The sequence below is a fragment of the Cinclus cinclus genome, chromosome 2 (assembly GCF_963662255.1).
Source record: "Cinclus cinclus chromosome 2, bCinCin1.1, whole genome shotgun sequence".
NCBI lineage: Eukaryota > Metazoa > Chordata > Aves > Passeriformes > Cinclidae > Cinclus > Cinclus cinclus.
Genome location: NC_085047.1, coordinates 77,251,239 through 77,310,290, shown reverse-complemented (window position 1 = coordinate 77,310,290; position 59,052 = coordinate 77,251,239). Strand labels below are relative to the sequence as shown.

The 59,052-nt window shown below is 42.2% G+C and overlaps 1 protein-coding gene across 3 annotated transcripts; it reads right to left on the bottom strand.

Annotated features, from left to right (window-relative positions):
* Window positions 1-1,742: 1,742 nt before the first annotated feature.
* CLDN10 (claudin 10) lies at window positions 1,743-56,110 on the bottom strand. 3 transcript variants are annotated; one of them, XM_062514819.1, is made up of 5 exons: window positions 55,897-56,110; window positions 7,514-7,675; window positions 7,268-7,349; window positions 2,570-2,677; window positions 1,743-1,857 (listed from the first exon to the last, which is right to left on the bottom strand). In XM_062514819.1, exons 1-5 carry the CDS (start codon window positions 56,108-56,110, stop codon window positions 1,743-1,745), a joined length of 681 nt encoding a protein of 226 aa, XP_062370803.1. The 3 variants fall into 3 exon arrangements, with proteins under 3 accessions (XP_062370803.1, XP_062370802.1, XP_062370804.1); XM_062514818.1 differs by lacking the exon at window positions 55,897-56,110 and adding an exon at window positions 14,050-14,269; XM_062514820.1 differs by lacking the exon at window positions 55,897-56,110 and adding an exon at window positions 14,050-14,269 and having other exon boundaries at window positions 7,514-7,555.
* Between the last annotated feature and the right edge of the window lie 2,942 nt (window positions 56,111-59,052).

Genomic DNA, 59,052 nt, shown 5'->3' with positions numbered 1-59,052 from the left:
ACCCCAGCCAAGCCCCACACAGCCACTCACTCACGCCCTCACCTGTGGAACTGGGGAGAAACCTGATAGAATAAAAGTGAGAAAACTCGTGGGTTGAGATCAAGGCAGTTCAATAGGGAAAGCAAAAGCCACACACACAAGCAAAGCAAGGAATTAATTCACTGCTCCCTGTGGGCAGACAGGTGTTCAGCCATCCCACGAGAGCAGGGCCCCATCACGTGTAATGGGGACTTGGGAAGATAAACACCATCACTCCAAATGTCTTCCTCTCCCTCCTTCTTCCCCCGCTGTACATACTGAGCATGATGCCATGTGGTCTGGAATATCCCTTTGGTCAGTTTGAGTCACCTGTCCCACCTGTGTCCCCTCCAAACCTCCTGTGCACCCCCAATTTCCTCACCATTGTGGTGGTATGAAAAAGAAGAAAAGGCTCTGTGTAAGCCCAGCTCAGCAATACCAAAATCATCTCTATTATCAACTCTGTGTCCAGCACAAATCCAAGACACAGCTCTATACCAGCCACGGTGAAAAGATTACCTCTACCCCAGCCAAAACCAGCACACTCATGAGTTCAGTGGTGAAAGTCTCTTTCATTTCTCTGAGGTGAAGATTTTGCCTCTAATGTTTACATTAAAGATTGAAACTGGTCTTGCAAGAAAGCCTGTTAAGCAATGAACAGAATATACTGCAGAGTATTACTTTATACAATTTTAATGCATATTTTCTTGTATTTTATCATGAACTTTATATAAAATTGTCAACATTTTAAAGAAAACATGTCCACGTATTAAACTATTAAGTTTCTACCATGGTTTACAATAAATAGCATATGAAAAGAAAAAAGCCTCCGCTCTAGAACTAATCATCATTAAATGCCACCTATATGGGGAAGTTGGTTTGTTGAGATTTTTTTTTTTGTATTGCAGTTGAGTCTTTGTTAGTATAAAAGGACAACAACTGGAAAAAATTACAATGTCAAGCCACAGTAAGGAAAGTACCGACCTGCCATTGCAGAAATACTTGGCATTTTTGGTTTGTCCATATTGGCTGCCTTCTTAAAAAATAGAGTGGTATTTCTACTTAAATGAAGTACAAAAATAACGTAAAACAAAAAGAACCTTGAGTTTGTAGTTCTAATGTAATTTAGATAGTATCAAATACAAAACTTGATCTATACTGTGCCATTATTAAATAGGACTGTTCATTTTTAATATTTACAGTGCTGTCCCAAAATAACCAATTTTTATTGAAACTCCACAGATCCATCAGTTCAAACTTCATGACAAACCTGAGTTTGTGTCTGATTTTAGGGACTCAATCTAGAAAGCATTTTGTGGTTATTTGTAATCTCTGTTCTTGTTTATTGACTTGTATTCCCTCAAAAGGCATCACATTTCCATGGACAAAGAAAAAAAACTAGCTGATTTTTTGAACTGCAGTATGCCAATATGATGTGTGTGATGCCATTCCCATAAGCAGCTGACATGACAAACTGAATTAGTAAATACCTCATTTATTGTTTTTCAAGAATGCAACATCAGCTCACGATTTTGAGGTACAAACTTTACAATACCAACAGCAATCTTAAAATATATAATAAAATTTACATCAATATGTAAAAAGCTGCAAGTTAATATTTGTAAAAGTCATTAGTGGTAGGTACATTTGAGTTGGGGGAATCACTCTGAATGAAAATGTACAAAATCATGTTTAAAAACGCTTTGAGTCTTCCAAGAGTGCAACTAAACATAAGCGTTCTTGTCAAAGTGCTTGGGTGGGGTTTTGTCAGGGACACTGTTGTGGACCTTTGTACGAGCAGACATCACAGATGTGGCTCCGTTGTAGGCATACCCCCTCCTGAAGAGAAAAAAACAACCATTTATAGCTCATCCCACAGACAGGTGACATCTCTGCATCCAGGCATTCTAGTAATAAAGCTAGAAGAAATGTATGGGAATGTAACTACAAATTTCAGGGGAAGGGACACGTTCCTACTCTGTGTGGTCCCATTCTAGTTAAACACTGCTACTCCAGCGATCTGTCTTTGCATCTGCCTTTACACTTTTCTGTAACACATATCCCTCATTCACAGCTAAGGAAATTAGGGCCTAATCATGAAATAATTTAAATTGTGACAGATCCTAGGTGAATCGTTACTCCCTGCAGCTGTTCCTCTTTTGTTATCACCCTTCTTCAGCTGCTGGAGGTCCCACTGCCACCACTGATTGCTTTTGAACTGATGATTTGAAATCAAAGAAACTTGTCTGTTCATGCCTGTAAAGCCACCTGACCACATTTCCTACATCAGTGAATGCAGTGCTTTGCAGCTGTAGTAAATTTATGAAATATATATATCTTACAAGTATTTGTTATGAGTCAATAGCTTTTCTTAATTACATTAATGGTGGACAGACCATTATCCTTAAATCCCCTTATTTTCTTTTGTCCACACATCTTTTTTCAAAATATCATTACACGGTGTTTTGGAACAGTAATCAAACTGCATATATATAGCAAGTAAAAATGGAGAGGTATTGATTTCTTTCCCTAAGTACAACTTGTGTTTTACCTTGCAGAATTACTGTTTTCAGCTATTGAGAAGCAGAATATAATGCCACCAATTATGCAGAGTGAAGCTCCAGCCCATCCAATGAACAAAGCTGCTCCTAATTCATACCTACAAGAAGTCAATAAATGTATTTAACAAAAGAGAGCATGGATTTAACAAGGTTATTTCCAGAATAAAATACCTAAATATAATACTTTTCTTGAATAACTTTCCACTGACACATAAATTATTCATCACAAGATCAGCAGCTCTGACATTCACCCACGTTCTTTTCATTATTTCCTTCTGACTCAGGAGGTAAACTCTGTCTGTCACTGCAGTACTCTTGGGCAGTGCTTCTCTCCCTGCTCAATCACGGTTAGGGGTTAAGGAAAGGCCTGGCCTTTGTGCATCTCCTAGACGGCTTTGCTGTGGGGTTATGTCATTCTTTGGTCTGTTTACAGCACCAGCTCCTCCATTTCAGTTTTGTCCCTGTTGGTTCACAAACCAAACTGGACCGGGGCTTTTGCTGGGCCAGAGACTACAAATTCTGCCTACAGCTCTCCTTAAATTTTCTCTCTGGCTCTCAGGATCTGACTCCCTCCTTCGTCATCCACACACCAGCCTGCTCAAAACGTGAGGGTTTGTACATATGCATAATATGCATATGCAATATACATGGATGTATGTGCAGTGTATGCATATACATGCACAGGTGTGTCTGGTATAAGCATCTGCACACACAGGTGCATGTTCCAGCACCTTTCTCCTTCTCTAGTCCCTGTGGCTGCATTCTATCTGGAAGAAACTGCTGCCAAGCACATCCATGGGCAGAGCTCCCAGTCACCAGCAATGATCCTCTCTGCCAGCTACAAACTGCTGCCAGGAACTGCTCTGTTTTTCTCTGAGAGGAGACAGCGGTGCTTTAGGAGCATTATCCCTCAAAGTCCACGTTTCTAAAGCAACAGTAGTAAATGAAGGCAAAGAAGGACATTGGGAAGAGATTAATTTCTTTCCTCTCAGTGCTGAAGCTTCAAGACAGGCAGCGAACCATGGATGCTCCTTGTCTGCTCCATTCTCCATCTCTGCTTGAGTACCACTCCTAAAGCACTTTTAGGATGACCTGCATTAGGCTGCAGCCCAATAGTCTCCAGAGTCTCCTATTCCTCACCTTTAGAACACACCTGTGTGTCTCTTGCTCTTTCTCTGCTGCAGTTCCCCCTTAAAGAGACCTTTATCTCCTCCAGGCTTCTGGGATCCTGCACAGAAACACAGACCCCTGTTCTTCATCCAGCCACAATTACCAACCAGGAGTCTGTGCTGTTGGAGCAGCTGCTACTAAACTGCTTTATTGTAAACTGTGGTGAGGCAGCCAAATAAAACAGCCTGCCTGTGCAACTGCAACACTGTGTAGTTGCACTTCTCAGCTAGTTCTGAACATTTCCATGTGCACAGGCCCTAATTCCACATTACCAAAATATCTAACTGAAAATACCTGTCAGTTATTCTTGTATCTTTACAAAATGGCACTGCAGAAACACTCAAAAAGAGTCCAGTGAGGTGTTAGAAAACCCCAGACCATAAATCATCACTGGACCAAGTGATGCAAGATTCCTGAAGAGTGCATGAGTATCAGGTGCACAGACTGTGAGGGCATAAAGACCCAGGGATTTCTTTGTTCAGGCTCCCTCTCTGGAGACACCAAGCTCAAGCTGAAATAAACTGACTCTGCCCCAGAACCCTTCCTCAACACCAGCATGGGTCCTATGAACCCAACCCCCAACTTAAACTGCTGGGAGCCATAGCCCCTTCCACCCTGGAAAACTCTCCACTGCGACCCGTTTCACTTCAAAATCTGCCAAAGCTGTAAAATTTTCATTCTACTTACGCTCACATTTCCAACCACCTTGCTATGATTTTCATGTGGCTCAAGGAGATTTCTGTCTCTCCTCGAGGAGACAAGGACAGGGGATTCTCTGCTTAGAAGCAGAGATCCACATCAGAGCTCATCACCTAAGATCCCATTATTGTCAACGTGAAAGAAATACATAAAAAGTGCACTTCTAAAACAATTTCCAGGCACCTCTTTCATTGACCTGTAACAGCAGATCAAAGGGACCAGCTCAGGTGTGAGGTAAGCCCCCTCCTGGGGATCCCTCCATCTCTACAGGACTGCCAGAGCATACCTAAGGTACAAGGACCAGGATTAGGCTCTCCACAGAAGTTGATGCAGATCACCAGTGCTGGACCCAGATCCAGGAAGGCTGTTGCAATAACAACTTATTTGGCAAGACCATTTGCCTAGCAAATGGGAAAAACAAGTTTCCATATTTTTATCTAACAACACAAAATGGTTGACCAGAGGCTGAGGGATTCAAGGTGGCCAAGCAATGTCTTCCCTTCCGGAAACTCTTCAGTTGTACAGAAAAGAAATCATGAATATATTTGATAGAATTGGGTAGAAAAGGGTACCTGAGTGTCACCTTCTAGTTGGGACAGAAGACACGGGGCTTGGCCTTTATAGGTGGGATTGTTTGACCTTTTGAAGCAACATTTGTTACTATACCATGATTAAACAGATTGCCTGTATGGCCTTTCTCCGGTGACTGCCACACCACCACCTTAATGAGTTGCAGAGCTGTCCTAATTGGTCTTTTCTCCACATCTTCACAGAAAACAACCTTACTGATTTATACTAGGAGGAAAACTCAAGATTTTCAATTGCATGTCAATGTCTATATGGGAAGTTAGTCAGATAATCTGGATAAACGACACCATTTATCAATAAGAACTATCATGGCTATGTGAGTTCAAACTGTGGCAAGGGACAAAAATGATAAAGACTATGAGAGTTAGGGTTTTTTTCAATTAAAAATAGTAAAGGAGGCTGGAGGGAAATCCTGATGGCTGATACAAGGTGCTGAACATCTTATGTCATTTGTTTCCCACTAACAGTATCTCAAGCCTGTCTTTGACACTGCCAGATTAACTTCAGGAGAGAAATGTATAGTAAAAGGCAAAAGGTTGAAACCCTCTCTCAATGAAGGGACAATTTCAAATTTCCACAATATACCAGCAAACATACTAAATGCACCTGCAATACATAACAAAGTAAGGGTTCTGATGCCTAGAAAGACAATAACAAAATGGACTTTTTAAATTAGTTGAGAGAGGAAGGAGCTGAATGCCACCATTATCTCAGTCTAATGCAAGGTCACCACACAAGCTAGGACTCATTGTGCACGACTCAAATTAAAATTTCAGGATTTCCTCTCTGCCTTTATGTTTGCAGTCATGATTATGTCTGCCCACAGCTGAGCTATGCTGGTTGTCCACAAAAAAAGGTAATCACTGGAGAGGATGTTTTACTACTATTATTTCAATATTTAAACTGGATTTCTCATTCCGTCACAGTAAAATTCCACCGTGAGGTCTGCCTGTTCTTTCACAGCAGACAAGGGCAGGAATACAGTGTAGGAAAAGGACTTCTGGCAACAACCACGGTATTTTTCACTAAGAATAGTAAGCCTGATGAATAATTAACTTCTGTCTATATAGCCAGGCTCCATTTTCTTCAAAGAACCTTACATCTTTCTTTCTTTTGGAGGCCTTTCAATCCTGTCTTCACTGCATCAAATAAGCAGAAGCTATAGGGGAATTATGGAGAAAACTAATACAAGACTGTATGGAGTAAACTAATACTGTTTCAGGACAGGAAAAGCAGTGTCAACCCTTCTGCAAATTTAGATTCCTTTAGTGTTATATATTCAGATTATTTTCTTTCTGTCAAAGTGAAACATCAAGGTTCAGGGTTCCTTACTGATCCCTTAATTCGTTCTCAGGGAAATGTATACCCAATGTTTGATGTATCCTGGAATCACTGCCAAGAAAACTTTAAAATCCTTGCCTTTAAAAAAGAGTTTACATCACGTATGAAGGCAAAACAGGAAAGTCTATGATCTAATAATTTACAGCCAACATTTTCAACTTGGTAGTTAAATATGTCAATCCAAAATCCAAGCACTGGTTTGTGGATTGCTGCTTTTGCAGGTCTTGAGAATTTGGAGTTTTATAGGGAGTCTTTAGGGATGCTCATTATCACTGGTATGGATCCTAAAGTTCTATAAATACTCACTCTCTTAAATTTAATTACCGGTATAGAGCAAAGCATTTTTGTTAGTGCTTATAAGATTGTGGGTTTTGATAAGGTTTATGACCCAAATTTCAGTCACCTGGATTTGAAAATCTGTCAGCAAAATTCCACCAAGCCTGCAGAAACCTTTCAAGAGGAATCAAGATTGCACAGTGCTTAACACCTTTATGAAAGCCACCTTCTATTAAAGGCTCAAGGAAATACTTTTCTCTTTTCCCTATAGAATGATGCACCTAATGAGCCCCTTTGTCTTGTGCAATCCTTTTGCTGCACATCTGGCATCCAGGCAGGCTTCACTCCCAATTAACCCCAGCTGCCCTGCCAGCCCACAGCAGAGCTGGGCTCATGGATTGCAGAGCAAACACTGTACAGCGAGGTGTTTGTTCATTGAATTTCAGCATCTGGTTGCTCCAGTTAGAAATTGTGATTAAGTAAAACTGCAGCCCACTCTCCTCCTCTGCCCAAGGGTAGAAGTAGCTGCTCTCTGCCTAAACAGGCTCTGGTGCACAGTAGGAAATGTAAGATCTACTTTTTTGAAAGATTTATGGGTATAGGAAAATACTTACTTTTGTGCAACAAAAGAAGGGTCAAAGAACTCAGACGTAATCCTGTTTGCATACAGGGAACAACTAGTCATAGAGCACAACCCTGAAAAGCATAAGACAAACCATTCAGTGGAGCTAGCAGCAGGGCTTTGGGCCTGACCCTGAAGTCAACGAAGTCATGGAGGATTGCTCACAGGTTTCTGTGGAAAAGAAGCTGCTGCGGTATGACTTCAAATATACAAACTGATAGAAATAAAGTATATTTACCAGAGAGTATGAAAATCAGTCCAGCTAAACAAGCTATTTTTGCTTTAGTCTGATCGGAGCCTCCAACTTTTGTACATTTCATCCCAACCAGTCCAAAAATAGCACCAAAGAAGCCAAGGCAGACAGCGGAGATCATCAATCCTCTGCAGGCTTGGATGTAACCTGTGAGAGAAAGAGCAAAGCTAATATGAGACCTGGGACCATGACAAGTTTTGCTATCATTTCACTCACTATTGCAAATGGAATCAGACTTTGGCTGGAACTTTATCACTTTACCACTGAGTGTGTTCTTCTAGGTGATGTGTGCCCTTTACAAGTCATCAACACCCATGCCCAGCTGATAAGAATCATACTATGGCACTCAGGGCTCCAAAATATTATCCCATGGGGGTATAATATCTGCAAGAGGTCATACCCATGAGTTTTAGAAGAGCAGCTCCACGTGGTCTGATGAGGAGCTGTCACAGGTTGCAGAGTGACCCCGTGCACTCAAAGCAAGTCTTACATCAGTCCTGTTGTGCGTGTGTGTCGCAGGTACAACATGACTGGCAGTGAGGCTGGCAGCAGTGACCCTGGCTGGGGTCCTGGGCCTTCCTGGGCCTGCCTGGATGTGCCACTGATTTGATTTGGATATGCCCAGAGGGCCCTCATTCTGCAAGGAAGTCAGCCATGCACTCAGCTCCATGGACAGCAGTAGTCCCTTGGGATAAAGCACATCATTGCCATATTTAAACCTGGACAAAGAGCTTGCACCTGGCTTCAGCCTCAAGCAATTTGGCTGTGCTGCCCAAGCCTGCTCCCAGAGGGACCTCCCAGGGCAGGACCCCTCAATGGGACAATGGGCTGCTTGGCCTCTTCTCCCTTCCAAGAATATCTTGTAATTGAAAGACTGTGATAATCTCATATCGCTGCTTACAGGGTGGAACACAGCAATCTTGCACAGCTGAATAACCATCACAAGATGGTTTTTCTTCATAACCTGTTGTTACATCTCATTTAAAATGAAAATGAACTCGACTATTAGGGTATTCATTCTTTTTGCTTTGATCTCCAGTGGGTGGAAATGTTGAGAGCTAAACCACATTGTCATTGCCTATTACACCAAATTTTATGTAGTAATACATAAACAACAAAACCCCACCAAGCCCTGCAAAGAAGTTTTAATATGCAAGAAAACAATATAATAAAGCATGAATTAGAGGACATCTGACGAAAACAGAAAGTAGCAGATCCAAAACAAAAGGTGTGCTTGTTTGTAAAATGAAGCTGTGGAATTCCTTTCTACAGGATGTGCGTACTCTAAGGGTTTACAGAGACTCAAAAAGAGACTGGATAAGTTTCTGACAGAGAAATCTGTGTCTGGATGGCAGGGCTTTGAGATGCAGATAGCTACCACAGACACTTGGCCACCTTCTGCTGTCCTTACTGCCACCTCCTTTAGCCACTGCTGAATGACCACCCTGTGCTTGAACAATGTTTTAAATCCCCCACTGATTCACTGCTTTGAGCAATAATGCAATTTGTAGTACCCCATTTTAGCAGACCTGCTGAACCTGGGATCTGTGAATACAACCTACTGGCGTTTCTCTACATCTGCTGGCACACAGATGGACTTCTTTCATTTGCAACATGCTTCTGTAGCCCACCTGCTGAAGAAACACAGTCAACTGTCATGTGGCTCATGTGTTGAAATGTAAGTCCTTGTGCAAGACTCAGGTTTGAAGACAGCAGCTTTGCTTTGTTAATTTTTGTGATAGGCATGGAAAAGTTGGCTTACAGTGCTTTAGGTGGTGTGTAATGTATTTCTTGTAGCAGACAGGTAAAGCACAAGATGAAGACTGGAAAGGAAGCTATTATTTTTGACAGGTTCAATTTATTGACAGTGTTACTTAGCTAATTGACACATTAAAGTGCTGAACCATGAACATGTTTACCCGGAGGTCCTCTAAACTTTTATTTATGTCTGAACCTCCTGGGAAAACCAGTAAATATTCACCCCAACTAAAATATCCAGCATTTGCTAGTAACCACAAGGCTGAAATTCAGTTTTTACTGAAGGTCAATGCACAGTTTTAAAATAGGCAGAGGGTAGTGAGACAGCAAGAAATAATTAACTCACTCACTCAGAAATCATTTTCAATTATAAACAGCATGAACTGGAGGACTGCTCAGTTCTGCTGAATGAATAACCTTTCTCACTAAATAATTCACCAAATTGGGCAGGCCAGTTATAGCAGGGCTTGTTTGAGTTCACCAGAGCAATCAGCCGACTGGCACACATTTTTAAAACAAAATAGAGAAAAAAAGTACCACAATTTACACCTGTACTGCAGAAAAGCAGAAGGCTCTAGTAATCCCACTAGGTTAAATGGAGCATTAGAAAGCATGAAAGGTTGAAATCAACATTTTCACCAAATCTAACCTCCTATTGCTTAGATCCTAAATTCAAACTCTGTATAGCACTTGGCTGTAAGAGGAACTAAACCTCTTTTTTGCTTTCAAGAAAGCAAGATTATACTGGTCATCAAGACTTTTAGGCCTTGTTCAGCTTGAAGAAGAAAAGGATCTGAGGAAACCTTACAGCAGCCTTCCAGAACCTAAAGTGGGCCTACAGGAAAGCTGGAGAAGGACTTTTTACAAGAGTGTCTAGTGACAGGACAAGGGGAAATGCCTTTAAACTGAAAAAGGGCAGATTTAGGTTAGATATTAGGAAGAAATTCTTTACTATGAGGGTGAGGAGACACTGGAACAGGTTACCCAGAGAAGCTGTGGATGCCCCCTCCCTGGAAGTGTTGAAGTTAGGACGCAGTTTTGAGCAACCTCTTCTAGTAGGAGTTGTCTCTGCTCATGGTAGGCAGGCTGGAACTAGATGGTCTTTAATGTCCCTTCCAACCCAAAACATTCTGTGATTCTATGAAAAGGAAGAGGAGTGTAAAAGGGGGCTGCTTGTTTTTCCACTGTCCTCCACTCAAGACTAAAATCTGGTCTTTTCCAAATGTTTATTTTCTGTATTTGCACCAGCTCCTGCAGGAAACTTTTCATGTACATACCAACCACCCAAACGAAGCTTCCAAGAAGCAAAAAACCATGTGTTTTAAACAGACAAGCAGACAAACATGCATTACTCATAAAGTCATGTTTAGCAGCATTCCAAGAGAAACCTATTTCAAGGTGGGGGTTTGTTTTTTTTTTTTTTTGTTTCAAACAAATGTGTTTTGTCTTGCATTCAAATTAATCTTGTTAGAGCTTCATCTTTCTTGCCTAACTGTTCTCACACTTACAAGCTGCTCTCTCATGCTTACAAAGACTTAGAAAGCATTCACCTATTCATATCATATGACACTGTGGAAAAAAAAGATAAATATACAAAGTTCTGGGGACTGCCACTTTCACAATAAATGCCTCTGGTGGCATTTTGCAGTCTGCATCACGTGAAGTGTAAGAGGTTGCCTTATGGATAAAGCACAGATTCCTTCCAAAAGTACACACCCATTGCTTTTGTATGTCTTTCTAAGCTCTAATACCCTCTTTTAGCTGATAATTGAATTTTTGTTCAGCTCTGTTCTTGCAAAAGGTCATCAGAGCCACTGTTGGAAACATGGAAACTGATACGTCCTCTTTTGGGGAGGTGGTTTCATCAGTAAATTTCCACCTGTGGCCAGTGGCACAAAAAGTAAGCCTGCAGGGACACCTCACATAGACCAGGTTCCTCAAAGCATGGTCACACCCTGATTTTTCCCTGCTCATTTTGTCTTTGATCCCCTGGAAGACCTGAGCAATCTCTCAGGATAAGAAGTCCAGCTTACTTAGAGGTTTCTAATTTGACAAAGCAAACAAACAAACCAACCCCCTACAAAAAAAAAAAAAACAAACCAAAAAAAAAACAAAAAACAACCAACCAAACAAAAAACCATACAGAAAATCAACCAACCAACCAAAAAAATCTTCTGTAGAAGAACTGCTCTGAGATGCAAATCCTCTCCATCTCTGTGAGAAAGGAGTGGAGCAGAGCCACATTTCCCTAGGACAGCAGAAATATTTTTAGGAATTTTCCAGTCATGCTCTACCATGCATGACTGGAGACTGGAGGAGAGCAACATATTGTCACTACATGTATCTTTACAGGGTTATTGTTCCTGCTCACAAACACTTCCTTGAGAACAGGAAACAAGATCTGTCCCCTTTGTGTCTTCTGAGTCCCCCACCTGAGGATGGAGTCAGGAAGCTCCCACATTCCCAGTCACAGGGAATGGGAACCACCTTAGACATGTCATTCTGGGCAAAGAGGAGGGAAGGAAGAAGCTAGACAAGGGCTGAGGTAGATTTTTCTAGTTGTTGAGACACAAATTCTTTAAGCCACAAGTGACACACCACAGCCCTGAAGTGCATTCCCCCTCAGGGGAAGGGTTCAGGTGAAGAGGGGACATACACACCCACAGTCAGCTGCTGACAGGTTCCCTGCAGAGCTTGTATCCACAAGGAAGGGAGGCTGGGCTCGGCTACCTACTGAAAGCACCCCTGACTGCAATGGTTGCCCCTCTGACCCCACCTAGCTTGCCTGGTCTGGGGTACATCACTTTCCCTCCAGCCTGCCTTTCATTCATGCTGTGCCTGGGTACCAGATTCTGGTCCAACAGCATTTAAAGATGCTGTTGAGAAACACTGAAGCCAAGAACTTCCCACTGCTGACAAACAACCTGGCCTGAAGGACTGGAACAGGGCCCTTCCAAATGTGCATTTCAGATTCATTTCTGTCCAAAATGAGGTGATGGCTCTTTCACTGTGGACAAGGCACCTTGGAAACTCATTCTTTGGCCAAGTGGAACATGCTACCCAACACACAAGGTTTCAATGCACAAGCATTTGGGGGAAAGGAGGGTAAGGATCTTGCTTAGTGTTGTCTTCTTTTAGAAAATGTAAGTGTTCCAAAACCCGCATGCTTTGTAACTATGCTCTTCTTGCTTTGAAAACGGATTCACCCAGACCTAAAAGAACAGCTAAACAATGGATTCAAGGGATCCAAAAGGTTTCGCACCAATGATCACTCTGTGCTTGCCTGCACAGAGACCCCTGTTCCTTGCCCAATCCTGGAAACTACACTCTGAGCTGCTACACTTGGCCACAGTGTGACTGATGTCAATGGAGGTCAAACAGCTCTCCTAACCCTTCGAGTAACTGGCAAATCCCTCTACCTCCACAGGGCTGGATCAAAAGAAGGTCTGGGAACAGGACTTCTCCCACCAAGGGAAGCATCCTGCAATAGTGGTGCTTAAGGGTTGCCTGTGCTGCCTCTTTTTGGTATCTTGACCTCTTTCGGACCTTTTTTATGCATATGCAGGTTAAAGGTTTCCTGATATTGGTGTTAAAGTCATGTTCATATTAATCCCTGTTACAATTAGTATTAATCTCTGTTAGTGATTAGATTAAGAGACCTTCTTTTCCTCTCAAACCTTCTCAGACTCCAGTGCAAAGGGAATGTCTTGCCAGACTGTGAACAGTAGGCATGATCTTTTGTGAGTATCAAAGCCACTGGAACACTGCATATTGCATTCATTTATAGCTATAAAAATTTAGAAAAGGTGCCATAATTTTAGAAGCCTTTCCTCCCTTTCTTTACAGTCACTTCTAAAGCTACAAACTGATGTCATACACACTTCTCCTGTTTCTACCAGCCATATTCAGTGTGGTTTTGTCAACTAAAAGTTTAGTTGTAAAGATTTCCTGCAATGAACCAGTTTCCCAGTATGGCTTCCATAAAGGGCAAAAATATTTCCCCTTAACCAGGGAAGAAATGCAGCACCAACTCAATCTTCGGTTTCAAGCCCTGTAGCAAAGCTCTTAGCTTTGCTTCAAAATAACGCTACCCTAAAGCTGAGCAAAGCTGTGCATCCCTTCTGCATACCTTTGCATCCCTGACTGCCCCGAGCTTTTACACTGTCATTTATCAATGAAACAATTACACCTGAGTTAATAACCACTTAGCAAAACCAGCAAAGGAACATTAATTAAAACAAAATGACGCCAAGGCTTGTTCAACTCCACCGACTGTTGCATGGCTGGCAAAAGCATAAAAAAGAGGAATGTCACGACAGTCGGAAAATAAACTGGCAAGAAAAATTTGCCTGCATTCTTCTTGTGTGAAATCCACACACACACGCTCTTCTGATGGGAAAAAAAAAAAAAAAAGAAAGAAAAAAAAAGGCAGGTAGTGACAGCACGAGACGCCAAAACAGACACTCAGGCACCAAATATAATCTCAACTAGTGGGTTTTTGGAGAGGAAAAGTCCCGCTCCCACAGGTGCGCACAAGCAGCACGCTGCCACCTGCCTGGGGACACGGGGGCACCTGCCCATGAGCCCGCGGGGGAGCCGCCTTCGTCCGGGGGTCCCCGCCGCCCCCGACCCCGCTCGGCGCACCCCGACCCTGCTGCCCGCCCGCCCCGCCGAGCCCGGCCCGGGAGCGGCCCCGGGAGCCCCCGCAGAGCGGCACACGGACACCGGGGAGGTGTCGGGGTGGGGGTCAGCGGGAGCCTGACCGTCCAGCGCCAGCATGGATGGGAAGTCCTTGCAGTTGGAGACGCCGGTGGAGTCGGTCACGCAGGTCTTCCAGAGGTTGGCCCAAAAGGTGGCGGTGGTGATGACCGTGCCATCGATGGTGGACACCTTCCAGTAGTCGGTGGGCAGCGTGGAGGAGACCAGCACCCATCCTGAGATGGTCAGCAGGAACGCGATGATCTCCGCCGACGTGCTCGCCATGGGCCCGGCAGCAGGCGGCGGGCGGCGCGGAGCCGCGGCGGATCCCGGCGGATCCCGGGGGCGGCGGATCCCGGCGGGGGCGGGCGGAGAGGAGCGGAGCGGAGCCGAACCCAGCGCGGCGGGGCGGGGGCGGCGTTCGCGGCCCCTCAGCCCAATCAGCACCGGCAGGTCCCGGCATCGCCCCGGGACTGGCCCCTCCCTGCCCTGCCCTGCCCCGGAGTCCCCAGAGCGGACTCCAGCACGGCCCGGCGGGTGCTCCCCGGGGTGGCGAAATGAACCAGACCCGAAAGCAAACAGCGGCGGAACCTGTAATTTGGGGTTGGATTCCCCCTCCTTTGCTGCTGCTCTTGCAGGGGTGGGGAGGGGGTGGCAGCAGCGGGACAGGTGCGTCCTTAGCATCTCCTCCCCAGCTGCAGGTCTACATCTCTCTCCGTATGCCCCCGCGCCATCCTCCCCACAAACTGCCTCGCCAGGAGGGAAGCCTTGAGGGGTGCTGGTAGAATACAGGTGTGCCGACCGTGAGCGCTCCATATTCCTACAGGGACGTAAGCTTTTGGAAAGCACAACAGGGGTTTTAATCCTCTGAATTTCAGCTGGCCCCTGATATTATCCAGCCACAGATGATACAGGGTTTGACACCTGTTTTCGCCGCGTGAGGTGATGAACTTGGGATTTTCTGCCTCAGTTTTCATGCAGGGGCATTCAAGCCTGCAGCTCACAGGTGAAGAGTTACCCACAGTGGTTTCTCCTCTTGTTCGAAGCTGTTTACTTTCCACATCGGGAGTATATTTGCCATTGATGTGGAAAGTACACTGCCGGTCTTTACTTTCCTTCTATTTATTTCAAAACTATTGTTACATTTTCTAAACCTTATTGCCAGATGGGCAATCACTGGGGGATAAGAAGCCACATTTGCATCATTATTCTTCTGATGAATGCTCTTTGTTTTTGCCGTGTGGTCACAAACCCGGATGTAATCACCTTACAGACTCATATTAAAAAAAAAAAAAAGAGAGAGAAAAAGAGAAAAACCTCATAGTTGGGTGTACCTTTGGATGTGGGTCAGAGCTCTGTTGGAACAGGGTGTTTCTTTATCTGTTAATGCTCCCGCAGGAAAAAAAAAGGGGTTCACAGATGCATTTGCTGACACAGTGGCTCTCTGCCTGCTCTCTGCCTCCTTGGTACTCTCTGACTTTCAGGTGACACACAGCAGCATTGGCAGGGAAGAAGGAGGGGGGAAAGCAGGAAGGAGGCTTGTTTGCACAGCACCACTGAGCATGGGGCATGCTACAGCTCCATTCAACTTCTGTGCCAAGATGCTTTCTTCTCTTCCCAGGAGGGAAAAAAACAGGGTCATGAAGAAGGTGAGCCACCCTCCAGTGTGGTGTCAGGCTGTAGCCACAGCTCACTTTGGAACACTGAGTTGACTATAGATCCAAGTCCCATCTCAGTGATGTTATGATCTAGTTATCGTGGGGCATGACAGCAGAAGGGAAAAAGGAAAGAAAATTTTTTTTAATATTTTCCCCCATCATAGTTCTTTAAGATGTTTCAGACCGGAATTATGTTGGTGGCTGCAAAGTAGATCAATCCAAGTTATTAACTAGGATCTAATCAAGTCTGAGGTAGGAGACTCAAGTCCAAACCTGGGTCATTGTGTTTTCTGGACATGGGAAGCTCACCTATACTTTTGTTGATAGCACTGCTTTGCTTGGTTAATCCAGGGAGTAGCATTGGGGCACATTTTGGCCAGGGCCCATCAGAACTTTTTTGGTGCGCTGTCATGCAATAACCAGAAAGCTGGAGTTGAAGGCAGGAACACAGGCAGGACACCTCTAGGCCTGAGTCTGAGCTCCCGAGTCTGATAAGGAGGGGAAGAGGGTCTTCCTGAAGAGCATAGGCACCGCTCCCCAGAGGGCCAGCAGAAGTGGCAGGCTGGTGAGTGACCCTGCTGAGGGTGGGTAGTCCTGCTGAAGTTGCTGTGGCCTCGGTGTGATGTCCAACCACCATTTGTGCTGTCCCAGACCGTGCTGCTTTCAACAGAGCCAGACTTGGCTGCCGTAAGCATCATGGATCTACATCCCTCTGAGAGCCACCTGACTGCTGCCAGGGACCTCAGGGTGAGCCCATGCAGGGGACTTGGAGTCAAATGAAATTGTTTCAGCCTCAAACCCACTCCCTTTCTGCCCATAAGGACCCTTCAAGCAGGGCGAATCTATATGTTTGTTCCCTTGTAAGCCTTGTTTTATCCAGAATGTTGTGAAGTGGCCTCAGTGTACATGAGAAACAGGCTTGCTTTAGCTTCAGGGAAAGGCTTCTCCTTTCATCTCCTGACACTGTTGCTTCTGAGGATGTTTTATGTCACTAGTCCAGTTGTTACCATCTTTCTCATATAAAATCAGAGCAATATGTTGCATTTCTGATCTCATCTTTGGTGATGTAAACCCAAAATGACACAGTGCACAGCTGAGCGTTCGCCCCAGGCTGAAGAGAAAGGGAAGGTGCAAGAGTTACTCTTGCCCTGAGACATTTTCTTCATGCTGGCTGAAATCTGCAGGGTTAAGACATTGGAAAACATTAATTTGGGGGGCTGTGTTTCTCCTCTGTATAATTTTTTCAGCTTCTTTCTCTTGTGCAACTGCAAGTCCCGTTACCATGTGTTTAACTCATGCATCTTCCAGTTTTCCAAGATAAAATGGCAGCTCTTCTCCCTGTTGATGTGGTAGGAACTATAACATCCATATGAAGACATTTCTATATCTCCCTCCAACCTCTCATTTCCTGCCACCATAGCTCTGGCATTGGATTTGCTTACTTGGCTTTTTTACCTATTTATAGTTTATACAGTAGAGCGAAAGACTTGGCTTTTTTTTTTTTTCAGGACCAGTTATGACTTGGAAGTAGTTGAAAGTTCCTCAGACTACTGTGGGACTGGTTTAGATTTTCTTCTGTTCATAGTTTGATCATGTCAGTACAATAGCACAGTTTTGTGCTGGGTCATTTGATGGAATATGAGGTTTATTCTCTTGTACTGGGGACTGGGTTTATTCCCTTGGACTTAAGAAAGGTGCTTATGTCTTTTTTTAAGGAAAAGAACCCCCGTGGTTCATTTTTTGGCAAGTTTCATTGACTCTTGGGCATAAAAGTGGCATTTAGGGGAGAAAAACTATTAGTACATGTTTAGAATAGACTATTTCAGTTGGAAGGGGCCTGTGTTGATCACCTAGTCCAGCTGCCTCACACTTCAGAACTGACCCAAAGTTAAACTGTGTTACTAAGGGTGCATCCAAATACGTCTTAAACACTGACAGTCTTGGGGCATCAACCACCTCTCTAGTAAGCCTCTTTCAAGGTTTGACCATGGTCTCAGTAAAGAAATGCTTCCTAATGAACCTTCCCTGGTGCAGCTTTGAACCATTCCCACACATCCTATTGCTGGATTCCAGGGAGAAGAGATCATCACATCTGTCTCAATCTTTCCCTCTTCAGGAAGCTGCAAAGAGCCATGAGATCACCCCTCAGCCTCCTTTTCTCCAAACTAGACCAGCCCAGAGTACTCAGACACTCCTCGGAGGACTGTATGATTCTATGAAAACCCTGTCCTAAATCCTTTCCCCACATTCCCTTCATCCACTAAGTGGGTGACCTTATCACAGAAGGATATGAAATTAGTTGAACAGGATTTTGCCTTTGTGAGCCCATGTTGACTGTGCCGGGATTGCATTGTTCTTTAAATGCCTTTTGACAGTACTCAGTGTGATCTTCTCTGCGATTTTTCCAGGAACTGAAGTTAGGCTAACAGGTCTGTAATTCCCTGGGTCTTCCCTCACATCCTACTTGTAGATTGGAATAACACTGGCTAGCTTCCAGTCAACATTTGAATTCAAATTCAAATTTGAATTACTTCTATTTTACAAATCATGCTGGAATATCAAGAAATAGTTGACTTTTTATAATGTGCAAACTTTTATCATATTGCCAAGTACAGAAGAACCCTTCAGAGATGGTTTTGCTCCTACGTCTGAAATACTGAATATTATATTAGCTCTTGCAGGCTCAAAATCACAAGTAATCATTACTGCCTCATAAGTTAAACACCAGATGACAACAGTATTTGTTCTGCAGCCAGGATAAGCAGGCTAGGGTCGTCATGCCTTTGTCCTGGAGTAATTTTTCTTGTAATTTTACCATGCACTGGTTGGGCAACTTGAGACTCTTTCCTGGCTTTGCCATGTTATGATTTCCAGGATGCCTAGAGCACTTGTGCAAAATGAAAAAAGCCCCAACTTTATTTTTCTTAGGCTGAAGGACAGCTTCCTTGTTTGCTAGGATTTTCCTGAGATTCTGAATATTGAAAAAGTAAAGCAGACATGTGGGGTACATAGATGGGCTCATAAGACTGTCATCACCTGGGCTAGGTCAGGTCTGTTGGCAGTGCTAGATCTGGGGAGGCAGGCACGTTAGAGGAGATTAACACAACAGTAGGTGAGGAGTTTGCACAGTGCTCTGCATTGTGCAGAACAAAGTGCCGCCTAAAAAATGAGCAACCAGATCCTCTTCCTCAAAAGAGAGAAAACAAAGGAATGTTTCTGTCTCACCTAAAAAAAAAAAAATCCATCAGATTGGGAACATCAGTTAATAATCAGCAGTCCTTGCGGGGGTTGCTATCGTTGTTTTTCTTAAGTGGTGGGAAAAGGAATTAAATTAAATTACTGCATGTCTTTTGTAAACTGCCAGGACAAGAATGATTTTTAGCTATGCAGTTCATATATTACATAACAAAAAGTAAAAAATTAATAGGAACTGACAACCCAGAGCATTTTAAAGGAGTGAAAAATTGCATTCTGCAAGCCAATAAACTTTTCTTTCTCCCTCTCTCTATGTTCAGTGCATTCGGACATTACCGACCTTGTTTCTTGACACTGTGATTAATGCATTGTTTCTTTCTTTTTTCATTTTTTTTTTCAGCTTGCCTTAATTTTGCTGAGAAAAGCCTGTGTTGTTCTCTGAAAGTTTGTAATACAATCTTTTAAAAATAGATATAACCTGTTTAACAAACTCAGCAGGAAATGTGAAGAAGTGCATCTCCTACTTTCCTGGAGGTGCATTCCTCCTGGCCAACAGCACAGGTGCAGCTCTTGTCTGTCAGAAGCGGCCGCCACATCAAATTAAGTTTTGCTAAGCACAGGCAGGTTGCTGTGGAAAGGCAGGAAATCTCTGGACAGCTTTTAAGAACATACAGCCCTATGAAATGCAATTTAGAAAGTTTGCAAGATTTTAGAGAGTTTTCAAAATAAAAGAACATTGTATCTAATGGGGTTTTAAAGGATTTAACTGAAGTGGCAGGCAGAGAGGCAAATGGTTTTCCAGAGCAGTCAATGTTCAGAAGTGATCCTTGCCAGTGAGCCATAAAGACAAAGAGTCCTGACCAGTGTCTGAGTGGCAGGACAGTGTTTGGATATTGATGTTCCTGCAGTGGGAACACTTTCCCAGTGAGCATGTCCTCTGCCCTCTTGTGCCACAGCTGGTTTCTGCTGTTTCCCGAGCACCTGGTAGGTCTGGGCATGAGGAGGCTGTAATTTTTTACAGGCACCAGGATAGCTCCTAGCCAGAGGACACACAGAAGCAGGAGCTCACCCTCGGCAGGGAGCACAGCAACAGGACAAGGGGCATGAGTTGGAAGGCAGGAAATTCCCTTTAGATATTAGGAATAAATTGTTTACCAGGAGGATGGACAAGCACTGGGAGCGGGCTGCCCAGAGAGGCATCTCCCTCCTTGGAGGTGCTCAAGGCTTAACCGGTCATGGCCCTGAACAAGCCCATCTGATTAGATGTGTCTTGGACTAGATGACCTCTGGAGGTCCCTCCTAACCTGACTTTATTACCCTGTGATTCTGCTACCTCGCTGGAGCAGATGGAGTAGCACTGGGCTGCATTTGACTTATTATCACTCTAAGTGGCACCCAGGTGCACTAATGATCACAGATTATATGTTATGCCCAGAACATGATTCCATGTGGTCCCTGCTACCCTGTTATTTGGCACACATGCTGAAATCTTCTTTTCACAGAAAGGTATATTTCAGTTCATAACAGCAATACATTTAACTACTTTTTCAGCTGTTTACACATAGGGAACTTTTTCCATGGTCATCCTCTTTTTTTTTAATTTATTTTTTTAGGTTGCCTTTGGACATGCTAAAGAAAACCCCAAGAAGGGAACATGACACAGAGACATTTAGCTCTGCCTTTGTGTAATGCCCTTCTTGAGACAGCAGAGTGGAGATGAAAAGACGAGCTCCTGGAAAACAGGGACTCATTTTCCGAGTGGATGCAGGAGCAAAGCTGTTCAGTGTGTACTTCAGCTAACAGGGGGTGGCAGCAACTGGAGAGAGTGGTTGAGGAGATGTGAGGTGACTGGCAAGAGCCCTAGAAGAGGCAGCAAGAAGCTGCAGCAGAGCATGAGTGAGGGGTGATAATTTACACTCACTCTTTACCTAGCCCTGCTTAGGTGTAGCCTGGCCCTCAACATGCATTTGTCCCAGTTTCCAATTTGAAGGAAGGGGAGACAGGTAAAAGTGAGTTTCTGCCTTCCCTCCTTCCCACCAGCATCTCTATCTGCAAGGAAGCTCTTCCACTTGCCTTCCTCTGGTTCATCTCCCCAGTTCTCATGGGGGCTACTTATTTACTCAGGGAATGGCTGTGGCATGAAGAGGGTGTTACAGTTTACTGTCCTACTGTTTGTCAAGCACCAGTTGTCCCAGCTGGTGGTATAGAAAGATTTAATTTAACCAAAACCAGAAAACCACAATCTGGAGCAAAGCAGCTTCTGCAGTGTAATTAATCTGAGAGCAAACAGACTGGGATCAAAAAAGGTCATGGTGACAAAGTGGAGTTAAAAGCTGTCTTAGATCAACAGGCTCAAGCAATTCAGAAACAAAAGGAATAACAAAATAATATGTGAGAGATTAAAAAATCAATAAACTGTTTGTGGTTACTGTGCATTTAATCCATCATCAATACTGCTCCTTTTGATCCTTCTGGATCCTTTGATTTGGTTTCTGACGTGGTGTGTGTATTTGAAAGAGAAGTGGGCAAAACCCTCCAGTGAAAGGGAGGGGGTTGCCTCCAGGTGTAGAGGCTCTTGGATAAAGAGAACAGATTTAAAATCCAATTTAAATTTTCTGAGCTTAAGGAATCACAAATAAAAGTGGCAGTAATGAGACATGATGAGGAATCTCAGTATCATGAGATACTGAGAGCACTGCCTCTTAAAAAGTTGAACGGCTTGAGTGTACTTGGAAGTTTTTTAGTGTACCAGGCAACACGTCAGCTCATTCTTGTGCGCAATCTGTGTGCAGCATCATGTTTTCCTATTTCTTCAGTGAGATGTTCAGCCAGTCTCCATGCTGTCTCTTGAGGGAACAGTCCACTACTGCGTATAGTAAATGAAGCAGTATATTACCTAGGAGAAAATTCATTTGTACTGCTTATTTTTGCCGGGTCACAGTCCAGAGTAGCCAGCAAGACATTTGCCAAGGGCAGGACATAATGTGCTTTGCCTGTTATGTTAATGCTTTCATGGTCCCATACAGAAAGTTGGTTTTTTTTCATTACATTGCAGTAGTTCTACCTGGCCATTGCCCTTGCAAAGAAACAAAGAAAGCCTTTTCACTGATAATAGAGATTCAGGTATGCACTGTAGGGTTTTCTTCTGTTTACCTCTTTATTTTCCTATTTGTTTAAGTGTCTTTTCTCAGCTGGTTGTTTACTTCAGTGGCTCATTTATGTGCTCATTGCAGCTTTTTAATTCACTTTGGCTGCAAGCCGGGTGAAGAAGGGTGGAATCACTTTAGAGAATTCAGTATTAAAACTATATGAAGTTTTTTTTCATATCAGAAATGCATTTTGTCTTTTAGAAAATGAGAAATTCTTAAATAGTTTTGGCTTAAGTTGCAGTTTGTAAGGAGAGTTTGCAGCACTGGATGGTGCCTCGGGGTGATGGTGGGAAACTGAGCATGTTCCTGATTTTGGTGGCATTATATAGATTTAAAAATTGCTCTGCACTTTTTGTTGGGATAATGCAGCAATCTCTTTACTTGGTGCCAGCTCTGGGAAAGTTCAGTTTCCTTTTCTTTTCCAGTGTTTGGTGTAGTTATTTTATGTACGTGGGAATCAGAAAATCTTTCAAAAGCAAATTCATGTTCAGAAGCCTCTGGGTGACAAAGTCGTGGATTTTGATTGCAAATTGCTTGACAAATGCCAGCAAAATAAAAATGCCAGTGGATGCCAAACGTTGAGACTGGAGACACCAGTGTGTTTGGTTTTTTTTAATGACTACTCTTTGTTTTTCTACTGGATGGTGCACTATTGACAAAAATTACTTTCAGTGATGTCTGAGGATTAAGGATTTATTTGGAAAGATGGCCGAGAGCATTTTGTTCATGTGGTATTCTGGGAACTGTTAACTTTTCTAAATGCATACAAGAAAAATCTGGTTTTGTAAGAGAGAGTTGGGACATGGCATGCAAAAGCTACAGGCTTGCTGCATCCATTAGAGAACTGGACACAAATGTTAAAATTTAGCTGGAGGAAGTGTTTGTGCAATCACTGAATATACTGTTAGTGTGAAGTTCTGTGCTTTAGTAGGAAATGCAAAACATAATAATGCATGAAATTTTATTGCCGGACAAAAATGCCACCCTACCCTCTCTAGTCCTGTTAAATATAGGACATCTCTGGAAAGTGTACAGTTTTATGGGAGGAATTTTCCTGTCTGTAAAGGAAATCTAGAGGCATGGGCTGTAGACACCAGCTCATAGATGCCTGTGTGCAGGCTGGTCAATGACTGGAGCTGTGTGAAGCTGCACTTCTGTGCCAGCCATTGTCCTCACCTCACCTTCCAGTGACACGTCATACACCTTGAGCTGTGAAAATATTGATTTTGGGATCATGTGCCTGAGCAAGTTTCAGTTTTCCTCCCATCCCAAACAGGATCTAAGCTCAAGCTGGGGATCCTATTTGAGCAGGTATGCCCTGGAGGTTGCTCCAAGCCTGCCTATTCTTTGCTCCTATTCTTTGCTCCAAGCCTGCCTGCCTATTCTTTGCAGGAAGTTTTATCTACCTCAGCTGCAACTGTTCTCCAACTCTGGCAGCACAGACCCAGTGCTGGACATTTCTGCAGGCTGAGGATGGCTTAAGCATGACCAAAAGCACAAGTGCTTCTCTCCTGCCTTCAGGCTCTCTCTGTGTCAGTCCACCACTTCTGTGGGAATGATGGCCAAAGGTTGGCAGCCTCAGGCACAGGTCACTCCCCAGCTCTGTACAGGGTGACCAGATAAATGGAAGACATGACAGGTTTTGAGGGCTGAGTTTAAAGTACAGAAATGAAAAACCACAGTTAAAGGGAAAGTGCAATACTCCCATGTGTTCAATGGAAGTTAATTCTAGTGTTTTTCCAGTAAATCTCATGCCTGGAGAGCTGACTGAACTGCTTCTGCTCTCCCACTCCAGCAGCCCAATATTGTCCTGGGCTCTTCAAGTCCTTCCACCTAACTTGTACACATTGGCTGCCTGTGCTCACCCCAGTGAAACTCAGCATGAATGGCTCAGCAGATGGGCACCTCAGGTTTGAAGTCCTCGTCCCTCTGCCCCTCTCATGTCTTCAGCAGTGGCTCCCACAGCGAGTGTCTTGTGCAAGCAGAAACTGCCCAGTTGCCCCGAGAACCTCACAAGCACTGATGTGTTTCTTGGCTTTTGGCAGGGAGCGTGCATCTTTGGATGAATGCCTGTCAGCTGACAGGCTCCTTGCCCAGATGCATTTTAGTGATTAACCTGCTGCCTCTCTCTGTCAGCTTAGGGGTTTCTATGCCACACAAGAAAAGACAGGAAGGTTAGATTTGCTTGAACTCCCTGGGACTGGTATGATGTCCCAAGACAGGGCAGCCTTCTGGATATTCAGCTCAATATCTACCATGCAGTTGGAGTGATGCAGAGCACTGTAAATAAAGCATGTAACAGCTTGTGTTGCAGACTTGCTCTCCAAACAAGGCTTGGACAAGTCAAGGGGCTCTGTTTTCCAAGGTAGGACTGTAAGAGGTCACTCTCCTGTTTGTGTTGCCCCTGAACTCAACCTCTCCTCTGTGAGACAATTCTCGACACACTGTTGGCTTGTGGGAATGGCCCCTGCCAAATTCTTCAGGCATGGAATAGGTCGTTCCCTTCTCATTTGTAAAGTGTTATGGTTAATTTCTAATCAAAAGTGCCTTTGAACTTCTGAACTTTGAACTTGGTGAAGGAAGCTTTCCCTTGAATACATCAAAGCTTGTCGCTGTGCTTAGGGGGAAGATTTATGCCACAAATTCATCATGCCAAGAAATTATCGCAAGTCCTTTATGTGGCACAGGCATCATCAAATATATTAATATGCACAAGTAAATAAAATAAAGCCATTAGGCTAGGGTGCACACCCCTGAGGGCAGAATTTACTCTGCAGGTTTTCCAACAGGCTGAAATATCAAACACTGATTTTTCACAAAGAAAATCTCTCATGTTAGAACACAGCAAACAAGAACACTCATACACATATTTAATAATTTATATTGAAAGGATTTGATACAAATAATTTTATATATCCCTACCTTATGCTATGTCTCAGAAGAGATCAGGATTTTATCAAAACTATTATTTCTTAGATACTGGAGAAAAATTATTTGGCAACACCACCACCAACCACAGTTTCATGTTTTCTTAATGACATTAAGCACATGCACATCTCCAGAAGTAAGCATTACCATTACAAACTGATGAAACCAATTAATAAAATAGCAAGAGAGAAATAATTGTTCAGGATAAGTAGAGGAGACTAAAATAACGGAGCACACATACCATCTCTCCCCTTAGCAGATGAAAATGTTCCTTTCCACCTATAATAAGGTACTAAAAATGGTGTCTGTGGCCTCTCTTTATCCACAGAATTTCTTCTGCAATAGATATTCTTACATACTACTGTACACTACTGTATATCCCTGGGATAATTCATTACTAGAAGTGGGATGGGTGTGAATAATTACAACTATTCTTTAGCTTTATCAGGAATTATCTAGATTTACTTGCAAAACAGAGAGGTACTTCCTTTGTAATTCCTTTTTAGCTTGGCTTTATAGGCCTAAAAATGCCCACCAGGACAATAATTTCATTAGGATTTTGCTTTTATTTTTTTTTCCTTCTATACTGTCTGGGTTTAGAACTTGCTTTAGTGTGTAATCCATGACAGAAGAGTTCCCAAATGGGTTGGTTGTGAATTGCAGGTCACTATCATTTGTCATCTCCACCCAAACAGCAGTTTACAACAAAGTATGGCATTCTGTGTTGGTTTGTTTGTAAAATAGCTGAGCTTTTTGCAATATTACTTGTAATAAAAGTACTATAGAAGTGCTATAGAAGTAAAGTGCTTGAGACATATCCATTTTTTTCAATAGGACTGCAGTAGCCTTGAACTGAGAGGTGTTTCTGAGGTTTTTTTCCCTGATGGCTTCCAGCATTTGATGCTGCTTTCACTTTTTTTCTTGTATGGCAGCAGTCACACCTGGCAAGATAAGCCATCTTAAGCCCTTCCTGATCCTCAGACGAGCACTGAGACAGTGTTTAGCATTTCTGTGGGTATGCTCTGTACTGTTGCAACACTGTACTTTTCACTTCAGTGTTCCATCACCTTCAGTGACTTGACTCTATTGTTCCAATATATTTGCAAGCTTGGTAATACCCAGAGTTATGATGGTGGCCCTGTAAAATCATCCTGTCATGCAATTAATTTGAGAGCAATTTGTACTCATCAGTAGAGCTTGCCAGATTTTCTATTAGAAGGATGAAATTGCCACATCAATTGTCAGGTCATGTCAATGAGCTCTAGTCCTGTTCTGCCTTGTGTCTCCCTTCAGAACAGCCAGGCACTGGTTCACACGATTATTTCTACACTGCGTATCCAGACTTGCAGTCTTATTTAAATGATGTCTGCTCATGATCAGCTCCTAAATAGCCTGCATTTAGGAGCCTCCTACTAACTGCCAGTAGTACCTTTCTTCAGAAGGGGAAGAGGAGGGGCCGGTACCGATCTCTTCTCTCTCATGACCAGTGACAAGACTGAGGGAATGGCCTGAAGCTGAGCCAGGGGAAGTTTGGGTTGGATATCAGGAAAAGGTTCTTCACCCAGAGGGTGGTCAGGCACTGGAACAGGCTCCCTGTGGAAGTGGTCTCAGCACCAGCCTGAAAGAACTCAAGAAGGATTTGGACAGTGTTCTCAGGCACAGTGGTGTGATTCTTGGGGATGGTGATGTGCAGGGCCAGGAGTTGGACTTGATGATCCTGATGGGTCCCTTCCAACCCACAATATTCTATGATTCTACAGTTCCATGATTATGAGCTCAATCCTGGTGGCTTTTATTATTTTTTATTTTTATTTATTTTTATTTTTATTTTTATTTTTATTTTTATTTTATTATTATGGAAGCAGTGAAGTATCAACAGCAGAAGAGGTGAGTCAATGAATGATTTACTTTCTTAATATTGGAGTATTTTATTGAAGGCATGAAGCAGCTGTAAATGCTGTTTGTCCAGCTCCTAAACCACTTTCTGATGCCCATGTCAGAAAGGATCACTAAATGGCGATGCTAACGATTGACCTTGCCTTGTGTATTAGTGTGCTCATGTATTTTTTTTAGACTCTTGTTCCTTCTTAAATTAAGACAATACTACTACATTAGCTATCCCTACCTGCTGGGAAAAAGGGTGAGGCTGAGTTACCTTTGTGCATGGGAAGCAATCTTCGGACAAGAAACTCCAGAGAAATGCAAAATTTTTCCCACCTTTATAGGCTGAGTCCACAGAGGACACACTGTGTAACCTCCCCATTTGGCTGAACCATGGCTAGAAATGTGACACTGGCTTTGCATCTGAGCATGCAGACACCTTAACTGAAGAGTTTTTGTGTGGTGACTGTTTCATATATGGTTAAGGGGCAGGGGTACATCTTTGAGCTGAAAGCAACTCTTTGTGAGTGCATAAATCACAGAATAACTGTGTTTGAAGATTGTATCATATCAAGTGGAGGTGACACCATCTCCACGGCATTTGGATCTTTGAAATTACTCATTATTTTGAATAATGATACATGCTTGTTCATTTTCATGTAAACAGTTATGAGGAAATCTTAGCAAGAAGGATTTACTTCAAGCTTTCAAATTCTTCCTCAGGATCCATTGGTCTGTGAAGTTTAAAGATCACTGACTAAGGCCATGTGAAGTGGTAACAGGGATTGATGATACTTGAATAAAGTGAGTTATTGATCTGTGTGACAGCTGGCATTGGTAACACTGTGATCTAACCACAGTGACACCTCTCTTCCTTTCCTTGCCAGCCAAGACTTCTTCAGTGTCTCTGTAAATGACCCTTAATTCTGCTCTGCATTGCAACATTGATGACAGCCACACAAAGTAATCAGAACTTCCACAAGCTCATTTGCATTTGAAGTGAAAATGATGCAATATGACAAGTGGTGTTTGGCAGTAAGCACATCATAGGTAACTCTGTTCCACACTGTCACTGTTGAGCATTTCCTGCCAAATGCAAGAGGTGGGATTCTGTCTAACTTGGCTGGCCAAAGAAGAGATGTCCACATCTGGGCTAGTCATCAGAGCTCCATGCACCATAGTCAAAGGAGTCTGCATAGCTACTCAGTTGATAAATATAGAGTGAAATGTGAGAACTGTGTCCCTGAGTGCCTAATTATTTTTATTGACTGTGAAGGGAAGCAAAAGGGGCAGATTCTTATGGAATCGTTTATATTACAAATGTCATGAGATGAGATGTTTTACTGTCAAATATTTTAATGTCAAATCCTATATTTACAAATGGAGATAGAAACAGTCTGAAAAGGTTTTATCATTCACAAATACAGGCTGGCAGGAACGTAGTGCTTTTGTATTGCTGGCAATTAGTTTTGCACCCTCTACTGGAAAATATGTTTGTGGTGCATATAAAACATGGAAAAGGGACATAGATACAGTGAAGTCCTCTCCTCATTGTCCTAGAGCAGAGTTGTTAAATGGTGACTATCCTTAATTTCTGATCACTTACAAGTACTGGCACACATAGCTCCTGATTTGTGAATTTACATGCTGCTGAAGTTAATAACCAGACTCTGGCCTCTTGAGAAATATAATTTCCAAGTGAATACACTGAAGCTCAAGGAAAATAAAGGTTTTTATTATTTTTAAAATTTCCATTGGTATCTACTCACCTGGAAAATCCAGAGCAGAAAACAACATGGAAAGCTTGAATATAAGCTCAACTATGTCAGCTTTGTAGTGACATTGTTTGATTAGAGTCAAAATCTATGCAGCTCTGTGTTTGCAATCAGATCCTCTACCCAGTCATGGGAAAGCAAACAGCAATTATTATTTCACTTGTAAGAAGAAAAAGCTCTTTTCAGGGTTACATCAAATGCCTTATCTCCCTGAACAAGCAAATGTGGTGGGTGAATAATGCCAGTGAAAGAAATGGTTGCACCTAGAGAGTCTGACCTTGGAAGAACGGTAATTTTGGCTATCAAAAAAAGAGATGATAGTTTGCCTGCTAAATGAGAGGTTCATTTTCTGAAATTTGAAATGTGTGAAAAGGGACATTAAAGGAGTGTGGACATTTCCAGGTGAGATGGGCACATTCCTCTCTCTGAGTTGTCTCATCCAATTCAGCTGAATGACACTTCTTCCAGTCTTATAATTTAAGCAGGATACAGTAAAATGGAGCAGGTAGCTATCAGAGTCCGATTTAATGAGTCTGTCCACTCTCAGCATAAGTGTTTGCAGGGAATCTGCTTTCCACTGATATGAAATGGTCACATCCTAGAGGTATGTGATCACTCAGAATCTCAGTAGATGCTGGCTAGGTATCAGTAAGCAAATAGCAAATAAAACACATCATCAGATGGATTTACTGTGTTAAAATTGCAAAGATCGCAAACTATTCTGCACTGCTGATGACCCTGGTTGTAACATCTTTGGCAGAGTCTTAGCTGATAGTGTGAAAAGGATCACCAGAATAATCAGTTCCCCCCAGGCATTCTGAGCCTCAGAAAGAAAAGGCACTTTGCCAGGAATAAGAAATGAGATCTGTTTTGTGAAATGAGCTGTTCTTCAGACCAGTACTCCTCCCTAGCTTGGATAAGGCAGGATCAAGTCAGACATGGTACTGACAGTTAGCCTTGCTTTGCTGAGCTGTCAGGTATTACCTTTGCTAACTGTCCTTGAAAAGGGAGAAGCTATGGGGCAGCACATGGATGTGAAAAGATGTAGACCCACTTCTTCTGGGGAAAAGGACTAACACTGGAATATAGATAAACATTCAGTGTCCAACCCTTTTGCCATTCCTCAAAGAGCAGGCTGAGTCTCAGCTGCTATTACCCACAACTATTCAAAAATTACTATAGATATGTTCAAAGCTTTTGCATAAGTAAAAATCTGGGGTTCTGTATGCAGCTCCTTCTCAGTACTGGGTATTACAGAAACCACCAGCATTCCATGTGTGATGGACTGAGTCCAGTACAAAGCTCCAGTAGCCCCCAGTATCTCCAGAAGCACCATTTGTTCCCCTGAAATGGACAGTTTGCAGATCTGGCCATGCTCCACACCCAGGGAGCCTTGGCTGCTCCCCACTCCCAGCCATGCCTGTGCAATTTACTGGTGGGTCCCATCTCTTGCCAACTTGAAAGGCAGCATGGCTTCCTGCTCATCTTGGAGCCAAATGCACTTTGCTACTGGGATCTCAAAGCAACAGGGCCCATAGGCTTTCTAATGATGGGAAAAATCTGTTCTTTGGGGACTGAATTTCTTGTGAGTTCCCAAACTCATCATAGTGACAGAGGAATAGTTCTGTTGACACTTCAATAGTCCTTGCAAGCAACATGGAAGCAGAGGGGATGCACAGGGGAGAAAGGAGAGGAGAGAAACAAACCTGTCTCCAACAAACCTGGAGGAAAGAAATCTGTCTCCTCTGGACCTGGGAGACATGGAAATGTCTAGCACTTCAGAATATGCTGCCTGTGGGCAGGGAAAACACAGACGTGAGAAGTAGTAGCAAGCCCTGAGGAAGAGAATCTCAGCTCTTAGGAGTGTTCTGGCATGAAGGTAGGAAGGCACAGCAAAATAAGATATACTGTCATTTTATAAGAAAGACTTGCTCTTCAATAACACAGCTATGGATAGGGAGGAATCCATGAGGAATTTGTATTACAAACATGGGTCTCACCTAAGAACCACAAGCCTGAGCCATTTACTAATTTTGAATGGGAGCTGTCTTAACACAGTTGTTTCAAGTTTAGGATTTAGCCTAAGCCACTGACTCTAAACTCCATGTCTAGTAGATGGATGCTTCCAGTGGGTGATCCAGTCCATTGACCTCATACATGTTTCTCTGGGGATCTCTGTCTCTTTTGCAGAAGAACTTTGAGATGAATAGACATCCTCTTAGACATCCTCTTTAGACTGCTAAAATTAGTGATGTGAGCCCCACCTTCTAAACATTGCTCAACTCAAGAGGTAGTGCTGTTGCAATGAGTGACTGACTATGCACCTCTGGAACAGCAACTTTCTAGACAGTGATGAACTGCACATAGTACCCATAATTTGGCAAACGTCTGAGTCATCTCCTGTCTGTGAACAGCCCCAGTGGTCACACTTGGGAAGGATTTCTCTCCTCTTAGATGATGCCTGTTTTATCCATGGATGGTTGAACCTGATTGTTGACAAATAAAGTATAGACACAAACAAAAAATCTGCTTTCATTGTACTGAGTGGGTTGGCTTTCATGCCTGTGGTAGGGTATGGCCTCAAATAGTGGTGAAATCAAATTATTGTACTGTGGACAGCTAGAACACAGTGAAAAGGTCACATCAGGAAAGAGGAAGGCATACACCTTTGTTCATTGTCTTCACAGGTATTTACATACTACATGTGCCCTGACAGCCAGAGTGCAAGGCTTTTGAAGCATCCGTCTTTACCCCAGAGGCAGCAGGTGGGATGAGCAGATAACGTTGTCATCCTTGCTGCAGTAATCCATCTGATCTGCCTTTCAGAGCTAAGGAGCAGCAGAGATACATTTCCTCCATGTCTACTCATCAGAGAAAAGGTTGTGTCTGACCAGTACCTTGGGAAATGCAGCATTCACATTTACTGTGTTATTTATGATAGGGTGAAATTTCACACGGTGTTGCAAGTCACCTGGAATGTGTTTGCCTTGGCATGCCCTCTTATTGCTCTCAACTGAATTACAGGCATCTTTTCAGGTATCTATTCAGGCAAATCTTGTTCACTGAATCATTTACTACCCCTGGCAGGGAGAGCTGGCAGGATGATGATGCTGCTCAGGTCTGTGGTACTGGCCTGTTCTGATACTCGGCAGGTGGTGAGGGAGGTGAGCAAGTGAGAACTTTACTGCTCAGCACTTGCTGAACTGGCAGGTAATTAGCATGTACTTTTAAGGTGCCCACTGGGAGTAGCTCTCTGTCTGTTCTTGTTACAAGACTGGTACATTTTAGTGTGTGGAATGGGAGGAATTGGTGGGAATTTTTTGAGGAAAATGTATTCTGTCCAAAGTGATCTGTCTGTTCTATTCTTTGGCATTTGGTGAGGCAGTAGGGAAGTTCCAGTGTGAATGGTTTTGTCCTAAAAATAATGCTTTTCCCAGGCCAGATGTACTTCAAATATGCCATATGAGTAGACCTCAGCGTATGTTGGTCAAACCATTCTCTTCAGCTGAGAGTTATCTGATGAGCATTTACATGTACTTGTTTGCACTTGATGGCACCTCTATGGGGGAGGGAGAGGTTTTTCACCTGCTTAACTTCCTACCTGAAATCCTTTGCCAAATTTAGTCTTCTGCCGTCCCTTTTGTTTTCTTGCATATTAATTTTTTTCCTTTTCACAGGCTGAAGCAGAAAATGGATCACTTCTTCCCCATTTACTGATTCATTCAACCTTATGCCACCTACTTATTATTTATTTTTTCTTTTAGATGCCTCAGCTATCTCTGTGTTGTGTTGAAGAGTTTCGGATGTTGTGGGGCAAATTAAATGGCCCCTCTAAAATTGCACCTCATATTTCAAGGAACAGTGTTTTCTTCTTTGAGTATTCACATATCTCAACTGCCTCACAATTGTAAATTACTACAGGAGATTTTTTGGATATGGGGATCCATTCCCATTTTGATGAGAGGAAGGGACACAGCAGCAAACATACACAGGAGCATAAAATGTCCATCTTCCTCCCTCTCACAATATCCCATAAAGCTGTCCTTCCTAAGGCAATCTCCATTCCCAGTGACAGTCAGTAGTGCATTGTTTCCTGGGCAGGAGCTACATCTTCACTCTTGCAGGTTAGGGACCTGTGTATGTGGGACATGTCCTGCCACTTTTCCCCTGCCTTTATAAAAAACGAACCAACATGGTATTGATTTGTTACACATGCTCATTTTTCCCTATAGATTTGTCCGATCCCCTCGATGGTACACTGCAAAGTCTACTTGTATTTTTGGAATTGCAGAATGAGTCTACTTGACTTTCCAAGCATCAGTTCTCCAGATACTATTGAATTTTCAGCCTTTCAGGAGAACTAAATGTGAATCACAATAAGTGACCTGGTGCTTTTGACCATATAATTTCCTCATATCATTCCATTTTGTTTTTCACATCTGAGCCTTGCAATGGCAGTTGTACAGGCTTTATAGTTTGGGGCTGACCTTGGAAAGAGCGGAGTGTGTGGCAGTACTCTTGTTTACAGTAGGCATTGAACAGAATATTGCAGGGCAGTCTGCATGGTTACATAAAGGAGAGATGAGCAGTCTTAAGAAACATCAAAACCATATTTAGGATCAGCTTGAAGGAAAAGGTGCTGTCTATCGGCAAAGCTGATCAGTGGAGCTTGCTATCCTCAGAAACACACACCAGTTTATGTTCTGGTCAAACAAATTAATTATCACCAAAGTAGATGCTCTAAGTGAAATAAATTACATAGAGTGGACAGTGATGGTGAGGATGATGGAGGGCCTGGTGAAGACCCAGTCAGTGCAGGAAAATGTACCTGGAGACTTCAATCTCTAAAAACCACCCCAGATAGCTGAGAGCCATCATGACTCATATTACACCTGGAGGGGGCTAAAACATTTAACGACCCCTACTGCTACTTCTTTATATCTTGATATCAGGGCAGGATGCAGCTTAGCCAGATTTAGCGAAAATATTGCCTCAAATTATTTGTGCAGATTCTTATAGTTTGCAGAGAAAGAAGAGTCAGTCCCAAAGGACAATTTCTTCTGTGGTTAGGGCAATTACTGTAGACTAAAAAAAACAGCTAAGGAACAATTCAAGTGCAAAAGCATATAAGGTTAGTGCCATTTTAATTGTCCTAAAGCACCTTCCAGTGCCCTGACTGGAGAATGTGTCTTCTCTATAATATTTTCCAAGCCTGCAGAAAGTTTCAGGTATTTTAAGGACTTTTAAGATGCCCTGTGTTTAAATACCTCAATTCTTCCCTTCTGTCTAAGTTGTATGAACCTTTCTTTCAGGCCAATATTCATTCAATTTAATTCAGGAATGTAACTTCTTGTGCACCCTCTGCAGAGAGGTCTGGAGAGATGTACTCCATTTACCTAAAATTTGATCCCTTCCCTTCCAGAGATGCCTATACAGTGCTGAAGCTGTGCAAAAATGCTGGTTGACAATGATTATTACTCAGATTACTAATACATTTAGGGATTATCCTATTTCCCACAGCCTGCCCAAATAACAAACAGGTATCCTTTACATGTCTCTTTTTTTTTTTTTTCATTTTCTTAACCAAGCAGGCAAAATGACCAATTTCTCAGCATGCCACTCCAGCTTGTGATTCTCTTTATCCACTGAGTTCAATGGAACTCCAACACCTCAATTAAAGGTCTCAGTTTCACGGCACACCTGAGTGTCTCAGCTGAAGGAGTAATTCACCTTTTGATATAAGACAATCTGCTCAAGCTCTAGTACACCACAAAATTCCTTACCTGGGATCACATGAAACTGCAGCAATATTGCAGCTATGCCTGAGAGGTCAAATGCCTCAGCCCATCTGGAAAGAACCACTTACTCCTCTGAGCATGGGATTGGGAGCAAGGATGGCCAGATCCCAATTTCTGCCTGGGACAAGCCAGTTCACTTTTGCGGCTCACTTTTCTGTGCAATAAGGAACTACAAAAGCATGCATGCTTGACACTCATTTTTAGATAGATTTTATAATGAAAACCTCTGCTTGCTGATATAAATCTCTGCCTTTAGTGATACATTATTTCTTTTTAAGATGTCTTACAACAAGAAATAACCCTGAAAGTACTTATTTCTCTCCTTCATAGTGCTCAAACACCTCTCCAGATAAGGAATACATCTGAGAATTGATTTCATGTTGAGACTTGATTGACATTCAGGACAATACAATAATTCACTGAATGGCCTTTAGAGGGAAGCAGATCCAAAGAATCCATGGAGAGGTTAAGAGAAAGATTTTTGCAAAAACAGGCTGCCAGATCTTGCAAAGCAACACCTGAAGCTGAGACACTTGGCTCACTCTCTATGTCTCTGTGAGGTACTAGGTGAGATTAGAACACCCCTCACATTATTCCAGTCTGAAACCTCTCATACAGTGAAGGACACCAGGGCTATTTTGTCTTAATCTGCTCATGTAGGAGACCTCGCTGCTTTGTTTCCTGAGAAGTCTTCCTTTAGCCTTCAAAAGCTACCTTTGAAGCAGGAGCTGGGCATGAAAGAATACCACAGGAGTATCTGGGACACTATGCAAGTGGTAGTTAGCAAGTCTGGAAAGAGATACCTTCCTGTCTGGTCTTATATGCTTTGAGTTGAAGTAAATATCTGACCTGACGCTTCCTGACTTCTATCTGCTCTCTTGTGAGGGATCAGGCAAAAATGTTGTCTGAGAAATACCTACATATGGGCACAGAGCCAAAATTTCAGAGGGTGATTTCTAAATACTATATATTTGAAGAGCTGTGGTATGCGTGACCTTGTAATTCCACCTGTTTAAAGCATTCTTTTTACACCAAAAAGTGTTTAAAAGGCAGAAAAATAATTTAAAGATCTTTGGAGATTAGAAATGTCAGCAAATTCTCTATGGGTAAAGTTCTCTTCCCCTCCTATATTCTCTTTATGTCTTGGGGTTGTCTTTATATCTTTATACCCTGATGGGGCAGGAATTACTCAGTGGGCAACTTGCCAAGGCAGCATGCCTGTGTGCTGCATTTCTGGCTGTTGTTCTGTGAGCACAAGGCAGATGTCCTATATATAGCCTGGAATGAGATAATGAGTCTGAGGCAGCCTTGAGGAAGTTAATGCAATTTTCAGTACATACATACTTCTCTATAAAGAAGGTCCAAGCAATGAGCCCAGGGATTGGACCTTGGTTGCCAGTTGTAAAACTTTATGGTTCAGTCTGGAACCAACAGTCTCTCCCCAGCATGTATCTGGTCTGGAGTGTGCCCTGAGCAATCCCAATCCCACCAGTCTGCCCTGCTCTAGTTTGTGCCACAGACGGAGCCTTCACAGATTTGTGGGGGATTTTTAAATGGCAGAAGCATAGAGAAAGACAAACTTTTAAAAACACCCCCAAAACAGTAAGCATCAGTTTGTGGGTTTGGGGTTTTTTTGGATTTTCTTTTAGCAGGTAGTGAATTTAACTACTTTAAAGCAATGATGAGACAAGTAACAGTACAGACGATCTATATCAAATAAATCAATTTCTTTCCTAAAAGGTTAGAAAGACAGTTAGGTAGACAGGTGTGCTTTAATGTTGTGTAACTTGAGTTTTCCAACTCAATAAAAACAATATGAGGTTTGCTGAAAACATCCTAAGGCAGGATGCCAAATACTCACTGAATCATCAGTATACCTTCCTAGCCATGATGCCCTCAGAGGGGTCTGCAGGGATCTGTGCTGAACCTACTGCTTTTCATCCTTCATTAGCACAGCAAGCAAATAGAAGCCCTGTTATTGCTGGCAGAGCCACAGCACATGCTATGGAAACAATGTGCATGTAAATTAAACTATTCTCAATTCCATCACATTATTTGTAAGATGATTTTTAGACTTGTTCCCAGCTCCCTGGCAGCCTCTGCATGCCCCTTCTGAGAGCAGGTGCTGCCTCAGACATGAGGGCTTACAGTGCTCCAAGGAAGGCTCCTTTGGAGCTCCCAGGCATAGAAGAGGCTCATCCACCTTTTAGATGAGATGTTATACTCCAAACTTACATAAATGGGGTTAATTATATCAGGTTTGGTGTATACCTTTTCACTGATATGGCTGAGGGAAGCTATAAGCAGATTAACATGTGCTGGGTGTAAGTTTAAACTTTAATCACATACATCCAAGGGTTGAGCAAGACAGCATTTTAAATGAAACAACTGAAGAAACTTTCATAATGTTTTGCATGTTGTAGAAACCTTACCAGGTTTGTATACTTCTACATATCTTAGTCATAACTGGACATAAAATCCTAATAATATGATTTTAGGTTTTACCATTGAATTTTGAATCTCTAGAAACAGGAATAAATCCATAGAAAAAAACCCCACAGATAAACAACAAGGTTCTTAGGCTTTTAAAGGACAAAAAGGATTATCCACAGTTAAACCTCTCCTCTTTCCAAATAAAGTCCAATTGATCATGCCAGCATAAACAGCAAGGAGAACAGGAGAAAGAAGAAACACCTGTGCCTGAGTAAAGTGATACTTCCCTCTCCTTCTTCTCTGTAGGTGAGAAAAGTTTTATTTTCTGTGTGGACAATAGTTTGAGAATCCCCAAATCAAATTTTCAGGGATGTTTATCTTAGAGGACCACATCATGCTTATCAATCCTGCCAGCAGGCCAATTCTTGATGTACTTACATAAAGTTCTTCCCCTAATAGTTGTTTCTTGGACTTCAGTTTCTGCTGTAACTGGCTATAAGAGCTTCTGTCATATACATGCAAAGGATGATGATAAAAGATTGAAGATTGGACTTGATGATTGTGGAGTACTTCTCCAACCTCAATAATTCTATGATTCTATAAATTAATTATTAGTAGAATGGCAACATACAAACTCAAATAAATAATCTATTTCTTCCTAGGTGTAACACCGAAGCTTGGATAAGTGGCCAAGTCATCTCATTCCTAGTCAGATATTAGGACCAGACTCATGTCTACATTGAAACATACTTTCCAAAAGAGAAAAGAACAGCGTCAGATATATGAACTGTACCAAAGGGAAAAATCCAAATTGGTTTATGGTATAGAGGTCTCAAAATAAGCAATTAAGAGCACATTATTGATAAGGATGACTATTACTTCCTCAGCTGTATCAATTGACAATCTTCTGAATTATTTTGGAATGGACAGCATGAGAAATCTCCTCCACTGAGACTTTTTGCCTTGGTGATAGTTACTGAGAATCTGTATGATCAAGACATTAGTTTTTATACAGCTACAAAAATATTCCCTGCACATTTTCTTCTCAACCTTGGATTTGCTGTTTGAAGAGAATGAAGTTAAAAGACATCTTTCTCCCAAAAAATTGGTTGTCCAGTGTCCTCTCCTCAAGCAACTCACAGTGAAGAATTTCTTCTTTAGATCTATCTAAACCTGCCCTCCATCAGCTTAAAGCCATTCCTCTTCTTTCTATCATTGCATGCTCTTGTGAAAAGTCCCTCTCCAGCTTTCCTGAAGGCCTCTTTTAGGCACTGGAAAGCTCCTGTAAGGTCTCCCTGGAGCCTTCCCTTCTCCAGGCTGAACAACCCCAACCGTTTCATCCAGTCTTCATAGGACAGCTGCTTCAGCCCTCTGATCAACTTTGTGGCCCTCCTCTGGACTAATTTCAGTAGGTCCGCAAGCCCCATGGGCACTGGAGAGAAATGGGCTCATCGAGCCCCCAGCTGCTGCTGTCAGGTGTAGTTTCCTGTTCTGTGGTCCAGCTGTGACAAAGGATTATGGATTCTGCCTCATCTCTGAATGCAGTCTGACTGGATATTTTTATCCTTTTCTTCTAGATGACAAAGAGCTATAAGCTATAAAGCATTTCAAGTGGAGGGATGGGGTGCTGTACCTTCTTGATTTTGACAGAAATTATTCCAAACCAAGAAATGCAGCAGTGACTGGTGGAGTAACTCCCAGTGCCCTGGAGGAACAGACTTGACAAGAGCCTGCAAACCCCACCAATCCAAAAGAATTTTTTTCTTTTGTTTTTATTGTGAAGAAGTGTGATCAAACAAGTTTGATAATTTTCTTCTACCTCCTTCCTCCTCCTCCATTTTGCCATAAATCTATCAATTTCTTTTGAAGTTTGCTTCCTAGATTATAAATACTCTGGGACAGAGCTGCTTTGTGCTTTGTGTTTGCACAGTGCCAATTACAGGTCGTACTCCTAGAAGCCAATAATAGGCAATCATATTTTGTTTAGGTTTCAGTGGTTCCTGATAAGTGCAAATAGAGACAATGCCTCTGGCAGGTTCCTTTGCCAAGCATTGCACCTAAGAGACGCCCCAAATATGTGAATATAGATGACAGCTGAGTAGTGAAAATATCTCAGGAAGCAGAATCAGATTCAAAAATCTTCTAAGCACCCTACAGAGCTATATTTTCCTTCCACTCCTTGTCAGTTCTAAAATCTCTGTGGTTTATAGTACAAATGAAAACAGCACAGACTTTCCAATGCAAATACAGTTTTATCCTTCAAGAGGAAGAATGTAACTTTATTGCTGGAATTACAACCTAGATATGGAATTCAATAGTACATGAACTACTGTAAAAAAGAAGCCAAACCTAGGAACTACTATTGATCACACTGCCAGATCTCAGTGCAGTCATCTGAAGCCCATGAGTATTGAATCCTCTATGCAAAAGGCCAGTTAATCTGCTTATTTCTCTGACATTAAGCACCCAAAGTGTAGAATTTTGGGCTGAAATAACACTCACTGGAAAACAAACACTTAAGTGGATAAGAAAAGTTTTCTCACAATATTTTTAACTTCCTCAATCCAACTAAAAGCAGTGCTTCTTTTCTCCCACAAACTGCTACCCAGTCACACTGCTTGATTTTCACATGCCCTGCTTCTTCCCTTCCAAGACTTGTGTCCTTTGCCAGACTAACAGGCATTCAGAGAAGTGGTGTAAGGACACAGGTAAAAGAAGTAGCTTTTAAAAAATATTTTATATTACAATAATGATTAGTATAAGAGATGATCATAATGATAAGTGGACTAATAAGAACATCACTGTTATTATTTTGTCTGTACTTTAGGACAGGAAAAATTTAAAAGAGTTCAGACTGTTTGTGTAATTTAGACTAGTTAGGTAGATTACTTAAGGCAGCATATTTGGAATAAAGTACTCACATTACCTTATCCCAACTGATGTTGCCATATGTTGCACATACCCCAAATTTTATTCTTGTACCAGTAGAATGTGATTTCCATAAACTTTTTTCTGACATTTTCTTTTTAAAGTGTTTGACAATCTATTTCTAAAAGGAGGAAGTTCTGTTGGCCTCATGAAGTCTGAGACTGATGTACTTCCATCAAAATCTGTGGAGTTTCCCTGGCATCAAAACTGCAGTAATTTAGGAATTACTCAGGCTTTGCACTTCTTGGATTTTGCCAGTAGGAACTTGGAACTAGCAAATCAAAAATTACTTTTAATTGCATCCGGAGATCCCCATTTACTTTCAAAGATACAATCTTCATCATCACATGCTCTGGATCAGCACACTTGCATTCATGTTTAGAAGTTTAATTATGCATCAATTATATGGGGGAATTTTGAATGAGATTTGCTGTTCCTTTTGTTTCATGGATTTGACTAAAACATTCTGTTTATTTTGGTGTCACTCTCGTAGTTGTCATGACTGATTTATCTGATGACTACTTTATTTGATTCCAGCCAGACATGTACTGCCAACATCTCAACAAAGAGCTTCTTTGGAAAGGGTTTATAGAGTTTCAGTTCACTCTAACTATTAGACACTTTATGAAAATGTCCATTGATTCTTAAGAGCTGCCTGGTAATGATATAGCCTTCAAAACTGAGCTTTACCAGCCCTTCCTTTTGATTAGACTTTTTGCTCACTGTGACTACTTCGCCACCGGTCTGGGATTCATGGAGGACATTGCAGGAAGTGAAGCATTTTTAACAATGGAAACAAGGGACAACTTGAATTTGTGTGCACACATGAGCACACAGAGTACGTTTTATATAAAAGTTTGATCAAAGGAATACATGGCAGGTTGTTTTGAAATAGCTGGCACTACCTCTTGCATGAGTGAGATGCCGTCTCTCAGCAAATGCCTATCAGAGACTTGTTTTCCATACTCACACCCATCACCACACTATAGCTAAAGAAGAACATGGATTTCAGTGCAGCACCTGGGCTGTGTGGAAAGAGGGGGTGACAAGGTTTTTCACATCAGGGACAGTCTGAGTCCTGGTGAGATAAAGGTCTATTTAGTGAAGACTGAATAATGTGTGATGAAGAGGGTTCCTTGATGGATGACAACGGCAAGTGTGACAAGTTAAAGGCTCCAGTGCTTTTCCCTTGCACCAGATTTTGGAGAAAGTGTTGCTCCCTTCAGGCACAGACCAGGAGAGAGGAGAGATATAAAATATGGAAAAATTAGCTGCAGAAGGAGAGAAGGAAATTGCTTTCCATGTGCTCTCATGTTTGGATTGAAAGTTCTAGGAATGAATTACATCCAACTAATCTGAGGTATGGGGATCCACTTGTAGGTATCTTCTGACTCAGGAGAGGATTCAGCTGAATCCTGCCTAGTATGTCCATACCTTCACTAATCATCCATCTGCTTTTGTGTCAATTGGCATGTGTAGACCGCTCCTACGACCTGCTGCAGGCACATCCCAGGGATAAGACAGAACCTGACCCAGAAGGGGACAGGATTCCCTGTTCCTGTTGCCTATAAAATGATCACAGGGTGATTAGCTAACACACAACGTTTCACAGTGCTGATGTCTAAAGTGGTCTGGGTTAAATCCTAAACCTCCGCTTAAGATCCAGTGCTGCAATTTTAGCACCTCATCTATATCCAGCTTCAGGTGGATATAGATATCCTGATGAACCAGGATTAACATCTCCCAGCAGGAAGAAAGGGGAACTGTAGGACCCACACCACCCAAGATTCTTACATGTGATAGAAGGAGAATAATATATAGTTTGAGTACTTCAAGGAGTTTGGCCTATATTGTCTTTCCTGCCCCATGGGCTCCCCTTCTGTTTTGTACTCTTTCAGATATGCTAGGAGAATATTTTTTGGGAATAAAAATAGCATGGAGAAGTGAAATAGAATGAACCTGAGTTTGCTGCCTTTGTCTAGGGCTGTAGAACTATCAGCAACATCTAGGCCAAATCATGGGCATCAAATGTGTTGCAAAGAGCTCAGTGCTCTGCAATCACAGAGCAAAATGCCCACTCCAAATTCAGAAAAAAGTAAGAAATGCTTATCAAACAAGTGCAAGAGGATTTAATACCAACTGGCCTTTGCAGATCAAACTTCACAAAAGATCTTTGTAGACCAAAGGCTACTGACAAGTGGACACTGCTGCTGTATAAATTGCATTTTCTGAATTAAGGCTTTCCACCTTAACAGGCTGCAAGGGCGAGTCTCGGAGAGGGAACAGGTGAAGACATCAAGAGGCACATTTCGCTTCTGGCAGCTAGAACTGAACATGGGGTATAAGGCTAAGCTGATTCAGGTATCATAGATATCATAGATAACGGCGGTAATCACAGAGTGATACAACTGCAGAGTAACAAAAGTAAGCTAAGGGTTAGAAGCAGGCTGTCCATAAAAAAATGCAGTTGCTTTTGGGATAGAATGATAAAACTACTAATTTTTAATTCTTTGTAGTAATCCAGTTTCATAATTTCCTGTGGTATTACCACTGGACATGGAGAACTAATTATACTCTTCCTGTTTTCAGCCACTTATTACATACTTGAAGACTATCTCTGTGCCTACAGCTTGCATACTCTTCTTCAGACTAAACAGTCTCAACTATCCCAGTCTTTCCTCATAGAGCATGTTTCATAAACTTGAGGGATTCTTGTCACTTTTATCTGTGTGCCCTTTCCTAGTCTTCTGCATCATGCTTCAAGTGTAGTACCCAAAGTGGACACACAACAGCAGCAGAGGCTTTGCTTGGGCCAAGCAGAAGCCATCTCACATCTTACAGGCAAATTAATTTTAAAAAGGCTCATTGTTTGTTTTTCCTTTTGCAAAACAGTACAATCTATTAACTGATTTCAGTGGAGAGGATCCTGGATATTGGATTGATCCCTGACAGTCCATCTACACAGTCCCCACAGCTGACCAGAAGCTTGAGGGAATTCTTGTTCCGCTGAGTTTCCAGTATGTTATTTAGAAGGGAGAAAGTACATGTTTGGAGGTAAAGGAGAGGATAGATTATAAAAATTTAAGTTTACCTAAGCAACTACCAGGTCAGACATAGCACTGACCTAATTTATGATCCTGTCTCTGCTACTGGCATGAAGGAGACAGTAAGGCTGCAGTGATGTTGAGAGAAAAGGAAAACAAAAAGAAAGAAATCCATTTAAAAAATATTGCTGTTGGTAGAATTGAGTTAAAGCAGATGTAACCCAGTGAATTTCAGACCCCGAAGTAACATTTCTTTCACTTACTGACAAAAGTGAGCAAGCCAGTGAAAAAAAATCTCTGGCTTTAAATCCACTTTGGATGACTCATGCATAATAGAAATAAATCTTGGTAGGGAGCAAACTTTTCCTCATCATTCCTTCTTTATTTAAAGATCTTCTCAGGAGACTTGCAGGTCTTAAATACATTTCTTTGCTTCCTAGTTCCTGTCCCTTGTTCAGCAGTGCTTTCCCTTCAGTATTACGAACTATAACCCTGTGCTGAGAGTGTGTATGCAAGAGGGCATAACATGGATTTCTGTTGCTAGATACAGATTTTAGATATTATCCAAGGTTCAAAACTGTAAAGAACAGGTGGTTGAAAGCACTCAGAGTCCTTAGATAAGAGTTCTTACTCATTCTGTAGCTTAAAATTTTAGATTTTTTTGGAAATAATCTAATTTTCCCCAGTTGAGCAGGTAGATTTTGCTGAAATTGAGAACTTGGATCCAGCCCCTCTTGTACTAAAAGTGGTGGCCAAATTGTCACCATTAAGTCAAGCCTGGCACCTTCCAAACTCATTTTCTACTTTCCTAATAATCTGATGTGTTTTGGATGGCTGCAGTCCCTGTATTTTTTTCAGGAGTTCTCTTCCCACTCCACAACCCAGCTGTTGTACACCAGACTAGCTTTCCTTCTGCAGGTGTTTTATCACCTTGCAAACAGTTCCCAGGAGAAAGCCATTCCTATCTCCCTGACTCTCCTTTCACCTGGTTGTAACTGAGTCTTGCACACACACAGACCTTGCTGATAGGTGAGAAGCAATCTTATCAGCTGGCCCTGACAACCTGCTGTGTCCTGGGCTGCCTTGAGCTTGCCCTTAGGCCTCTGCAGTAACCAGAGCAATCACACCATACTGCAGCACAAGTAGTGCTTGGGAAGCACTTAGGTATTTGCATATTATTGCATACATAAAAATAATAATAAATGGTGGGATGTGGAGTGGTGCGGAGTACCTCTTATCAACAGGGTCCACAAAAGCTCTGTCATTTGTTTATAAGGAACTGCAGGCCAGAGATGCCTGAATCTGTAGACAGGAAGGGTGAGGGGGGAAAACACCTCCACTTGTTTTCTCCTTTGAACAACAACATTTCTCTTAACCTCAACCAAAGAAGGTAGTGAAGCCACTTGGCAAACAGACTTGAGGGAAGTACCTTGGCTGGAAATGTTGGCTTTTTTCTGTTAGAACGCAGGGTATTCTGCTCTGTGGGGGAAGGACTGCCCACATCCCTCTGGCAGGATGGTCCAGCCATCCCCCTCACAGCCCTCTGCACCCCTCAGACACAAGTCTGGGCAGCAGCTTGCCCGGCAGGCATGCACCGCAGCCAGCTGGCTTCAGCTGCCATTGCTCCTCCTGTCTCCTCCCTAGTCTGCCAAGCATAGCCCCTCAAGAGGGGCCACCAGCAGCAGCCAGGGCAGGGGAGCTTTCCTGCTCTCAAGGATTAGCTGAGCCATGGGTTGAGGGTGTCTGCACCCCCAGGGAACCCCAGGCCAAAGTATGGCTATGGCATTGCAGGATGTCCTGGCCGTGGAGGGAATCAGAGCCTTGAGGAACAAGAGGTACTGATGCTTGAAAATGCTGCATTTCTGCAAAAAACTAAGTTTCTAGGGACAATATTGAAAGTTTTGTAACAGCCACTGAGTAAAACAAAGTTATGTCTGGCATGAGGATGTTGAAAGGTGGTGTAAATTAAAGTTGTCTACTGCATTAATTTTGTTGGAATATAGTTTATCATCTGCTTTGTTATCATAAAAATATGATAAGGAAAAGCCAGATGCCATTAATGACTAATTAGTTAGTTAGTTAGTTAGTTAGTTAGTTAGTTTATTAAATTACCTCTTTTCCCTAGTTTGTGGGTAAATATCTCTGTTATTACCAAAAGGTGGGTGACTCAGGGCTCAGTATGTGGTGTGATGTTTGCTGGCATGGGATGTCAGCCTGGGGCAGCAGCCTGGGCATGTGGTGAGCTTGCAATGGAGAAGTTGTTTATGTATCCCAAGAGTCCTGTTCTCCCGGTGGCCCAGTAAACAGGGACAGGGAGCCACTTTCACTGTTTCTTACTGACTGGGGTTTGGTTTCTGCTTTTGCTGCTTACAGGATGAAATATCAATAGAAAGGCTTTTACGTGACCTTCTGTGTTATTGTTTAGAAACTCATTTGTGAAGAAGGAAAAGGCAGTCTCCAAACAACATAAGATTTTGGCAGATTTCCACTTACAGAGGAAATTTAGAACTTCAGAACTCTTGTTTCCTTTGAAAATAAGATTCAGTGTGCACTGCCCTGAATAGGAGCTCTAGACACATCGTTGTTTCTGACGGGTATCTGCAGAAGAGTAGCCTCACATCTTAGCTGGAAACAAAAGTAACAGGAACTATAAAAAATTGTTAGAGTAGACCTGGTAGAAAACCAGCACATATTATTCTGAGAGCACATGAATGAGAATCTTCAAGTATTTAGTTTTGCTTATCATTTTGACTGTCAGGTTATGCAATTGTACTCTTTCAAACACCAGTAGAGTCCGTATGATTCACTTCTGGGGGGGGGGGGGGGGGGGGCGCGCGGCTAGAAGTAAAAATTTGGAGTCTAACCTAAAATAATCTTATAAAATAATATTAATGACATATTCAGTTCATGGTGTACAGATTTAATATCTACCACATGGAAGCCTTGGTTACGGAAAAAATATTCAATAGTGCAACATATATTAGCTCAGGATGTACAGTTTAAAAATGCTGCCTTTATGCAGGTTAATCCTCAGGAGGTGTTTTACTAAATCTTGGTTAATTACCTCCAGAATAACACACATTTTCTTTGGCAAAGTTAACAGTAAAAAAGAAACACAATTTTCAAATGAATGTGCCAGTAGACTTGGGCATGGTCTTCAGAAAGTGTTAAGTACCTCTGCTTTTTTAACTCTTTCAGGTAATTTTTTAGAAATGTAAGTGGTAAATGCCTGGACAACCAGCACAAGCTATTTAAGGGGAGATATGAATGAAATGTTCACAGGGGACTTTGCACGTACTTGAATTTCAGCATGTGCTTTGCCAAATTGAAAATATAAATGCTTTCCATTCAGCAAATGAGAAGTGCTCTGGCACTTAAGAATGTCCTACATTAAGGCATAGAAATCTGAGGTGATGTTCTTTCTCTCCTGTTTTAGGAAATACATCCCTGAAGAGGGAAGTCATACAGGAGACCCAGGCTTCAATGGCATCTGTAGAGAGAAGATTGGGTGGATAATGGGAATATACTGGGCATAGTCAGAGGTCCCTCACAATACTAGCACCAGGACTGAGTCAAGTACTCAGAAAAAGTGGGGTTCTGAAGCCCTGAGCTGCCCCTGGTAGCACCTCTACTCCAAGCATTTGATTTAATTTGAGTCAATGAAAAACTAAAGGGAATACCTTGACCAGCCTCTAAACCAGCAGAGAGTCCCATGGCACCCACTCCAGGGAACCTTGTAACTCCAAGGTTATAAGGACAACCAGACACTGTAGGACTTGATGCATGTGGGATATGGGGAGGAATCCCATGTGCATATCTCTAATAAAATGGATGTGCTCATCTGGCATTTTGCTTTACATTGCAAAACTATGTGTAAGTACTATGTGAGTTAGGGTAACACGTGCATTAGGGGATTTAATATTCCTGCTGACCGTGGGGTGATTTGTTTTCTCTACCAATGCACACATGACTCTTACTTGCCTAGCCAACTCCGTGTAATAACTGTAGGAGAGATTTTTATGTACATATATTTTCCCCCTATACTTCCTGATACTCATTCTCAAAGTATTTGCTTAGCTTCTCTCCTCTGCCTTGCACTGCTCCATGATGGAAAAATAAATATTTAAGAGTTTAAATCTCAGCAGTGTGAATTTCAAAATCATCAGCCTTAATGATTTATAAATTCAGCACTTTGGTCTCCTTCTCTCACCATCTGCCTATCACAGCTGGTTTTGCCAGGTCCCCTTTCCTCTCCTGCTGCAGGGACTTGGGAAAAATAGTGAATTGTACCTCTGAACTTTGAATGAATCTCTGGTTGTAGCTTGACTGCTAAAAAGATAAGAGGTACATTGGCCTTTGGCTCTTCAATATATGCCAGAGGGAAGCTCCCCTCACCCACCTTAGCGCTCACAAGGCAGACCAAGATACAAAACCTGTTTGAACAGAGATATTTTAAGACATTGGCTGCATACCAATTACTGCTGAGTCCAATTCACTTTGCAGTACACTCTCTGCTGCTATGTAGCAGTAATCAAAGACAGCTAAAAGCAAAGTGAAGATAACAATCTATTCTGATGTGAGTATTAGAAGATGAAAGAGCTTTGTTATTAATGCCCCAGTAACAAGCTCTGCATTCCTGTCCTTGCACCAGCTGTACCACACTAACAAATAGCAGCACTTTCTACCTTTCAGGTTTCCTCAGGTGATTTTCTTCAAATGAATATCACTCTGGGTGGCAAAAATATGTAAAAATGAGTGAAGAGAAGCAAAAGCAACATTACTCTTGCCTAGATACCAGATCTAGACAAAAGTGAAAAAAATCTCAGCACTGTAACCTCTGTCCTTGTCCAGTGAGAAGAGAGAAGGCTCAGAGCACAAAAAGAGGATTGCAGAGATGCTGTAAAATTGCCAGTTGTAAATGACCTAAAAAGGAGGACTGGTCTGCAAGGTCTTGTGTTTTCCTGTAGCTCTGAAGATTTTAAAGCAGAATCTGTCCTTTGTAATCTGCCATCACCTTCTCCAAAACTGGCACCAGTCTCTGAAGGCTCCACCCTCAGCGTTTTCCACCTGGCCATGTGCAGTCTAGTCCTGCAGTTCTTGGACTCCCTTTCAATATCTTTCTGACTGGAGATTCCCCAGTAGGCACATCTCTTTCCAGCCTGCCACAGCTCTGGACTACTCTGGCTCAAGTAATTGGCCAGAGCCAGACAGTCTGCAGAGCAAACAGCAGTAAATAGTGATTCATTGTGGTTTAGATCCATGGATTTCCAGAGCATATTGATTTAAATCTTGGAATCAAAGAACTCAAACAGAAGACAATATTCAGCAGCAGGAATCCTTGAAAACCACTTCAAAATCTTTGAGCTCTAAGATGCACAAAGCCAGGTTTCACAGGGTTGTTCTGCCTCTGGGGGATTTCCTCTGGAACTTACCATCCCATTGAAAACCCTGGGTTTTGCTCTGTATCTACTGCAAAGCAGCTGCTGGAGCTCCCTTTGGGAAAAATGTTTTGTATACATGGGAGTTAGCCACCTCCTTCAGTTCATATCTGTTTTGCCAGAGGCTACTTCATGAATGGTTCTGCTGCATATGAATCAATTCCTTTTCTAACTTGAAACCAGCCTAATAATAAGGCACACAGTATCTCTGAGTATCTGCTACCTAGGCTGAACTCTTTAATTTACTTTATTCATTAATTTTTGGCATAGGCGCAATGATATGCAATATAAGAGATTCCAAAAGTATTTGCTGTATAAAGTCATGATGTTTCATGACTTCGAGTGCATAACTAGACTCCTCTAGGAACCAAATGTGTTTCAGGCTGCATTGTTTGAGTGGAGAGCAGACTCAGTCATCTAATGTCAGAAGAGAGGCCATGAGCTTTGCTATGATGGAGATGCAAATTGTGAGAGTGGAGAACCTTTTATTACCAAGATCTGACATTCTATTCCTATGCATGTACAAAAGACCCCATGCTGAAATCAGCATTTCAGTCAGTCCAAATGGTGATCCTTCTGCCTGCTGAAAAATGTAGAGTACTTTCAGAAAATAAGCCATAGGAATTAAGCCATTAATAAAAGTCTGAGAGGAATCCTGCTCATGTTTCATGGTCACCTTTCCCAAATTTGAGCTATTGATCCTAGTGTATATTTCTTTTCATATTGATATAACTTAGCCAGTGCTGTTTTGACTTGGATTTTCTAAGTCACCAAATGGATGCTGTACTCATTGAACAGAAAAGCTTAACAGAGGGGATCAAGCTTAATGAACATGGATCAATCATACCTCCCTTCAGTTTGCACTTTTCCTAGAAGGATTTGCTTGCTATAGGGAAGTTCTTTGGCACAGTTATCCTCTGACCTTAATATTGGTTCCTGTGTTCTGGTTTTGGCTGGGGTAGATTTACTTTTTTTTTTTTTTTCCCTAGTAGCTAGTGCTGTGCTGTGTTCTATATTCAGGATGAAAATAATGTTGATAATCCCCTGATGTTTTAGTAGTGGCTAAGTAATGTTTACCCTAAGTCAAGGATTTTTCTGTTTCCCATTTGCCAGTGAGGAAGTGCACAAGAAGCTGGGAGAAAACAGAGCTGATCCAAAATAGCCAAAGGGACATTCCATACCACAGACTCTCATGGTCAGCATATAAACTGGGGAGGACGGAGCATTGCCTGTGAGGGACTGATTGCTGCTCAGAGACAAGCTGAGCGTCGGCCAGTGGGCGGCGAGCACCTGTACTCTGCATCACTTCTTTGTCTTGGGTTTTATTCCTCTCTCTCTTTTTTTTTCCTATTGTTTTTATTGTTGCCGCTATTGTTATGGTTATATTTTGCTTTACTTCAGTTATTAAATTATTCTTACCTCAGCCTACGGGTGTCACCTTTTCCTGATTCTCCTCCCCATAACACCAAGGGTTGTTCGGGGAGTGAGCGACCAGCTGGGGTTAAATCACGATCCCTTAAATCACTCTGTCCCTTTGACTACTTGAAGGATCCTCCGGCAGAGTCCCCTGTGGCTGACCATCAGCCAGAAGAAAGCCGTCCCGGGGAATTTCTCCCTTCCTGATGATAGCTGAAGCCAATCCCCCCCGACTGACGGCCCGACCCTTTCCCTTGCGACTCCCCAAAAGCTCACACAGCTGCTGCTTGCCCGGGCTCTGGGCACTATTGAACCTCTCCTCTCCTGCAGATGCTGCCCCGGGAGAAGCCAGACGAGGCATGCCGCTTTCCAGGGCGCTGGGCAGCGAGTTGTGCCCGGCCGGGCGTGGCAGGGCACGGCCGGGGCCGCTCCTGCAGCACCATGGAGAGAGGAGCGCGCCCGCCTCCCCCGGCCCCGCGGGGCGGAAGCGGGCACCTGCCAAAGCAGCACGGAGCAGGAGCACAGGCTCTGTCCCCAGCACTTCAAGCAGCCTGACCCCCCTGCAAACCCACTCAGGATGGGTGTAAAGCCGTGGTGTTGGCTTGTGGGGGATTTAGCACTAAGTGCCCTCCTCTGAGGCTGAGGAGAAGCCTGGCCTCGACCGCCGTGCGTGTATCTGGCTTGTCGACTCGCACCAAACAAATGCAGAGTGTGCTTTCCCTGGAAGTAAGTTTCTGTCAAGTAAGGGACGCTCTCATGTCAGTCCTTTCCTGCTCTAGGAGTTGAATTCTCTGGGAAAGTTGTGTCACCCTGAAGCCCAGCTAGAATTGCTCTCTGCACCCTGATGAACCCAAAAGGTGCTTGACCGTGCAAGGCTGCTGGAAGGTATAGGTGCTGCAATAGCAGTTGTCTTGCATCAGCTTCCTTTTGCCGTTTATCTGCACTGCAGTGACTATCATCAATGAATATGATGAAAAGGCAGCGCTGAATTGGTCTGCTGCTGTGACCCTGTGCTGGTTATGCTTTAAAGACACCTGAGGGGAGGGCATACTAGGAAGTTTTCCTCCATGAGAACTTCCTCTGTGAACTGATGGCACCAATTGGAGGCTGGTTTAGTTGTTGACAGCCTGAGAAACCAATTGGAAAAGTCAGTTTGCTCCATGAGTCACATTTGAAGCAAGTAAACCCCGGGAAAGCTCTCTTGCATTTCCATCATTTCAAAAGGTAACACCGACCTGGCTCGGGCAGGGCTGGGCTCGGGAGCTGCCAGGCCCCGTTTCCAACCAGGAGCCCCGATAACCAAAAGAAGCCGAGCCCATTGCTGAGATCCTGGCCCTTTTCCCGGTGTGTCCGTGGCTCGGGGGGCCCTGCCCTGCCCTGCCCCGGCTCGGAGCAGCCCTGGGGTGGCCGAGCCCGCCCGGCCGCCCTCACGGGCTGGGGGGAGGCAGCCGGGCCCGGTTCGGGAGAGCCCCCAGGGCTTTGTGTGCTGGGCAGGGCAGAGGGAGAACCCCCGGGCTGCGGCTGGAGCTGGGGGCGGGCAGCGCCGGGGAAAGCCATGGACACACGGCCTTGGCACCCATTTCTCCTCTGCCTGCACTTTGCAGTTCTCGTCCTGCCCCTGAGATCCTGACACAGCTCCGGCATGGCCTGGCACAGCCCCTGAAACTTCTGTGTGAGATTTTAACTTTTCCAGTGTTCAGATAAGACTTACAGACTTTCCATCCTTCCTTGGGTGAGAGGAAAAAGATCAGAAAGGATGCACCAAAGTCAATGAAGCAAAAGCTAAGTTTCTAGATGGAAGGAGAATAAGAAGACGCCGTGAGGGTTGGCTGGAAATATTTTTGTAAATTATAAGGGTGGACTGTACTACATTAAAAATTCCTTTAAACCATGAAAAAAGACGGGGGGGGGGGGGGGGGGAAGTGTTCAGAAGATCCTTTGTCTCGAGGGAAAAAGGGGGATCTCTGTTCCTGGGAATGAAGTATGAACAGAGAGAAGAGTAGACTTTGAGTAGCTCAGCCTTAAAAGTAATACCCCATAGCTTTAACATGGCCCACAAGCACAGCTCTGGGAAATCTGTGAAGGTGGGAGGAGTTTCATGATTGCAGATTCCTGGGCGACTGCTATTCATGAAAAAAGCGAAGTCAGGAGATAACTGATTATTTCCTCTCTTGAAAAAGAGCCCTATAACTGAACAAGAAGAAACTCCTCTCCCTAAAGTGAACTGAAAATATTATTTAAGTAAGGAATTGTCTGAAGTGTCTCTGCATGTTGGTAAAGTGTGAAAAGGGGAAGGAGGGAGTGGTCTGAAGATATGTGCTGAATTTATTATTATTATTTTCTTTGTGTTGTAAATAAAATTTTTCGTTTTCCCCTTTTAAGTTTTAGGCCTGCTTAGCTTTTGCTCCTAATTCTATTTCACAACAAAAAGTAAATATATTAAAATTGGCAAACCTGAACTATGACATTTTTGGTGTGTTGGCTGGGAAATTCAAACTAAACCAAGACAGACCCAGAACAGCTGGGCATTGCCTGTTCCATATTGGCTATCATCAGGTTAGCACTATTTACCCCATCAGGCTCTGCCAAAACTGGCACTGATGAGATGCCAGCAGAAGATCTGAGGCTCAGAAAAGCAAAGGTTTGACAAAGCAGATTTCTCCTAGTTTCTTGTACACCTCCCTGAAATCATGATACAGAAAACCAGAACATACAGCAGCCACGGAGCAGTGCCATAGGCAAGGCATGTGAAGCGCCAAACTAATTGTTTGAAGAAGCCTAGTAGCTGTCCTGACAGACTTAAGGAAGTATCATAGAAAACAAATGTAGACACAGCTCAGTTGGCTAGTTACAATTCTGTATTTGATGTGATTGAAACAGCTCTGCAACATCATCAAAGTCAAAATACCTAAATAAAGTGTCTCAAGTGCTTGACAGCTATAAGATAGTTCTTGTCAAATCTGGGTAAATTTTGTCGTTGTAAGAATTCAGAATTATATACATAAGAATGACAAAAGATGTTAACTACTGCCTGTGGGGTACTGGGGAGTTAGCAGGAGCCAGGCTGGGTGGAAACTCTGCCATAAAAAGTCAGTATCTTTATGGAGTTCACAACTCCAGAGCTTCAGTTCTCAGGCTCAGGCTTTGAAGGCCCTTTATGTATCTTTCTTGCTGATAAGGACTGAGTGGTTAATCAGAGGTTACTCTTTTTGAAAAAATACTGTCTCACTGCTAGTTTTAATTTTTGGCATTTATTGACTGTGTGAGTTTATGCTTATGAGTAATGGTTTCTTGGTTTTAATCATACAATTTCCATGGATGTATCTGATGCTCTGATAATCATAACCAAGTTAACTGAGGAGACAGTGTTCCCAGATAATATTTAGCTTGAAGCTTGTTGCATTTGTGTCAGATCTGACTAATGACTTTGTTGTATACTTCTCCCAAGGCAGTTGATTTATTAATTTATTAAGTTGATTTATTGATTTATTGCTTCTTCCCACAAACATTGCCATAAATGACTGTAGCTACAATGCTATTACTATTCAGGATCTCCCTCTAAGATCTTTCACCTGAATATTTCAGTCACTGCAGCAGAGCACACCATGGCTGGACATGTGAATGCACATGTACATTTGGCAAAACACAGTTAGCTTTGGATACTGTTAACAGCATGGTCCTGCTAACCCAGACTTCCAGAAACATTAACCCCTCAACATCTGTACCTGGGTTGGGCTGTAGAAGCTGAGCTCTCATTGCCTTGCCTATGCTCCTACCAGCACAACTAGTCCTCGAACTGAAAATCAGTTCTGGTAAATATCTACAATACTGCCTGTGACTGCAGGGTAATCCTGCTCAGAGAAGGGCCTCTGGAATCTGGTGGGGTTTTTCTTTCTTTTTTTTTTTTTCTTCCCCTTTTTTTTTTCTGTGAAAAAAAACAGAAAAAAACCCCTTAAAACCTCATAGACCCCATTTAAAAGCCTTCCCTGAAAAATCCTCACAAAAATTGCAATCAAACATTTAATGATCAAATGAATTTGCTTTGGAGTAGAAGTGACTTACTACGCTAACATAATACTGTTGCTGTTACTGCTAATACTTTCTGTAGGGTAACCTGAAAGTGTAAAGATAGGAATGGAATGAGGCACTTGTGTAAATTGTCTTCGGCTATAGGAAAAATTGCAAATAGATTCCATAAAAAGATGAACATGCAAAAGAAAAGTTATATATTGCCAGCACTACCTGCCCTCAGTATGTAAGTTATAATGATACATTGAAAATCTGAGGATAGAGAGTTCATTACTTCTTAAATCTGAGCATTTTATTGTTTTACAATCCATGACAGAATGAGTGCAAAGCCCTTTCCCTGTTGAACTCTTGTTTTCCTTGGATTATCAGGAGTTTATGTTTAGCAGGTTTTCCAAACTGAATACCTCACTCTTTCCAAGTAATGTTTGTGCTACATGTAACATTACCCTTTGCTGGTGCATGCACTGGCAAGTTAAAATTAGACTTCCTAAATGTCATTACAGCAGCTCGTTACTCTCTTACTTGAACAAGACTGTGCTGCTTTAATTTGTGAATTTCTTGTCTATGTTCCTCTAAAAAACAAACATGCAAAATCTCACTCAGATGCTTAAGTATGTATTTAAATGATGCATGCATAACATGCATCTTCTGTTTATTCAAATTTCAATCAGCCAGTGATGAAAAGAGGTAAATACAAAGAGGTAAACAGATTACATCTGATTATTCTGAAAGCAGATTTTATGCTACTAACAATAGCAATAATGGTACTTTCTAGTTACTTTACACTGATTTAAACAATGCCTGAAAAGGTTTTCTTTTTTTAAATCTTGGCAGAAATAATGCATAAATGGTTATTTGCAAAATATAATATTCACTTTTCAAAAATATTTGTGAGTTTCTGTGCCTTTTAAGTAATTTTTGATGAACGGCATTCTTTAAAAGAAATAAAACTCTTCTTATCCATTCACATGTCTCATGGGTGATTTGTGATGATTTGAAACAGGGTATCATGAAATTTGTAGAGAAATTATGCTGGGTTTTATCTCAAAATCACCTGTATGTCTAAGAGTTGATCTATATGTCACAGCATGTAGTCTGATGTGTCAGGGGCATGAAAGGCAAAAAAAGGTAAGGATCTGAAACAACCCCAAGCTTCCATTTTTCCATACATGTTTGAGTCTATGACTCTGTCTGTGTAATAACACACCATATGGTATGCAACCATGCAATGTTACTTATTATATTTCATTCAGCCACTGGCTATTAATATTGTAACAGCACTGTGCTTCTTTCTCGTTCTCATATAAGCTTTGGGAGACTGGTTCTGTCTAGCCTGGGTTTATTTTCTTGCTCCCTAAAATACTGGTGTCTTAAGGCATTTTTTCCTGCTCTAGTCTGACTCCATCTTGCTTGTGTGCTGTCTGCCCCAGGGAGAGCAGTCCTTCTGCCAAGGCCCTCATGAGTATTTATGCACAGTTTCACTGAGAACACTATTTTTGCCTACTGTCACAAGTAAATAAAACCAAACCTCTTCATTTACTGCTTTACACATAGAGAGAAACACAAAACACATTACATGGTACACTTATCCCCTGTCTCTGGGAAAAGCTGTTTCTGACATCTAGCAAGAAGCCCCCATTCATTTTTACACTCTGATAGATGGCTTACAAATCCAAGACCTTCCATTAAAATGGACATTCTGAAACAGCACACCTTTTATCTTTAAAGTTAAAATATTAGCCTGTTATACAAGCATGTACACTTGCACTTAATTCCTAGTATATGAGTATTTGCACAGGATGCACATACTTGTGGATGTAGTTATAGGCTCTCTGATTTTTTCAGATACTAAAAAGAGCACCGATGGCTGCCACAGACCTTGCTATCTTTTCCCCATCTCACCATCCAGCAAGCAAGATGCTCATTTTGACTGTAAAATGGTTTAGTCCATTTCTCCACTAACAGTGGTTTGATACTGACAGTGTATTACTGGCACTATGTGCAGTGTACTTATCACATATTACCAACCATGGAGTAGACCTTACTGTTTTTCTTGGAATACATATAATTCCTACAAAGTTGTTTCTGGTATTCTACCTAGAAGATCGTTTACTTATATTCATCACAATTCTTTAAACATAATGTCTTGCACAAGCCAAAAATAATCTTTTACTCCTCAGGCTCACATCTTGCAAGACACACGGTTTTCCATAAGTTCCAGTTAAATTATGCTTCCTTACCTTCTACTTTGAAGATAGTAAGGTGAGGTCTGCAGTGAAATGCCCCCAGTGCGTTGCCAGCACAGTTCATCCAAAGACCCTGGAAGACCCAGGTAGCAGTGATAACAGATGATGCCCGACTAGTTACTTTCCACTCATTTGATGCAGTAGCAGCAATAGCAGCTACCAGCCCACAGAAACAAAATATGAAAGCTATAATTTGTATTCCCAGCATGTTTCTCTGTAAACCAGGGACTTAGTAATGCCACTGTGTGGAGAGAAAAGCGCTTCAGTCACGTGCGTAAGCAAAAAGGCATAACATAAGCAAATTATGCTTGAACAAGTTCAGTACCACTTGCTACAGAAAGTTAATGTGGCTGAAAGAAATTGTCACACTTGAGTGATTTAAGAAAGGCCCTAGGCATTACGAATGTTTAGAAAGAAAGTCAAGGTGCAACTTTATAGGAGCTGATTACTAGTACTTACTTATTAATTTCTAATTGTAAAAATTAATTGTTTTCTTTTTTTATTTCAATTAAAGTATTCCAGTTAATGCTTAATTTTTAGTTAATTGGAAACTTACAACCATTCCATCTAGCAAAATAGGTTCAGAGTCCAAACTGTACAGCGCTATTTAACGGATTACCACAACATTTTAGGAGGATCACACAACACTTGAAAAATAACTCATTGAAAGGCTGTGAAATTAATTCAGGCATAACCAGCCACTATGCAAGCAGCTCTAAAACTGGAGGAGGTAGTGTCTGCAGGTATATTTGTAGAATAGCAAATCTAGAGCAACAACAGAAACAGCAAGTGGTCCCTGAGCAGTGATGCAGCTGCAGCAGTCAGTGGAATGAGCCTCAAGTAGCCCCCAGTGAGATTTTTCACTTGGTCCTTGTAGAAAATGCACTGCTTCTTATACTCTGCATGAAATACGTAGTACAGAAACATCTGTCCCACCACTGACTGAGCTCCTACAACCTCATGTCATGAAGAAACCTCAAAGTATGCAAACTGACTTAATAAAATGTCATCTTTAAAGTGGCAGGCAGTGACAGCAGCACAACAAAACAACTATTCTAATTCAGTTCCTGAGTATACAATCATTACTGGCGTGGAACATACAATTTTGCAGACATGTGCGGTCTTCACTCTTTCATTCCAACTTCCAGCTGTATTTATACCCTTCCTTGTACTTTTGGCCTCCTCCCTAAAGAAGGAGCAAACTCCTTTTCTCTTTGGTGCCGGTGTATACCATTTGGTGACATGAAATTACCCAGCATATTGAGTGTATACTTTTGACAATAACAGTGTTTTGTATTTTTTACTTTGGGTACTTCTAATGTTAATTCTCCCTGTTACAGCTGTTAAAAAATGTCACATAGAACACTGGCAATGGAGCCTTTCTGTAGAATTTTCACAGCTCACAGAAGGGCTAAACAAGGAAGATAAAACATCATTAACATTCCATGTAAAGAGCAAGAGGAGTTTCACTGAGATTGTCCTGTTGAACCATCATCTGGAACTTCCACTCTAACCAGCCTTTGGCTCAGAATTGAGAAGGAGGACCCAAAAGGATGATTCTACAGACCAGAAAATTACACTACAAGAAGGAATTTCTTTTCAGACTAATTAGTAGGCTCACATCCCACACATCTAGAGTGAACAGAATTTTTTTGTTAATACACACAACTTGAAAGACATGGAAAGTGGGTTTGCTACAGAGCAACATTAGGTTTTTTTTACAGAGCAACAGCAGGTTGTTTTAGTGTTGAGGACAATATTACATATGCAGGAAGCAATGTTGCATTGATGTTAAATAATATAGTAACATTTTTCTTATGTTAGGTGTCAAACTTCATGTCATTTTTCAAACATATTTTAATTAAATTTGAAAGGGCATGGAGGAGAATGCAGAAATGGGTCCAGCTTTGAAGCAAATTCCTGAGAGCTGAGATTATTTTTTGTTCTATATCTACCATACAAAAAGCTGGTTTGGGGTTTGCTTTTTTGCTTGTCTAAGACTATGCTAATTCACATAGAATACTGAGAAGACATTTCATTAGGTATATTTTTTTTTCTTTTTTAAACCCTCTGAGTGACAGTAATGTTGGCTGAGCACTCAGAGTAGCTCAAAAAAATGTTTTACATCTGATGCTGAATTTAGGCCTATCTCTGGACTTTCCCTGAGTGTTTTCATTCACAAAAAGAAATAACAAAAGCAATACCAAAAGACCAACCTGACCAAACAGAACCACTGAAAAACCCCCCAAACTCAGAAGCTGCTCATTTGGACCGGAAAAACAAGAATGACTGTATGCAAAAACTCTCTCATCCCTCCCTACTCTTTTTTGCTATTCACAGCAGTGTGCCTTACCAAGACAGCCTGTGAGGAGCTACCCAGGTTCAGCAGGACAAGGAGACTTGCCTGTTTCTTAGTGACCTGGATCTAAGGCAGAGGTGCCTTCTCAGTAAGACACTTTTAAACCTATTATCATGCTATTATCTTGGGAAGGGTTTTCTATTTCTATTTCTATTTCTATTTCTATTTCTATTTCTATTTCTATTTCTATTTCTATTTCTATTTCTATTTCTATTTCTATTTCTATTTCTATTTCTATTTCTATTTCTATTTCTATATAATCTAGATTTCTAGATTACTTACATTTTTATTTCTAGATAAACTGCCATATAAACACTTAAGTTTTTTCCCCTTCTCACTCCAAGATCATTTTCTACCAAGGTCCCATCCAGTACAAACTCATGACTGTTATGCTGATGGGACACTGAAGGCTGATTACTTTAATGGAAAGTGCCTGTAGACACCACTTGAACTGTAGACTACATTTTCATGGCTTAATGGTTTCTTGGCCTTTATCTTGATTGTTTTCTAGTGCATGACTGTGGAATTCATGGTCACAAACACTTCACCCTGCATTGTTTCTGGAGAGTTAGTGTGTGAGTGATGAATAAATTAAACAGATACTTAAGTGATAAGAAAGAAGTAAGAAGTCCTGTTTACAACCCTCATTTCTTCTATAAACTGTCAGGAAGCAAGTTAATCAGTCATTTAAGAAGTTCAAGGCAAAGTTGAAAGTCAACCTGTTAATGCTATTTTCCATTATATCAAAACTTTTTTCTCTGTTATTGAGCAGACAGAAGTTGGAAAACAGC

Excerpts from the sequence above, each read along its gene's own strand:
- CLDN10 (XM_062514818.1), bottom strand. The coding sequence starts at position 14,269 with ATGGCGAGCACGTCGGCGGAGATCATCGCGTTCCTGCTGACCATCTCA. Across the intron at positions 2,678-7,267 it reads CCTTCTTTTGTTGCACAAAA|GTATGAATTAGGAGCAGCTT; the intron begins GTAAGTATTTTC and ends GACTTCTTGTAG. Across the intron at positions 1,858-2,569 it reads GAAAACAGTAATTCTGCAAG|GAGGGGGTATGCCTACAACG; the intron begins GTAAAACACAAG and ends TTTTCTCTTCAG.